The 72,089-nt window shown below is 37.0% G+C and overlaps 3 protein-coding genes and 1 pseudogene across 6 annotated transcripts; 2 read left to right on the top strand and 2 right to left on the bottom strand.

Moving 5' to 3' along the window:
• The first annotated feature begins 44,987 nt into the window (after positions 1–44,987).
• LOC113351644 lies at positions 44,988–47,713 on the top strand (annotated as a pseudogene).
• Positions 47,714–48,395: 682 nt separating this feature from the next.
• LOC113351643 (EP1-like glycoprotein 2) lies at positions 48,396–49,508 on the top strand. The gene has a single exon (XM_026595587.1). The coding sequence runs from the start codon at positions 48,396–48,398 to the stop codon at positions 49,506–49,508; it is 1,113 nt and encodes a 370-aa protein (XP_026451372.1).
• Positions 49,509–49,725: 217 nt separating this feature from the next.
• Positions 49,726–58,786, bottom strand: LOC113348473 (transcriptional adapter ADA2-like). 4 transcript variants are annotated; one of them, XM_026592252.1, is made up of 13 exons: positions 58,554–58,786; positions 57,769–57,824; positions 56,766–56,944; positions 56,168–56,233; positions 55,904–56,029; positions 55,714–55,789; positions 53,895–53,970; positions 53,726–53,760; positions 53,501–53,617; positions 52,693–52,915; positions 52,020–52,230; positions 50,939–51,256; positions 49,726–50,077 (listed from the first exon to the last, which is right to left on the bottom strand). In XM_026592252.1, the coding sequence occupies exons 1-13, from the start codon at positions 58,604–58,606 to the stop codon at positions 49,886–49,888; spliced, it is 1,728 nt and encodes a 575-aa protein (XP_026448037.1). In that variant the 5' UTR covers positions 58,607–58,786; the 3' UTR covers positions 49,726–49,885. The 4 variants fall into 4 exon arrangements, with proteins under 4 accessions (XP_026448037.1, XP_026448038.1, XP_026448039.1 ...); XM_026592253.1 differs by having other exon boundaries at positions 53,501–53,611; XM_026592254.1 differs by having other exon boundaries at positions 53,895–53,958.
• A 2,670-nt stretch (positions 58,787–61,456) lies between these two features.
• On the bottom strand, positions 61,457–66,144 carry LOC113348472 (mitochondrial import inner membrane translocase subunit TIM50-like). Its single transcript, XM_026592251.1, has 10 exons — positions 65,653–66,144; positions 65,079–65,167; positions 64,908–64,944; positions 64,654–64,715; positions 64,455–64,571; positions 64,152–64,256; positions 63,962–64,060; positions 62,329–62,485; positions 62,132–62,234; positions 61,457–61,821 (listed from the first exon to the last, which is right to left on the bottom strand). The coding sequence occupies exons 1-10, from the start codon at positions 65,930–65,932 to the stop codon at positions 61,779–61,781; spliced, it is 1,092 nt and encodes a 363-aa protein (XP_026448036.1). The 5' UTR covers positions 65,933–66,144; the 3' UTR covers positions 61,457–61,778.
• Between the last annotated feature and the right edge of the window lie 5,945 nt (positions 66,145–72,089).

Genomic DNA, 72,089 nt, shown 5'->3' with positions numbered 1-72,089 from the left:
CAAAATTTGAAGGGAAACAACTTTTTTCTTACTTTTCTGAATTGTAACCTATCTCAAATCCATTTGAACCGGTAGACTCACCTTCGAAATCATTTTGGTTAGAGCAATGCTCGGTCCAACCCACAAGTTTTGCTATCTCAAGCTTGTTGCTAATGTTAGATGATCAAAACTATATCTTGATTTCTAATCTTCTAAGTCAAGTCTCGGACTAGGTTAAAATTTGGTAATTGAGTATCAGATATCACCCTCGAATACAAAAGATCAACGAAGACATTTGAAGAACTTCTGTTTCAGGTATGTGAAGATTGAATCATTTTATTTTACTCACCATCTTACCACTTTATCTATTGAGACTATATCCTATTACTTCTAGTAGATTTACAAACAAGAAATTTTTATTCAAGCTTGTCTTGTTGAAAATCTCGAAATGTATTTCTAACATAGATGTTCAGTAGATCTTCTTCTTCAATTGGTGAACGCCGTGAAGTCTAAAGCTCAACTACACACTTCTATCATATCCGAGACATAGATATAAGTAGACTAGAAATCAAGTATATAGTTTTGATCAACTAAACTTGAAAAACAAGCTTGAGATAGCAAAGCTTGCGAGTTCGACCGAGCAGTGCGTTAATATTCTCCCCCTTTGTCAATTTTAGTGACAAAACTATCAATATATATGGATTACAAAATATATAAACTTTGTAGCTTCTGATACATCATGCTTGATTTATTTGGCTCTTCAACTTCCTTGAATTCTTCGTTACTTCTAGTTCTACATCGATTTTGAATATGTTCAACTCTGCATCATTGTTGTTGAAGATCCGTAGCCATAAAAACATGAAAACGAAAGTTTTCAAACGTTGTTATACAGTGACATAGTATTGTTATATAGAATCAAAGTCCAATTGCATCACAACTTTGAAATAATACTATGGTGGTATGTATCACTCCCCCTTAGTCAATACTCCCATCTTATAATGAAAACCACTCCCCCATACATATGTAGTATGAACTACTAAAGAATTCTTCCCATTTTTGTCAATATAAATTGGTAAAGGTACGAAAATTATGGGATCATAATGAAATTATCAAAACATAACTCATGACTAAAAGAGAACATATCAAATTTGTTTCAATGATTTCACATAGTCGAAACTTAGTGTAATCATCAAGGAGTTTATTAAGATACAAGTTAAATCCTACAAAATTCCACAACTGCTCTCTCCACAAAGATATGGCAATTAAGTACAAATTCATTTAAGAACTCTCCCCCATTTTATGTCATTCCCAAGAGAATAACATGAGCGACCTTTCTTTTACAAGAAAAGAAGGATTTCTTTGGACCCGATTTGTTAATGTCTAAAATATCATCGATTAATCTAACCATAAGAGAACATTTATGATTAATTTAACCGGATATCAATCAATATAAGAAAACTTACGGAGTCAATACAGTACTTTTACATAAGAGTGGATCGGGGAAAGATCAATACTGCGGAATTTTATCAAAAAATTCGTTCTATCTTTTATCAATATTTATATAAAGACGTAATAGACTTAACTTTTGAGCATATATGAGATAAGCACAGTTCACGAGCGTAAACACACATATATATCATAAGACATTTGCAATATATAAAACCAATGATATTAAATACTGCAAGATCATCTTCCAAATAACTTATAATTTAAATAAATAAATCTAAAAACATTGCAAGAAGAAAATCGTTAGCAATAGCAATGTGTAATCACAATATAGGCTATTCCAAACCCTAGTTCTGCTTCTTTAAACATAAGAATAAATTCTCATAAGAAGTTTCCTAGACATTAATATTCTTGAAAAATTCTTTATCGTCCCCGAACTCCTTGTCGTCAACAGATATTGGAACATAAGGTTCATGAAGAAAGGAGTCAATTTCAACAAACCTTCTTGACTGTTGTCAAACCAAGGCCTTCTGAATTTCAAGATATCTTAAACCAATATACTTTATTTGTTTCATCTTCATCCTTGTTTCTTTTAGATCTTCAAGAACAACAAAAAACTTTTGAAGATTTGAGGTGTTAGCCCTTGGTTTCTTCATATTCTTCTTTTTTCTCTTCAAAGTTGTAAAGGAAAGGGATTTCTCTTTTTCCTTCATGATCGGTGGCTTAACAATCATATTAACATCTTTTCCATCCAAAGATAAGATGCTTGGAGTCTCCATAATTTGAATATGGGTTTGTGAAATGAATCACAAGGAAAACAACTCCACAAGATGAAAAGAGTTTTAGAGAAGGAAAAAGGCTATAAGGTAACAGAACCTATATACAAGGTACATAAGGTTCTCGTACAATCAACACGAACAACCTTAGAAGGGTAGAAATGTCGATTTTAACCTTTTTTTATTGAAATAGGGTGAAATATTTTCAATACCATTATTTGAAAGAAGAAATTCAAGTAACAATATTCAAGATATAAACTAGAGTAACTTCTGACCCTGAAACCCGATTGTGCACAATTCTCGTCTCTTTTCTAAATGCGGGCACATGAGACAAGAAGCACTTTCAACACAGTTAGACTTTGTTGGGGTGAACAATAATTTGCTCACCACAAGATTCCTGCACGGAATTATCAACATCCCTTTTCATAGATCGTTTAGACCTAATTATTTTATATAATGTTCTAACCTTTCCTTTAGATTTCAACTTCTTAAAAGATGAGTTAAATTTACATACCTCGGATGGATTTGATTTTAGAACAAGTTTGAGCTTGTTTTCTAATCGATTGGCTCTCCGCTACAGTTTATTGACATACCTTACTTTATGTTTGTACTTGAAACAATTTGAGAGCTCGTGACCCTTAATGGTACAATAAGAACATGTCAATGTGGAGGATGGTTCAGGCACCAAAGTTGAACATGATGCTAAACAAAGCGAAGTACCTGAATCATAAGAGATAGAGTTTTCGTTAGACAAGGAAAAATCCATTTTATCCTCCAATGAGGTCGATAATGTTTCTTCAGGAAAAATATCAAGTTTTATATGAGTATTGCTACAGTTATCAAAATTGTTGTTTTCTCCAAGGAGTGCTACACTTGATTTTTCATCTTCAGTTGAATCATAGTGATCAGATGTTTCATCAAAAGTTGCAACAAGACCTCTGTTCCTTGTGTATTTTCTATGATTTGGGCACTCATTAGCAAAGTGACCAAAGCATTTACACTTGAAGCACTGTGGCATATCCTCATCATCATTATCGAAGTTATCCCCGTTTTTAGGAGGAATACGATCAGGCGGCTTAACTGGTGATATAGGTTTATCTCTGGTGAACCGTATACTTCTCTTTAAAAAAAAAGATCTCTAAACTGTATTGTGATAAGGGAAACTGAATTGTCAAGATCTTCATCTGATGATTCAGTTTCAATAGGATCATCCACAGAGTTTCCAACACTTTTACTTTTATCAAGTAGTTTAGTGTTCTTTTGTGCTTTGAACGCAATATCCTTTCCAGTTTTGGATAGATGTTCATGATCAAAGATCTTTAAATTTTCAACAAGAGTATTCTTGGAAAGAGTTTCAAGGTTATTTCCCTCAATGATGGCATGCTTCTTAGAATCGTATCTAACTGGTAGACACCTGAGAATTTTTATCACAATGTCCTTTTCAGGAATAGTCTTACCAAATGCAAAAGATGCATTAACAATTTCAGACACTTTGTGATTAAACTCATCAAATGGATCTTCATCAGCCATATAAAGGTTTTCCCAATTATAATTAAGGTTTTGAAGACCAGCTTCTTTCTCAGAGGTATTCCATTCAAATACGGTTTCAAAGATATCCCAAACATCTTTAGACTTAGTGAACGTAGTCACATGGTGCTAAAAATATGGGGTAATGGCATGGATGATAGCATTTAATCTGTCAGAATTTTTCTTTGGGGCACTGATCTCGACTTCATTATATCTACCAATATGCTTTGCAACAATTACACTGTCTACTGTAAATATTGGAGGATCATAGCCATTAACAACACGTACCCATGATTGAAAATCACGCGCTTGTAGAAAAGCACGCAAAGCAATTTTCCACCATAAGTAATTCGAGCCATCGAAGACTGGCGGTACTTTTATAGAGATAACACTTTTTTCCATAGAGTCAGATTGCTACAAACACAGACTTATGAGGTCTTAGCGTGTTTGCCTGCTATGATACCAATTGAAAACGCGGGGGTAGAATAACCACACCCAATATTTCATTCAGAAATATGTATAGACTAAACTCTAATATAATTCCGAGAGCACCAACTTAAAAGTGAGACTCAATCAAGAAAGATATCAAAGTGCTATATCTCTTTCTCAATACAATCAGTAAATCAACTAGATAGAAATCCATGATACTGATTTATATGAGGATAACTCGAACGGTACCAAAGACCAATGGTTGAGTGTCAATAAAGTTTTATCCAACAACCAAGGTCGGATTTGTTAGAGCACTGGTCGGTCGAACTCTCAAGCGTTGCTATCTCAAGCTTGTTGTCAAGTTTAGTTGCCAAAACTATAAGTCTTGATTTATAGTCTACTTATAGCTAAGTCTCGGACTAGGATATAAAATGTAGTTGAGCTCTAGACTCCATGGCGATCATCATACAAAGACGAAGAACTACTCAAGGAACTGGTGGAACTTCATCGACTAAAAAGGTATCTGGAGACTTGAACTTATCTATCACTCAAAAATTTATCTACTCTATCTTCTATCTTGAGACAAAAGTCGTATTGCTATATAGACTTTGATTATAGACATTTGCTATTTCGAGCCGAGTTTATCTCGCTTATCTATTTCTAGAAATATATGTTGGTAAGCTTTCGCTTTGGACAAATTGATCTTTACTAGTGACGAAAGTCATATTAAGTTTCAATTACATGAAAATTGCTTTGACGAAAAATGGTTTGTGAACAACAACTATATAACGTCCTCTAAGAATGTTTCAGTTATTGAAATGAGAGTTTAGAATATATAACCATTGTTGGATATAAACATTGTGTGGTAACTCATACGTGTGTAAGTCTTTATTCCTTGAACCAAAGTATGGGTACTTTGCTATTCAGGAAAAGCGGAACTAAAGTCCGCATACCAGTACCCGCACAGTCGGAAGTTCACATCCTGTGAATTTCTTTTGGAGTTTGTGAACTGAAAACAAACTTATTCCGGGTACGTAAGTCCGCGTACCAGTATGCGTACTTAAGTTGGTTATTTTCTAAAAACGATTATTCGTGAACTTAAACTTATATAAACTAAGGAATGCATATTTGCAAACCGTGGCTATAAAGTTCATGAATCGATTCGAGTGAATCAAATCTTTTTTGCTTCGACTGTGTCTTGTATACTTCTATAAGATCTAAGCAATTGAACAACTTTCTAACTAGTTCATTTGAGTCATTTGAACTAGTTGTAGTAAAGAAGAATATGGTTGATATGAAAGTGCTCATATGGCTAACCATTTGGTTAACTACTGTTGAACCAACTAGATGTACATGTTTGGGCACGGTTACACAAACCTAAATAAACGTGTATTTCATTTGTGTGTAACAAGCTAAGTTTCGATCTACGGTTGAAATATATTAGCTTGAATCTAATCAGTTTCCATCTAACGGTGAATATTGAATGCTTTGTTACTAAGCTAACATTGATTGCAAATCCTGATTTGAAAGACTATATAAAGGAGAACTCTAGCAACTGGGAAACATAATCCCCACACCTCATGTGTGATACTAGTTGTATTAGCTAGAGTCGATTCTCCTTTAACCTTAAGTTTCTATTGAGACCCTGTAGGTTAACGACTTGAAGACTTCATTGGGATTGTGAAGCCAGACCGATACTACTTTTTTGGTAGTTATGTGATCTGATCTTGCTGTTTCTATCGTGTTTGATTACAATCATAAGATTGGCTTGAGATTGATTTCTCCGATAAGCAAGATATAAAAGAAGTCACAAATTACAAATATCGATCACAGACAAAATGCTGGAGAAACCCGAGCTTTCTCTCAGTTCTTGTTTTGCTTCCCAATGATTATCCAGCCCAAGTTCTTCGAGTTTGATAGAATTATCGGTTCTGATTAACAGAAAAAGGCGCAACACAATCGATCGTAGCACTTGAATCTTCTTAAAAATCCTCCAAATCCAAAACAGGGGTAATCGGGTTTAAAAGCTGCACTTCCCTGTTTTGCTTCCACACGACTTTCCAGCCAAATCCAGTTGATTCTGAAGATCATACCATGCCTCTTAATCTGATTCAAGTCATCCGGAACAGTTTCAGCCATTGAATCTCCTTAACACACGCCAAAATCACTAACCGTAATTATGTTCATTCACTGCAAAAGTTTCCCGCCAATTTCAATAATTTGAATGATGAAGATGGATGCCCCCTATCTTGAACTGGGGTGCGAATAGACATAGGTTCCAAATAGTAAAGAAGATGCCCCTTAGCAACTGGGCGCCCCTAGTAATTTAGGTGCCCCTTAACCAACATTGAGAGTCTGAATAACACGTTCCTTTGGGTGCAAATAACATTTTTTCGAGCCAATTCTCCACAAGAGCTTATTCTTCCAAAAACAACTAAAACAAGTTTATTAGAGAAATAATGAGTCCTCGCTAATGTATTTATGGGTTAAAATGCATCGCACTTTCGTGCTTATCAAATTCTCCCACACTTACATTTTGCTAGTCCTTGAGCAAAACAGAACATTGACCCGCTACACAACTGATCATAAAATAAGAGAGAGAGAAGACCCGCTACACAGCTGGTCATAATTTTTTTTTTATATATATATATTTTTTTAGACCCGCTACACAGCTGGTCATACAATGCAAGAAAAAAGAAAAGACCCGCTACACAGCTGGTCATAACCCTAACAATCAAATTATTATTATTTTATTTTTATTTTTTATTTTTTATTTTTTTTTAATTTTTTTTTTAGACCCGCTACACAGCTGGTCAACATGCAAGAAAAAGGAACATACCCGCTACACAGTTGGTCATGATTTGTAAGGAATTTCCTGAAAAAATAAAATAAAAAGTTAACCTCTCCCCCACACTTAAACATTACATTGTCCTCAATGTAATTGAGTCATCCAACGCAAAAATTAAGATGGGAAATGCAAAAAGTAAACGAAAATATATTATAAAAAAAACACCTACTGGAATATACAGAAAGGATCCCCATAAACTAACAACCTGAAAATTTGGGGATCAACCCAAAATACAACATTTACAAATGACAGCTTCACACTTATGTTATCACGATGCAGAGATACTAAAACTATCAAAAACAGAAACTTACCTCCAAACCAAGTTTTTACAACACAAGGAAGTGTGTAAAGAACATAATATGGGGATATTATTGGGACTTGGAAATTTTCAATTGGCTCATGCACGATATCAGGAATAGGCAAGTCTTCTGGGTACTTAGATGCAAAGTAATCCAACAACACTTTAGAAGCACACAATTCTAACCCTAGATTAGGCAACTTTTGGAAGTGTAGGGGTCTAGAAACAACCTCTAAGTTGGGTGAATTATCTTGTGGGATGGATTCATCTATGGAATTAGGAAAATCATCCACATGGTCATCTATATGTTCTGTTTGGAATAGAAAGTCACTACAAGATTCATCATCATCAACATATAATCTTTGACATTCAAGAACTCTCAATCTTTGTTCCAAACTAGGAGGTGTGTGTTTGTAATACTTCTCATATGTTGTTAAAGGTGATTCTTCACTTACCACATGTGGAGTAGAAACTCCATACTGTTTCCTACGCTTATATTCAACAAGCGTCATCTCAGATGAGTTTTCCTGATAATTTGACTTTCTACGCTTATATTCCGCCAACGTCATCTTAGGTGACGTCTCCTCAGAAGACGTCATCATCCTCAAAAAGTCCCTGAAAACAAATACAAAAAGAAATGCATAAAAAGGAAAAAATAAAATCTAAAATTAAATGAAAATACTATACAAAATAAATAAAAATAAACCTAAAAAAATAATCTAAAAACAAATCCGCGTCGGCGGCGCCAAAATGATAAGGTTTTTTGATTGTCGTTGTAGTAATAAAGATTCGAATTCTAAGACTTGTGAAGATTAAATTTAATTTAATTTAATGAAAATAATAAAAGATAGAGTTACTGGGACTAGGATTCCACCGCATTCATATCATCAAGTTCAATTATTTATTCTTCAACAATTCTAGCTCAATAAATAAAAACATGGACTCTTATTTTTGCCAAGATAGATTCTCAAAATATTAGTTGTAAATCCTAAGTATGGGACATCAAAACATCTAAGCAAGCATGACCCATCAAATGAAATGACAATTAATTGATCAAAATCATAATTCTATTTTAATTAGGGCAAAATTCATATATATAATAAAATAATTTTACCCATGTATGAAATTAGACTTCCTCCGTCGTCCCAGTGTTTGGGTTTAGCTACTCATGATGTAGACACTCTCAAAATATTTTTTATATAGCTCAAATGGTTTTTACAATGAAGAAAAGGAGAATAATAACATAAACCAGGAATTTGCAACGCTTAACAGGCGTTACAAACTCACCGTTACAATTTGCAAAGCAGCTGTTACAGAAACTATATTAGGAAACTGTCGCAGAAAAACTGTCACTAAGCCTTGAACTGTGACAGTTGTAAAACGACAGACCCGTAGCTTCGTCTGTGTTCTTCGTCTTCTACCTCTCTGCAACAGCAGAGAAGTTTCTGCAACTTCTCCTCTTCAGCTCTGTAGCCTCTCCCAACTCTCGATGATCCATTCTATGACTTCTCAACACCTTATATAGCCTCACAGGCAGAAAAAATCTCGCTCATTACTCCAATAATCCTCTATTACTCGGCATTAAAGAAAATATTCTCGGGAATATTTTCTTACCTCTTTAATCTCCATCACTCATTAATTTTCTTCAAACACACACCATATACGATATAGAAGAGTTTGATAAGCGTTGTAGACTCGTGCAGGTCTGAAATCTCCACGCATATTCCATAGGAAAACCCGAGTTTTCTTTCACTCCCATGTTTAACTTCGAGTTCATGTTGCGGCCCAATTTCTTCAATTCTGATGGACTTACCAGTCCTGTTTCCTCGCAAGAGGATTATACCAATCCAATGCAAGCCAAAAATCTCTCCAAATAACTCCACAAATCTTCACAGACAAAATGCTGGAGAAACCCGAGCTTTCTCTCACTTCCTGTTTTGCTTCTCAATGATTATCCATCCCAAGTTCTTCGAGTTTGATGGAATTATCGGTTCTGATTAACAGAAACAGGCCCAATACAATCGATCGTAGCACTTGAATCTTCTTAAAAATCCTCCAAATCCAAAACAGGGGTAATCGGGTTTAAAAGCTGCACTTCCCTGTTTTGCTTCCACACGACTTTCAGCCAAATCCAGTTGATTCTGAAGATTATACCATGCCTCTTAATCTGATTCAAGTCATCCCGAACAGTTTCAGCCATTGAATCTCCTTAACAAACGCCAAAATCACTAACCGTAATTCTGTTCATCCACTGCAAAAGTTTCCCGCCAATTTTCATAATTTGAATGATGAAGATGGATTCCCCTATCCTGAACTGGGGTGCGAATAGCCGTAGGTTCCAAATAGTAAAGAAGATGCCCCTTATCAACTGGGCGCCCCTTAGTAATTGAGGCGCCCCTTAACCAACATTGAGAGTCTGAATAACACGTTCCTTTAGGTGCAAATAACATTTTTTCGAGTCAATTATCCGCAAGAGCTTATTCTTCCAAAAATAACTAAAACAAATTTATTGGAGAAATAATGAGTCCTCGCTAATGTATTTATGGGTTAAAATACGTCGCACTTTCGTGCTTATCAGTTCCTCATTTCGTCTTCTTATAGATCCCATGGATATTGTTCAAAGGAAATCGGTGTCTCCTCGAGAGACTATTCGATTTTGTCTACACAGTGGATATTATGCTGCTTCGCACATAGACTTCAGGCTTTCTAGAAAACCCTTAACAGATTTCTCCGGATGGGCAAGACATATGTTGGGGCATAATCATGTAGAACCATGTTGGATGGTTCAAAGGTTACCCGAGCTATTCAAACATCTGGGGAACTGTCAATTTACCATGATATGAGAGGAATAATAACCTTGCTTTCCCGCTAGTGTGTTCCTACTCATACTTTCTTATGCAGGTGGGGAGAATTTACCATTACTTTAGAGGATGTGGTCGCTCTATTGCACCTTCCAGTCACGGGTAATTTCCCTGCATCACTTTCGGCAGATGAGATCGCAATTTATGATGTATTTACAACCATGATGCATGATATTAACAAATTATCTAGAAAATCTTGTTACGCTCAATGTTTGAAGCACTGGTGTCCTAGAGATGGAACTCCTGAAAGACCTGCTGATGGTATATTGAACGTTGTTGCTTTCTTGTGCCCGTGGTTATATAGATATGTACTTGAAGATAATGGAAACTTGTTGAAGCCATTCTTGATTCCTTTTGACATTAAGATAGCTCAAGTTGAGAAACTTCTTTTATGCAGTCTGTTTATAGGTTCACTATTCTCCAATTCAGATATCTTGGTCGTGGACTCCAGTGTTTCCAATGGTTTTATGAAATTGAAACATATGTCAATATAATGTTTCTCCAAGCCTTATTATGGGAGCTCTTCAAGAATTATGCACCAATTCCTCATGGCATCTTGCAAGGACCGAATGTTGATGCTCGTTATGTTCTTTCTGAGAAAGATAATGCCAGGACTATGCGCTGGTATATAAAGAAGCCTCGAAGAAAGACACGTCTCACCAGTGTCTTAGATAATGAGTCTGAGTTTAATTTTCGCCTATGGGTGTCGATTCCTCCTTTTGTCTCACAGTTGATCACTTTTAATGACGCCACAGAGAATGTTATTTTTGAATCTGGTGTAGACCTGAGTGACGGTGAGAGGTTTTTCATACTGAGATGTACTCCTGGTTACTTAGTATCAGTAATTCATAGAAAATTTCTGGTGGAGGAATATAACATCGATAGAGAAGCTCGACAAATGGGTCTTGATCAGTATGTCCTAGATGTTCGGAAAGAAAATCCGTCAGTCGACCAACTTAAAGTCTCTTTAGATTGCACACATTTGAATGGGCGTGAATATTTGTACCCTTGCTCTGACTGGGATTTCTATGCAACTCCAGGTTATGTAACTTTCTAGAGTCATCAACTTTATCGTTTACATGTTTTTGTAATGGCTGCTCGGAATCTGGTGCAAGAACCTCCCTCTGCTGAGATGGTTTCTGAGAGGCCAAGGCTGAAACATATTTCTAGTGGTGATAAACGGAAAGTACTTACAGTATGTTCACAAGTAAGTATTCTTCTTATGATCTTGTAGAGACATGATAATCATATCTTAATTTTTCATTAATTTTCCCACAGGATGCTCGTGCAGTAAGATCTCGGATCGATGAAGACTTCACAGAACTGGCATAATGCCTCCGGAGCGGAGAACCCAAAACTAGGGATTATAGGATGATACTGAATAGTGTGCAGTCCCCAGCCGCTTCTTTGGTGAGTTGTTAGAACTTCCCTTATCATCACGGTTTTCTTATCCGTGTAATTAGGATCCAAAACAAATATGTGTTAATTTATTTCAGAATTTTACTCCATCGGTCATTGACGGTCTTCATCTTGCTCCTGTGCGAACAATTCAGGGATCCAGCAACGATGAAGAAGTCGATGTAAGTATCTCGTTTGTGCAACGATCATGGAATTTCCTTGAATGAAATAATAATGATGTATCCAGGAGGAGATTACCGTGGATAAACAAAATACTGATGAATCACATTCCTCCTTGGGAAATAAGGAGACAAAGAATCTTCAAAACCCAGAACCGAATAGAAGTAATAATGTTACTGACGATGGTTTCAACAACATAAATCCTTCGAACGGTTCAGAGACCCCTCAAGTAAGCGTTCCTCCTGTACTTTATTCATAGAAGTATGAATTTGCTTATTTTTGAATGAATGGATGAGAACCCATATGAAATGAAGGAAAATTTTAGCGAAGTACGTCATCAGGAAATTTCAGAACTCGGTCTTTTAGCAAAAACGTTGTAGAAACTTTGTCCGATGTCGGATTTTTGTGATATACCCATGTTTTGTCATGCCCAAGAAATTTCCAAGATTTAGAAAAGAATATTTTGAGTTTTGAGCATGTTTAGGGGCCAAAATCGGCGAAACAGTAAACTTTCAGGAGATCCTCAGAAAATTTTCAGCTGGCATGTAGTCCAATGTTTCGGTCACATCTCTTTGATAGTTTATCCAATTTATATGAAATTTTAATATGTTATAGAGAACATCCACACAAAGATAATGGTATATTACTAAACCTTAGATTCATTACCAATTTCTCCAAGTTTGTCGTCTTATACAGGGCAGTGTAAAATCTCTTCAGACGAGCTTGTTGAAAAACGTGTTTTTATGACTTTCACACTATTTGCTCATGTCTTTGAAGGTATAGTAAAGAATTTAGATAGTGTTAGTACACTTAAATGATGTATTTTATGATTGCATTTTGATTTTCATGCTTGGAGCGTCCTAATCCGGTGTAATCTTCATATTAGGTGCCAAATGTCGAAGTAGAGAATAACGGAGCGAATGATGATTCAAATCATATGGTGAATCGAGTTGATGATGTTACCATCTATAAAACTCAATTCCATGAGAATGTTGCTACTGAAGTTGTCGAAGAGACTGAAACTCCAATTTTTGTTGCTTCAGCGATGGAAGAAACCGAGCCAAGATTCGAGGATACTATTCCAGAAGAAGTTGTTGCCATGACTGTAGAAGTTTATCCAATAATTGAGAATCGCATAGTGGTGCATAAATATCCTACTGCAGGGATTGCTTTCGGTCCTCCATTTGGTGAGTTACTCCCATATCATGAACTGGTTGGTAGATTTAGCGTTCCTATTGCATATGTCGGAAATATATGAAGAAATATGGAAGAGATATGGTCATATCGTCGCTACCACAGACCCAAAACGAAGCTATTTCTTGACCAAGCAAGTAGAAGCTATCTTGCGAGTCATAGACAATATACGAACCATAGCTAGAAGTATTGTTGCTCCAGATGTACTCTTTGATTGGGAGTACAACTTGGACCATTCTGAGCAGCTTGGTTTCAACGTGGTATGGCTTCGTGAACGAATTGAAGCTATTCAAGAAGCAGTCAAGCAAAATGTACCCCTGATCAGTGATGCTGTGATGAAAAAGGAGGAAAAAATCGCCAAGTTGATGGGAGAATTGGAGCTGGAGAAGTCAGCCATGCGAGACCTGAAGATTGCAGAGGAGCAAAAATCCTTCTTTGCCGATTTCCTTTAATTTTCTTTCCATAATCTCTTGAACCTTGAACTTCTGAGAGATGTGAGGTTTTATTTTGGTTTTGATTTTTTGATTGGTTTCGGACAAGTGAGTGATTGAGGTTGTTCTTTGGATTTGGTAGAGATTTTTCTTTAAATAAAAGAACTTTGATAAATTACTGAATTCAAATACCGGATGCAAGTACTGCAAATGTTTTGGAGGAATTGAAAATACAGGTGAAAGAACAATCCTAAAATGCATCAGGTGTCTCGAGCGTTAGTTCGTGCTTCGAACGGATAACACCCAAAACGCTGAATGTCTCAGGCGTCAAAGGATTTGAGCCAATTCTTCTGTATCACTGGTACACTCGTCTTTCCTTTCATATCAACCAACTTGTAGTATCCTCCAATTGTCGACTTAGCAATCATGAAAGGCCCTTCCCAGTTAGAGTTTCTTGCAGAATGGAGATTGCGTTTAGCTTCCTTGAGAACTAAATCCCCTTCATGAAATTTTTTAGGATAGATCATTCGTACCCTGAATATTTTCTGCTGGTTTGGAATTCCTCGTAAAGTGGGATTCCATGTTTGTGGAGCTTTCCAATCCTGCGACACATGTGGACACTCACGCAAGGGAGAATATCTAGGATATTGATTGTTGTGCTCGGTCATTAACCCATCAATGACTATATCAATGAGACACTGGATTCAGAGAGGCTCCGCGTCCAACCACTTGGTAAAATATTTCTGAGGCGAGACTAACCACTCATAAAATTCGGTGATAGATAGGTTGTGAGTAAGATCGAGTCCCCAGACCAGGGTAGTGATGTGATTTATAGATAGTGGTAAAAAGTGATTCGATTCTCGAACTTGTGAAGGATAACTTTAGACTTAAATTCAAAACTAAATAGAAAACCCGCTAATAATTATAACAAACACCGAAAAAGTTGGTATTAATATTAAAAGAACACTCAGGCTAAGATTCCACTATTTTCCAAGTTCAAAGTGATTTGGTCCAAATATTTATATTCATGCAATTCTCTCGTTTAATTTGATTCTAAAATATTGCAACTAATAGATTTTAAAAAGTAATAATTGTAAATACCAAGTATGAAGCATCAACAGTCTTTAAACTAAGCATACTCCATCAAAATAGATCACAATCAATCAAATAAAAATCATATTCAATAATAGTTAAAGGCAAATAATCATAATAATAATTGCAATAAATTAAATTAATTAGATTGTACCGCTTTTTGTTGGAAAAATAGCTTCCTCTATCGCCTCAACAATGGGGTTTAGCTCCTCATATTAATCATGATCTCAAAATAATTGTTTATGGCTCAAAAGATGATTAAAAAGATGAAAAGTGATAATACAGACGATTCGCAACAGTTTGCTGGTGTTGCAGAATCACTGTTACAGGGAGAAATAGTAGCTAAAGACCTAATGCAACATCTGTGATGAACGACACATAGGTACTACTGTGAAACAACGATAGTTTTCAACGACAGTTGCTTGTGCGTCAATGTTCTTCGTGTTCTTCCTCTTCAACAGCAGCAGCAGAATAAGGTATTTTCCTGCAACTCAATCTCTGGAGATCTGTGGTGTTCTAAACTTCTCTGAAAGGATTCGTACCTATTATATGACTTATCCCATCTCCTTTTATAGGCCACAGCTCGATTAAATCTCCCCCAAAATCTTGGTTTATCTCCACAGCAATTTTCGGAGTTTTCTTTCTGCCAAACTCTCTTCACGCGTATTTGACCTCTCCCAATACTTCCAAACTCTTTATTAGATAACTATGAATGTTGGGGAAGCTTTTCTAGCCTTTAATCTCCCTGAATTGTCGAAAAAAAACTCCAATAGCAACCCGTAACCACAACACCTCTGTTTCCTTCTCCCGGTCGATCTAACCCAATTCATTCGATCCAATCACATATACCGACCCTGTTATGCTCTAGGAAGTCCAGCCCAACAAAAATCCGAGATTGAATCTCCTTAAATCTTCCCAAGAATGCGAACCCTAATCTACATGCATGCTGGTTTGTTTTCCCGCCAAATTTGAAATTTGAATTTGTGAAGAAAGGGGGCGCCCCCTATCCAGAGTAGGGGTGCCTTTAGCAGCTGCCTTAAGGGGTATCCTGGGGGTGCCCCTTATCCAAACCGGGGGTCCGAATAGCAAGTGTCCTCCGGGTGCTTTCCGATAACTTTTCGAGCCAATTTTTTCCAAAAATGTTTATTGGCCAAAAATACCTACAAATAAATAAAACACCATAATAAGTACAAAAATGAGCCCTAACAATATATAGACTCGAGACAAATCGGACACAAAAATGTGTCTATCAAATACCCCCAAACCTATTATTTGCTAGTCCTCGAGCAAAAATAAAATAGAAATAAAATCCTAACTCACTGTCGCAGGCATCGTCGATTGCATTTAGCGTATGCAATAAGCCTTTAAACCCATAGGTGTCTCTTGTGGCGGAGTGTTGTCTCCGGAGGGATTACCAGAGGTATACCCACAAAACCTTTATACTCCAGACCCTAGCTATCTACACAGAACCTTGCAAGGCACTAAAGAATCTCCTTGGTTGGCATACTTATTGACTACAGGAGGAAGTACCCTGATGCGAAATTCCAATTGTTGTACACGAGTTCGCACTCAAGCATACTAAAATTCTTATAAAGTGACAGAGATCTACTCAGATAGTCGCATCCAAACTTAGAATCAAACAAATCACATGGATAGATTAAGAAAATGGATATAGAAAAAAAAATATATGGTGGTGATGTTGACTAAGGTGAACGGTGTTTCTCATATCTGTCTGAAGGCCACTGCCATAATGAACCTATCCTAATGGACTGAGATACCGGTCTGACTAATATCAACACACTGGCATATACAAGGGTACCAGTGGTCGATAATCCTAACTCTAGGTCAACACAACTGGCATATACAAGGGTTCCAGTGGTCGACTTTATTGAATTTATTCCAGTTGGTCTGATGGCCTGATCTCAATTTCTCTTTTTTTTATGGCTATCTCAATCACTCTATTTCACCCTAACAATGGTAACAACTTGAATCGTAAGCCCCACCTAATCACTTAGAGAAACATATTTTAAAAATAAAAAAAATAAAAATAGAAGTGAAAAGGACTCAATGAGACATGACGAAACTACCATGTTATTTCTAACACCTGAGCTCCATGCTTTCATGAATAGACTCTTTAGATGTTTCCATCTAATCATATTGGTCCCTCAACTCCTACAACCAAAATGCTTCCATCCACTTAGATTGGGTAGTGCCATCCTTAATAAGGGTAAATTTCTAGGCTTTGGAGTTTATTTATTGCAACGAAAAGGTAACAAAAAGTTCTACCCCACCCCTAAACTTAAATCTAACATTGTCCTCAATGTTTCTAATTAAAAAACAGTACCAAAAATATAAGTAACATGAGGAAATAGTAAAGAGAGAAGTCGGAAAGATAGTACCTGGGTGAAGTGTAACCAAAAACCTACAAAAATAATATACAACATACAAAACCGCCTCGATGGTCAATCAAGGTAAACAGGGTCCTCCAGAGGGACCTCCTCAACATCACCTGTAGGAAAAGGCTCTATAAAGGGCTTCAATCGCTGACCGTTAACCTTCGAAGAACTACTACCATCTGGTGTCTCAATCTCAACAGCGCCATGAGAAAAAACAGTACGGACCACAAAAGGACCGGTCCATCGAGAGCGCAACTTCCCGGGGAATAGATGCAACCGAGTGTCATATAGAAGAACTTTTTGACCTGGAGCAAATGACTTTCGTAAAATATTCCTATCATGCACAAGTTTCATTTTTTTCTTATACTCCTTAGCACTATCGTATGCATCTCTATGAATCTCGTCCAAATCATTGAGCTGGAGCTTTCTTTGAGCTCCTGCCTTGTCAAGTGAAAAGTTTAAGTTCTTAATTTCCCAATAGGCTCGATGCTCTAACTCAACAGGAAGGTGACATTCCTTGCCAAATACTAAACGATAAGGTGACATTCTAATGGGTGTCTTAAACGCAGTACGGTAAGACCATAAGCCATCAGTAAGCCTCGACGTCCAGTCTTTCCTATTTGGATTAACTGTTTTCTATAGAATACGTTTAATTTCCCTATTGGAAACCTCTACCTGACCACTAGTCTGAGGGTGATATGGGGTTGCTACTTTATGGGTAATACCGTATTGTTTCATTAAAAGAGCAAACAGTCTATTACAAAAGTGTGAACCTCCATCACTAATTATAACTCGCGGCGTACCAAAACGTGTAAGTATATTCTCTTTCAAAAACTGGACTATGACCCTGTGGTCATTTGTTTTACACGGAACCGCCTCAACCCACTTAGACACATAGTCTACAGCGACAAGTATGTAAAGATAACCAAACGAAATAGGAAATGGACCCATAAAATTAATTCCCTACACATCAAAGACCTCAATCACTAAAATAGGGTTCAAAGGCATCATATTTCTACGGGAAATGGTTCCTAACTTCTGGAAACGCTCACAAGAAACACAATGACTATGGGAATATTTAAACAACGAAGGCCAGTAAAATCCACACTGCAAAATCTTAGCAGCAGTCTTCTTAGCACTAAAATGACCCCACATGCATGTTCATGACAAAAGGAGATAATACTAGACTGGTCACTCTCAGATACACATCTCCTAATAATCTGGTCCGGACAATACTTAAACAGATAAGGATCGTCCCAAAAGAAATGCTTAACCTCGGCTAAAAACCTAGAACGATCTTGCTTACCCCAATGTTGAGGCATTCGACCAGTAACAAGATAATTCACTATATTTGCATACCAAGGTGATTGGGAAACAGAGAACAATTGTTCATCGGGAAAACTATCCCTTATAGGAAGGGAATTATTAGGGGAACTAACAACTAGCCTAGACAAGTGGTCTGCTACCATATTCTCTGCACCCTTTTTGTCTCTAATGTTTGGAAAAAATTATTGTAACAAAAGGATCCATCTAATCAATCTAGGTTTGGTATCCTTCTCAGACAAAAGGTATTTCAAAGCAGCATGATCAGTATAGATTACGATCTTAGAACCTAATAAATAGGATCTAAACTTATCCAAGGCAAACACGATGGCTAGCAATTCCTTCTTGGTAGTTGTATAGTTCATTTGGGCATCATTCAGAGTTTTGCTACCATAGTAAATCACATGGAGTAATTTGTTTTCTCGCTGACCTAACACAACGCCTATAGCATAATCTGAAGCATCACACATAATTTCAAAGGGTAGGTTCCAGTTAGATGCCTGGACTATCACGGCAGTAGTGAGTAAAGTTTTAAGCTTATCAAAAGCCTTTAAGCAAGCATCATCAAAGACAAACTTAACATCTTTTGCAAGCAAATTGCAAAGAGGTCTAGAAATCAAGCTAAAATCCTTAATGAATCGACGGTAAAAACCTACATGCCCTAAGAATGACCTAATATATTTTACGGTTTTTGGGACCTGTAGAGTCTTAATAAGGTCAATTTTCGCTTTATCTACCTCTATACCCTTTGAAGAAACGATGTGCCCTAAGACAATTCCTGATTCAACCATGAAAGGGCATTTTTCCCAATTAAGCACTAAATTCTTTTCCTTAAACCTAGTCAACACTAATGTCAAATGATGCAAGAACTCATCAAAAGATGAACCAAATACTGAAAACTCATCCATAAAGACCTCTAAAAACCGTTCTACCATGTCAGAAAATATGCTCATCCTCCAACGCTTGTGCATTTCGAGTTTGCTTGTCCTTCCTTGGTGCTTTTGTAGGATGGGACGTTGGAGGAGTGTTCTTATGCTGCTGCGCTTCAGCTTCCCTCTTGCTTCCCTCAACAACATTCATGGAAGGTTGGAGATTGTATTGCTTGTTGATCAGGCGCTTGGCACCTCCTCGAGATTCTCGCGGTTCCTCGACTTTCGTGGCTTTTGTTATTTCCAGTAAATCCAGAGCAGTGGTTGCTGATCGCTTGGTCGCTTCGTGATGTTCTGAGAAAGTTTACAGCCAGAGATTTTCCAACAAGGCTCTGTAGACCGGAATCATTCCATTGATGTACAAGTCCACCAGTTGCTGCTCAATGACATTTGGATCATGACAATCCAAAGCCTGGATTCTGAACCTTTTTACGTAGTCCTTCGGATGTTCAGTATTCTTCTGAGACATTCTTCCTAAATCAGGGAGAGTAATCTGCTCCGAGACAAAGAATTATTTTTGGTAGAAAGCATTAACCATCTCTCCCCAACTAGTGATGCTCCCTGGTGAAATGTTGTTGTACCATGTGTATGCTCGGCCTGTCACGAACTTCGAGAATTCCTTCAGACGGACGACATGGTTATGTTCGTGTTCGCCTAGTGCTTCCAAGAATAGAGAGACGTGTTCTCGAGCATTCCCCGTTCCATTGTACAATGTGAACGTTGGAGAGGTATATCCCTTCGGGAGAGGAATTCTTTGCGTAGCAGCGGGATATGGAGGTTGATAATGGTGAACAGATGGTGTTTTGTCTTTTCCTCGATCCTCCATAAAGCGTTCCAGGTCTTCACGGGTGATGAATCCTGCAGGTTCCTTCGTTGGTGGGTTATATGCAGCCTTATGAACTTCATCATCGTCTACTACATGGATTGGAGTGACCACAGGATCAGCAGTCGACTCTTTGGCCTTTCCCTTATCCTGAGTTTTCTCTGAGATCTTGTCAGTGAGAGTTTTAAGATAATCGCACAGCTCTTTCTGTGTTGCAACCATGTCAGTATGGTTTTTGGCGAGAGTCTCTTGCACCTTCATGAGATCAGCTATGGTAGGCGGATTTTCTATAATTTCCGGCGGAAGAGAGGATGATTGCCGATGTTGGTTTGAGGAGGAGTGGTTTCACCATAACCGTTTTTGGAAGCAGGAGTAGTTTCCGGGGTACCACCATTGTTTCTAGTGCTGGCGTTGTTTGTGTTAGCATTTATAATTGAACCTGACCATAGATTAACCATTTTGTGAAAGTTTGAGATTGAAACCGAGAGATTAATTTCCCACTCTGGTTGCCAATCTGTTGATGGAGAAAAACGATTTGTTGATTTTTTAGGAAATGGAGAGACGACCGTGTGACAGAGGCTCCTCAACCGAGCAAACTGCCTAACCTCAAACAGATGCATTGCACGTGAGTGCTTTGAGTTCGAGAGATCAATCTGTAGGACTCTTGCCTAAACCAAGACAATGGCCATTCCAGAGTCAATTTGGTCACAAAGATGGAAGAGGGTTGATCTGTAGGAGGAAAGATGAGAAGTGTGTGAGATCAATGGTAATCAAGGATTATGAATGTGTTGCGGGTTTCTGCAAGTTTTCTGTGAACTGTTGAGTTCGAATAAGTTCTGGTCGATTGATAGAATTCTTCAGAGTGATTGCTCGAAAAAAAATTGTGTGTTTCAATAGTGGATTCAGAGACTTATTTATATTTCTAGAATAGTAGACACATTGATCTCCACTAAGTGTGACAGTTTCTCAAGTGAAAGAGTGGTAAAGTGGGAAATCGTGGTTTTAAAAAAGCGGGGGTCTAACAACCACACCCAATAATTCGTTTGGCAATCTGTATGGGCTAACTCCAATATACTTTTAAGAGAATCAACTAGACAGTCAGACTCAATCTTAATAAAAGTATATCAAAGAGTTATATCTCAATTTCTCAATTTAATCTGCAATCAAACAAATAGGAATTTGCGAGCCCGATTGAATAAAGAAATAACTTGGACGGTATGAAAAACCAATATCCAAGTGTCAATCAATTTAATCAACAACCCAAAGGTCAGATTCAAAATTGATTAAACTTACGTACAACCTATGATATTTCAATTATACAAAGAAATATAATGCGGAAAAGAAATAATACAGACACCAGAAATTTTGTTAACGAGGAAACCGAAAATGCAGAAAAACCCCGGGACCTAGTCCAGAATAAACACACACTGATTATAAGTTGTTACACCAATTTCATACTACCTATTCGTACTAGATGTAATACCTGCTTCAGTACTAATAAAACTCCTAACACAACACCGATTTTATTTAGGAATATTTCTCGTAAATCTTCTAGCAGAACCCAAGGCTCTCTTTAGAAGATACAACAACACGATTGATACGACCCGATCTTTTGTTTGCACAAAGTACCGATTTTATTTCCCTTTAGATGTAAATCAAGGTTTTGGAAATCTTGTGTTTATTTTGATAAAAATAATTACTAGGTAAAAGTAATATAAAAAAAAACGTGTAGATTAGGGATTATTATACTATTCAATAAAGGAAAAGAAACCTAATGATTCTACAACAAGAACAACTAGAATAAATCTAGAGATATCTTGTTTAAAACTTCTTAAGGATTTTTATGAGATACCTTAATCAAAGTTTTCTTTCTAGCTTTCGATTTCGACTAACAAGTGTTGGTATACGATCAGAAACTGAAATCTATCAAAACCTAGGGTTTATGATCAAAAACTCTTGAATAGTTTTCTTTAAAAATCGGGGGTCTAACAACACCACCCAATATTTCGCTTAGCAATCTGTATGGACAAACTCGAATATACTTCTAAGAGAACCAACAAGACTCAATCAATTAAAAGTATATCAACGAGTTTATATCTCTCTTCTTGATTTGATTTACTCAAGCAAGAACTGCGAGTTCTAATCAAATACAAAAAATAACTTAGATGGTAACAAAGACCAATATCCAAGGATCAATCAATATCAATCAACAACCAAAGGTCGGATTTCCAATTGATTGATTCAAACGCACAACCTGTATTATTTCAATTATATAAACGAATATAATGCAGAAATAGAAATAACACAGACACCAGAAATTTTGTTAACGAGGAAACCGCAAATGCAGAAAAACCCCGGGACCTAGTCCAGATTGAACACACACTGTATTAAGCCACTACAGACACTAGCCTACTCCAAGCTAACTTCGGACTGGACTGTAGTTGAACCCCAATCAGTCTCCAACTGATCCAAGGTACAGTTGTACTCCCTGCGCCTCTAATCCCAGCAGTATACTTCTCACTTGATTCCCTTAATTGATCTCACCCACAACTAATAGTTTCTACGACCCAAAATCGCAGGCTTTGACAATAAAAAAATCTGTCTCACACAGACAAGTCTATCAAAGGATCAATATGTCTCCCACAGATAAACCCTAAAAGGTTTTGTTTCGTCTTTTAATAATGATCAAGGTGAACATGAACCAATTGATAATCCGGTATTATATTCCCGAAGAACAGCCTAGAGTTATCAATCACCTCATAACAATCTTAATCGTATGGTAGCGAAACAAGATGTTGCGGAATCACATCAAGCACAAGTTCAAAAGAACTCTCCCCATTTGATGTCATTCCCGAAAGAACAACAAGAGCGACCTTAATTTCGAAAGAAAAGAAGGATTTTTATTGGTCACCAAAAACCATAAGAATGATTTTCTATATCCAAAAACTCAATTAAATTAATCACAAGTAAACCCATGGATAATTTAATCGAAATACGCAATTAATTAAACAGAAAAAGTGATCAACTCAATTGATTATGCTCAACATAAGAGAACTTATGGAGACACGAAAATACTCAACTAGATTAATTACAATAAAACCCATAATTAATCTAATTGGAATACACAACCAAACTAATCACACAAGTAATCAATTTAATTGTCATTTGTTTTGCTCGACATAAGAAATCTTACGGAGCAATAACTAAATAACCAAACAAGATGATTGATTTAGTTCAATATGCTTGACATAACATATCTCACGGAACACCAACTAAGCTAAAAAAATCAACTTGGTTGTATAGTGCTCAACATAATATACATTACAAAGCCTCACAGTAATACATAAAATGTGGATCAGGGATGATCAATACTGCTGAATACACAAGGATTCATTCTATTTTCCATCACTATTTGCATAACGATATTAATAGACATAATCCTTGAAAACAAAAGATTTTAACCTATCTTACATCAAATATTTTACAATATAGGCTTAACTTTTGTATTTGTTAAAAGTCCATTCATTCTTTTACCAGTACGTGAATACCGATCACGAGCGACTTTACTTTTGACAAAGTATGGGACGAACATAGTTCATGGACGTAAACACCAATATCCCGTAACAAATTACAATATAACAAATTAAACCAATAAACCTAAAAAAGAATAAGAAGATGAAAAATAATAGCTATGTGTAGTCACAATCATTGCTATTCAAAGAACTAGTTATTCTTCCAACTAAATCAAAAAGAAGACATACTAGGAAACAATATCTTTGAGAAATTCTTTATCATTCCCGAACTTCTTGTCGCCAACAGCCATTGGAATATAAGGTTCATGGAGATAGGAGTTAATATCGTCAAACCTTCTTGGCTGATGATGTCGAACCAGGGATTTCTAAATTTCCAAAGATCTTAAAACGTAAGCCTTTATTTCACGAATCTCCTTTCTTACTTCCTTAAACTCATCAAGAACGTCGGAAAACTTCTGAGAGTTAGAAGGGACAGACCTTGGCTTTCTTGTATTCCTCCTCTTTCTTTTCAAGTACGGAGTTACTGAAGATTTCTCTTTTTCCTTGATTGATGGCTTAACAATCATGTTGACATATTTTCCATCAAAAGACATGATGCTTAGAGAACAGTTATAAACAACTAGTTTTTATGAGTGGAATTCACAATCTCATCAAGCAGTCTTAAGATATAAAGGATATCAGAAAGGAAAAAGGAATGTAGGGTTCGCAACCTTTAAACAGGTTCGTGGGAGTTCAACTCTAAACCCTATAAAGAAGAGAATTGTCGATAATAACCCTTTATTTTATTTGATAGACAAGAAAACAAACCTAAGAAAAAAAACTTTTCCTAAAGCCTGAGTGGTACACAATTTTATCTCTTTTGATCAGGCACATGAGACAAGATTTACCAAACAACACAATTAGTTTGTGCTGTGGTGAACAACAATTTGTCCACCATTTTCCTCTTGAGAGGAATCCTCTGACTTCTGTCTATCAAAGCGATTTGACCATACCTTCTTCTCTAATTGTATTATTTTGTCTTTGGAAACCAACTTATTAGACGAAGATAAAATCTTACATACCTCAGCAGTCTTCTGGGAAAGTTTAAGCTTCCTTGCCAATCGATTTGTTGTTCGTTGAAGTTTGTTGGCGTGCCTCACTTGATGTTTGTACTTGTAACATCTTGATAGTTCATGACCCTTCTGAGAACAAAACGAGCACGTCAATCTCGGATAGTATTTAGGCATCTGTGGTGTGAAAGCAGCTAGACACATAGTATATCCTGAAACATTACAGACAGAGTTTCCAAAGGATGGGTCAATTGATTCTTCCAGCTTGATTGGATTCTCTTCTTCACCGAAACCATCAAGGTTGATATATGTATTGCTATAATTATCAAAATCAATGTTTTCACATAGAAGACCAACACTTTATTTACTATCTTCATCAGAATCATAGATATCAGACATCTCATCAAGTGCTACAGCAAGACCTTTGTTCCCAGTGTATTTTCTACGATTTGGGCATTCGTTTGCAAAATGACCAAAACCTTTACACTTAAAGCACTGTGGCATATCCTAGTCATCAGCCTCGTCAGCATCCCTATTTTTAGAAGGAACGTGATTGTGAGGTTTATCTGATGACCTAGGTCTGTCTCTTGAAAACCGTTTACTTCTCTTCAATAGAAGATCCCTAAACTGTCTTGTGATCAAGGAGACGGATTTGACAAGATCTTCATCCGAAAAATCACCCTCAGACTGACCATCCTCAGAGACATAAACACTTTTGCTTTTATCAAGTAATTTAGTGTTCTTGTGTGCTTTAAAGGCAACATCCTTTCCGATTTTGGATGTATTCTCATGATCAAAGATCTTTAGCTTTCCAACCAATGTATTTCTAGAAAGATTATCAAGGTTATTTCCCTCAACGATGGCATGCTTCTTAGACTCGTATCTAGATGGCAGCGATCTGAGAATTTTCATCACAAAGTCCTTTTCAGGAATAGTCTTACCCAATGCAAAGGATGCATTAACAATTTCAGACACTCTATGATTAAACTCATCAAATGTATCTTCATCTGCCATACGAAGGTGCTCCCAATCGGAATTAAGTTTTTGAATCCTAGCTTCCTTTTCACTGGAGTTACCTTCAAATATGGTTTCTAAGATATCCCAAGCATCTTTAGACCTAGTGCAATTTGACACATGGAGCTGAAGATTTGGGGTAATGGCATATATGATGGCATTCAAAACGTCGGAATTTTTTGCAGCTAGTATCTCGGCAGGACTATATTCACCAATATTCTTGGGAACGTTTACATCTCCAACTACCACAACGGGAGCATCATAGCCATTAACAACATATACCCATGATTCAAAATCACGCGCTTGAAGAAAAGTTCGTATAGGAATTTTCCACCATAAGTAATTAGAGCCATCGAAGACTGGTGGTAAGTTAATAGAGATAGCACCTCTGTCCATAGAGTCAGATCACTGCAAACACAGACTTGTAAGGTCTTAAACGTGTTTTCCTGCTCTGATACCAATTGAAAAAGCGGGGGTCTAACAACACCACCAAATATTTTGCTTAGCAATCTGTATGGACAAACTCGAATATACTTTTAAGAGAATCAACAAGACTCAATCAATATCAATCAACAACCAAAGGTCGGATTTCCAATTGATTGATTCAAACACACAACTTGTATTATTTCAATTATATAAACAAATATAATGAGGAAATAGAAATGACACAGACACCAGAAATTTTGCTAACGAGGAAACCGCAAATGGAGAAAAACCCCGGGACCTAGTCCAGATTGAACACACACTGTATTAAGCCGCTACAGACACTAGACTAATCCAAGCTAACTTCGGATTGGACTGTAGTTGAACCCCAATCAGTCTCCCACTGATCCAAGGTACAGTTATACTCCCTCGCCTATGATCCCAGCAGGATACTGCGCACTTGATTCCCTTAGCTGATCTCACCCACAACTAAGAGTTGCTACGACCCAAAATCGCAGGCTTTGACAATAAACAAATCTGTCTCACACAAACAAGTCTATCAAAGGATCAATCTGTCTCCCACAGATAAACCCTAAAAGGTTTTGTTCCGTCTTTTGATAATAATCAAGGTGAACAGGAAAAAATTGATAATCCGGGCTTATATTCCCGAAGAACATCCTAGAGTTATCAATCACCTCACAACAATCTTAGTCGTATGGTAGTGAAACAAGATGTTGCGGAATCACAAACAATGAGATGGAGATGTTTTTGATTACTTTTTATATCTTGCCTATCGGAGATATCAATCTCAATCCAATCAATCTGATTGTACTCGTACGATAGAAGATGGAAGATCGAATCACACAACTACGATAAAAGTAGTATCGGTCTGGCTTCACAATCACAATGAAATATTTAAGTCGTTAACCTGGTTTTAGAAGAAGAAAACCGAAGGTTAAAGGAGAACCGACTCTAGTATGCAAACTAGTATCACACATGAGGTGTGGGGATTAGTTTTGCACAGAAGCTAGAGTTGCCCTTATATAGTCTTTCAAATCATGGTTTGCAATTAAGTTACCTTGGTAACAAAGCAATCAATATCCACCGTTAGATGAAAACCTGATTTAGATTCAAGCTAATATTTCTCAACCGTTAGATCGAAAACTTATCTTGTTATACACACTTGACAATGCACGCTTCTAGGTTTGTTAACCGTACCCAAACGTATGCACTTGTTGGTTCAACAATAGTTAACCAAAAGGTTAGCCATATAAGCATTTCATATCAACCACGTTCTTCTTCACCATAACTAGTTCAAATGACTTCAAATGAACTAGTTATATATTTGTTCAATTGCAAGGAAGTCTCATGTACTACACAAGAAACAATTGAAGCAAAGATGATTTGATTCACTCGAATCGGTTCATGAACTTTTATAGCCACGGTTTGCAAACTGCATTCCTTAGTCTTTTTAAGTTTAAGTTCAGAAATCATCTTCAGATATATAACCTTCTCAAGTTCGCAGACTAGGTTCGCGGACTTAAGTTACCGGGCAGAGTTTACAAACTCCAGCAGAAATTCTCGGGTATGAGAACTTCGCCAGTTCGCGGAATGGGTCCGCGGACTGAGTTTGAAGACTTGGCTCACGCCATTCTTCCGGTTCTCTTAATCAACAAAGTTCGCAAACTTTGGTTCAAGGAATAGGACTTATACATAAATGTGTTTCCACAACAATGCTTATGTCCACCATTGGTTATGTAATCTAAACTCTCATTCCAATCATTGAAATATTCTTAGAGGACGTTATATAGTTGTTACACCATTTCTCGTCAAAGCAATTTTCAAGATGATTGAAACATATCATGACTTTCGTCACATAGTAAAGATAAACTTGGTTAAATCGAAAATCTTACCAACTCATATTTCGAGATATAGATAGGCGAGGTATACTCGGCTCTAAATACAAAATGTGTATAATCACAGTCTATATATAAAGCATACGAATTCTTGTCTCAAAGAGTAGGAGATAGAGTAGATAGACTTTTGAGTGATAGATAAGTTCAAGTCTTCACATACCTTTTTGGCGAGAAGTTCCATCAGTTCCTGGAGTGGTTCTTCTACTTGTATGATGAATCACCATGAAGTCATTGAGCTCAACTACACTTTCTATCCTAGTCCGAGACTTATCTATAATTGACTAGAAATCAAGACTTATATTTTTGATCACTAACATTGACAAACATGCTTGAGATAGCAATGCATGCGAGTTCGACCGTGCAATGCTCTAACATTTATATCAGAAGAGAAAACCTTGGAATAGAGAAGAGGTGAAAAACCTAGATTACAAGTTGTATAATCAATCACGAAGTTTAAATCCAACTAGGCTTGGTGATCCCCAATACAAAGACTTTTATCTCACTCTTGTTCACGAAGAACAGAAGACATGGAAAACAACCTTATGAGCTTATACCAATTTTCCAAAGAGGATAAAAAACATGTAGCACTCACGAACCCTTTATTTATAGTGAAAGGTAGCTTGAAAGATAAGCATAACTATTTTTTGTTTTTCAAGACTCTCCTAATTTTGGGAGTCTTTCCTAAGTTACAACTCTTGCCAAAATAATTAAATAAATAATTTATTAGCAAATATCGTATTTATGTGAATAAATCACATTTTAACTTAGGCAGGAAATAAGAGTTATCACAAATACTTTAATAAGGTAATCAAATATGTTTGGATTAATAACCAACTTGCCTAGATAAGGAAACATCACCAATTTTACTAAAAAAGACTTCTAGTCACGTAATTGGGCCCAAGTCCGTGAACCGTTACAAGCATTCCATGGATTGTTTCCTACTAACGAACTGTAACAATTACAGCAACACTTATAATTGTTACTTTAATAAATCACTCATAACCTCATCGTTATAACTCGGAATTGAGTGATTCTTGGCTCGTTGAATTCGTAAGCTCATTCACTATAACCTTATAACCTTTCCAGGGATAAAGTTTATTGTCACAAAAGTCATGGCTCAAATAACCTCGAGTATATATACATAAATGTACATTAACCGTCATAGGTATTGTTCCATAGAGTGAGCATTTGTTTCGATAGATTAGAAAGCTAGAATTGAACAAGAATCCAAATGAAATCAATTACCACATACCTTTGTTGATGAAGTCCTTGTTGATGTCTTCTTGTAATCTTCAGTCTTCATCATTAAGAGTAGTTCTTCTTAGACCTAATCTAGTTTGAAACTATCTTTAGTATACTAAATCAAGAATGCATTTTGGTAACTAAAATTGACAACTAACTTGACATACCAACGCAAGTGGGTTCAACCGAGCAATTCTCTAACAGGTTTAACCAGTTCCAAGTCGTGCGGAGACTCGGTTGATTGTCCACCCACTACTTTGATAACTCCCTCAACTGCTTGCACGACTTACTCACATTTCTCATCGTGGATGAACACACTTGTTGTAGGCCGCCAGACCAAAACCCTAATTGATATTCCCCGTGTGACGTGATTGATATCTCACGAATGTGGAGTCTGCAAGGCAGACGTGTATTTGATTAGTCAGTTGTTGACTTAATTAGACGATGTGTCTAAGTATTGTTCAGTCGAGCATGATTGCTGAATGCTCTAGGATTCATGAATTGAACATGTCTGCTGAGACGTATAGTTCTCGAATGAATGATGCTGATATTGCTCGTCTGAGCAAATATTGTCCGATGAGTTGTTGAATATTTCGAGCATCGGTAAATTACTGAATATTGATAGTTGGATCAATATTCGAGCAACTAAGCAAGTATTGTTCATTCGGTGAATTATTGGTAGCATGACCGAATAAAATATTAATTAAAATATTGGTAGCTGGACCAAATATTGTATAATTAATTTAGATATTAATCGCTGGATCAATGTAAAACTATTAGTGTTTGAACTTGCTCAGAATTGTGATTTATAGAGCATTTGTTCGAAACCTAATTTTTGATCAATTGTTGGTCAATTGATGATTTACTGAAAATGGGTCGTTGAGTGAAATAGGGACCGATGACATGGGGCAATGGTCGACCATGTAGCTCCCAAGTGCTCGAGTAAGCGTGCACCAAAGTCCTTTGTTGACCAGTTGGTAAAAGAACGATCAAACGCTGGTTTAATCATCTATTAGAATAATACTCGTGTGAGCGTTAGGTAGTAAAACCTAGTTATAGAGAAATGAGGGACAGACCAAGAGGGCATGGAACCGGCCCTTGGTGGTCGTGGGACCAGATCGTTTGAGCAAGTCCCAAGTTGGTTGGAAAGTGTTAGAGCATTGCTCGGTCGAACTCGCATGCGTTGCTATCTCAAGCATGTTTGTCAATGTTAGTGATCAAAACTATAAGTCTTGATTTCTAGTCTATTATAGCTAAGTCTCGGGCTAGGATAGAAAGTGTAGTTGAGCTCAAGGACTTCATGGCAATCCATCATACAAGTAGAAGAACTAATCAAGGAACCGGTGGAACTTCTCGACAAAAAGGTACGTGAAGACTTGAACTTATCTATCACTCAAAAGTCTATCTACTCTATCTCCTACTCTTTGAGACAAGAAGTCGTATGCTATATATATATAGACTTTGATTATACACATTTGGTATTTCGAGACGAGTATACCTCGCCTATCTATATCTCGAAATATGTGTTGGTTAGCTTTTCGCTTCGATCAAGTTTATCTTTACCTAGTGACGAAAGTCATGATATATTTCAATCATCTTGAAAATTTCTTTGACGAGAAATGGAGTAACAACTATATAACGTCCTCTAAAAATGTTTCAATGATTGATATGAGAGTTTAGATTACATAACCAATGGTGGACACAAGCATTGTTTTGGAAACACATTTATGTATAAGTCTTATTCCTTGAACCAAAGTTTGTGAACTTTGTTGATCAAGCGAACCGGAAGAATGGCGTGGGCCAAATCCGTGAACTCAGTCCGCGAACTGCCGAAATTCTAAAAGCCTAGAATTTCTACTGAGTTGACAAACTACTTGTGTGAATCTAAGTCTGCGAACCGGCGAAGTTCTCATTCCCGAGAATTTCTGCTGGAGTTTGTAAATTCTGCGCGGTAACTTAAGTCCGCGAACCTAGTCTCCGAACTTGAGAAGGTTATATATCTGAAGATGATTTCTGAACTTAAACTTAAAAATACTAAGGAATGCAGTTTGCAAACCGTGTCTATGAAAGTTCATGAACCGATTCAAGTGAATCAAATCATCTTTGCTTCAATTGTGTCTTGTGTAGTACATGAGATTTCCTTGCAATTGAACAACTCTATAACTAGTTCATTTGAAGTCACTTGAACTAGTTATGGTGAAGAAGAATATGGTTGATATGAAATGCTCATTTGGTTAACCTTCATACGTTTGGCTACGGTTAACAAACCTAGAAGCGTGCATTGTCAAGTGTGTGTAACAATCTAAGTTTTCGATATAACCGTTAAGAAATATTAGCTTGAATCTAAGTCAGGTTTTCATCTAACGGTGGATACTGATTGCTTTCTTACCAAGGTAACTTAATTGCAAACCCTTATTTGAAAGACTATATAAAGGAGACATCTAGTATTATGCAAAACTAATCCCCACACCTTACGTGTGATACTAGTTTGCATGCTAGAGTCGTTTCTCCTTTAACCTTTGGTTTTCTTCTTCTAAAACCAGGTTAACGACTTAAAGACTTCATTGGGATTGTGAAGCCAGACCGATACTACTTTTATCGTAGTTGTGTGATCTGATCTTCCATCTTCTATTGTACGAGTACAATCAGATTGATTGGCTTGAGATTGATATATATGATAGGCAAGATATAAAAAGTAATCACAAACATCTTCATCTCATTTTTTGTGATTCCGCAACATCTTGTTTCGCTACCATACGATTAAGATTGTTGTGAGGTGATTGATAACTCTTGGCTGTTCTTTGGGAATATAAGACCGAATTATCAATTGGTTCCTGTTCACCTTGATTATTATCAAAAGACGGAACAAAAACTTTAGGGTTTATCTGTGGGAGAAAGATTGATCCTTTGATAGACTTGTCTGTGTGAGACAGATTTTTTTATTGTCAAAGCCTGCGATTTTGGGTCGTAGCAACTCTTAGTTGTGGGTGAGATCAGCTAAGGCAATCAAGTGCGCAGTATCTTGTTGGGATCAGAGGCGTAGGGAGTACAACTGTACCCTGGATCAATGGGAGACTAATTGGGGTTCAACTACAGTCCAGTCCGAAGTTAACTTGGAGTAGGCTAGTGTCTGTAGCGGCTTAATACAGTGTGTGTTCAATCTGGATTAGGTCCCGGGGTTTTTCTGCATTTGCGGTTTCCTCGTTAACAAAATTTCTGGTGTCTGTGTTATTTCAATTTCTGCATTATATTATTTTATCTTTATAATTGAAATAATACATGTTGTGTGTTTAGATCATCAATTAGAATAATCAAACCTTTGGTTGTTGATTGTCATTGATTGATCCTTGGATATTGGTCTTTGGTGCCATCCAAGTTATTCCTTGTGTTTGATTAAAGACTCGCTGATTTCTATTAGCTTGAGTAAATCAAAACAAGAGAGAGATATTAACTCCTTGCGATACCTTTACCTATATTGAGTTTGAATGTCTAGTTGATTCTCTAGAAAGTATTTCGGAGTTAGTCCATATAGATTGCTAAGCGAAATATTGGGTGGTATTGTTAGACCCCCGTTTTTTCAATTGATATCAGTGCAGGCAAACACGTTTAAGACCTTACAAGTCTGTGTTTATAGCGATCTGACTTTATGGACGACAAGTACCTCTCTGATAATGCAACACCAGTTCATAGTTACTCACGTGAGTCTCAAAGGGTTGGAACTTCTGAGAAAAACTCAAAAACTTGTCCATTGACTGAATTTGCTTTCGACTGGAAAAAATCTCTTGAGGAACAGTTGGATGATCTTTCAGATGATAGTGATTCAGAAGAAGGACAAAGTGTTGATCAGAAAGTCTCTCAATATATCAAGTTGTTTGATCGTTCCTTGAAAGAAAAGAAGTCAACAACTTGCTTGAGTAAATACATGAGTCCTCTTTGTCAAGAGAACAGAAAGTTGAGAAAACTCTTTAAAGGATATGATGGTGGATATAAACTCTTACAATCTATCGTTAAAGATCGTGAAGAAGATGTACGCAGAAAAAAATCTGAATGTGATAATCTTTTTCGAAATCTCTTCGTGTTAAAAGAAAGACTTGCAGAAACTGAAGCAAGATATGACTCTCAACAAAAACGTTTTAGTGACAAAGAGAGCAGTCTTCTCGCCAAAGAAAAATCCTTGGAGACTGAGCTTGCAGCTGCTCTTAATAAATTAAAATCACTGGAAGAGAGTCTGAGTAGATTCAATTCTAGATCTACAAAATTATCTTCTATACATGGAGCATGTAAAGAACATTCTGATACACGTGGTCTGGTCTATAAAGGAATAGACGCTGTGAAAAACCTTTGGCAGCTTGCAATGGTCCCCAAAACAAGAATTCTGCTCCTTCTAAATCTGCTCACAAGAGAACAGTTAAAGATAATTCCTTTAACTGCTATTACTGCGGGAATAAAGGACATTCTGAGAGAAGATGTCGTTATCGGTTGAGGAATGAAAAGCTTCATAACATTCTTAATTGGATGTCTAAAGAAGTCATTAAACCGGTTTCACGCATTGTTGGAAAAGGAACTATAAACACTCAAGGAATGTACTGTGATAAGTCATTTCTTAATTGTGTGTTCAAAACAAAAAATGCCTACAATGAAAGAAGGAAGAGTGGCGAAAGGGTGACTGACCCTGCAAAGAGAAAAAGGCATAGGAGGAAAAAAGAAAAGTTGAGTTCCTCATCTCTCCATGAAGAAAGCTGCAAATCCAAGACTTCCTCTCCAAATTTCTTACATATCAACAATCGAGTCACATATCTAAAAATCAGTGTAAACAGACTCAAACGGAGCATCAAGAAAACATGGAAAATAGTTGACTAGGTACTCCTACCCCTTTTCTTGATAAAACTTCTTCAACTATGACGAGTAATGTCTCTCTAAATACCCTTGATAAAGGAAAAGAATAAGTGAATATTGATGAGCAAGATGCTCATCTTAATACACCATGACTGCTTAAAGTTGCATCCCTCATTTACGAAAAAGATGGATGCTCTTTGTTCTCAAGATGTTCATCTTGAGAAAGTTGTCAGGATTGTACTAAGTTCTGTGTTAAGTTTTTTTTTTTTTTTTTTTAAAAAAAAAAAAAAAATCTTCTCTAGTCCTCGTGTTCCTTCATCCCTTCTCCGAGTGTCTCTCGGAAATTCTCTTTGCATAATTAAGCTTCTCCTTTCCCCCAGGTCTCACATGTGTGATTGACCAAGTACACATACCGGACCCACACGAACGTCATAGTTCCCAGAGTTTCTTGGAACTCTTTATAAATACAGTGTTCCATAAGGTCAAAAGATTCTACTGGACTCTTTTTTTGTACACAATGGATGGAAGCAACAAGGTTGATGAAGTTGATAAGGGCGATATTCTTGAGTTGAATCCTGTGTCTATAACATGCTTTCATGCTGTTGATCATGAAAACAAACTACCAGTTCAGATATCATCACAACTGGTAGGAAATCTTCTTCGAGAATTTGAAGTAGTACGTGAACAACTCGGAATTGCAACAAGGAATCTTGATTTTATGAAAAACAAACTGAATAAGGCAACTGATGAACTCGTTCATGTTCAATCTCTAGTTTCTGACAGAGTTTAGGATGTTTTAATCATATTTCTTGTTTTATTTGCCTAGTAAGTCTTCTTTTTGGATTAGTTGGAAGAATAACTAGTGCTTTGAATAGCAATGATTGTGACTACACATAGCTATTATTTTTCATCTTCTTGTTCTTTTTTAGGTTTATTGGTTTAAATTCTAAAAACTATTTGGAAGATGATGTTTTGCAGTATTTTAATCTTTATGATTTGTTATATTGCAATTTGGTTATGGGATATTGGTGTTTACGTCCGTGAACTATGTTTGTCCCATACTTTTTCAAAAGTAAAGTCGTTCGTGTTCGATATTCACGTACTGGTAAAAGAATGAATGGACTTTTGACAAATACAAAAGTTAAGCCTATATTGTCAAATATTTTGATGGAAGATAGGTTAAAATCTTTTGTTTTCAAGGATTATGTCTATCAACTATCGTTATACAAATAATGATTGAAGATAGAATGAATCCTTGTGTATTCCGCAGTATTGATCATCCCTGATCCATATTTTATGTATTACTGTGAGGCTCCGTAATGTATCTTATGTTGAGCACTATACAACCAAGTTGATTTTTTTAGCTTAGTTGGTGTTCTGTGGGGTATGTTATGTCGAGCATATTGAACTAAATTAATCATCTTGTTTGGTTATTTAGTCATTGCTCTGTAAATTTTCTTATGTCGAGAAAAACAATTGAAAATTAAATTGATTATTTTTGTTATTAGTTTGGTTGTGTATTCCAATTAGATTAATTATGGGTTCTCTTGTAATTAATCTAGTTGAGTGTTTTAGTGTCTCCATGAGTTCTCTTATGTTGAGCACAATCAACAGAATTGATCACCTCTTGTGTTTAATTTGATTGCGTATTCCGATAAAATTAATCATGGGTTTACTTGTGATTAATTTGATTGAGTTTTTGGATATAGAAAATCATTCTCATGGTTTTTGGTGTCCAATAAAATCCTTCTTTTCTTTCGAAATTAAGGTCGCTTTTGTTGTTCTTTCGGGAATGACATCAAATGGGGGAGAGTTCTTTTGAACTTGTGCTTAATGGTCATATCTTGAGGGGTGTGCGTCTGTGGAACTTTAGAGGGGTTATCTTGTATCTTTAAACTCCTTGATGAATTCATTTATCTTCGGCTTTATGATTGCATCTAAATTAGTTGGTATGTAATTTTTCCTTTTGTCATGAAATGTCTCTTTCAGAAATTTCATTATGATCCCGTTCTTGTACCTTTGCAATTTTATTGACAAAAAGGGGGAGAATTAATACGTAGTTCATACTACAAATACATATGGTTTTCGGATCATTGTGTAAGGGGGAATGGTTTCCATGTGAGATGGAGTATTTACTAAGGGGGGGGTGATACATATCACCATAGTATTATTGTTGAAGTTATGATACAATTGAACTTTGACGTTGTGTAATAATACTGTGACACTGTATAACTATGATCGAGAACTATGTTTTCTCATTGTTATAGCTACGGATCTTCAACAGCGGTGATGCTAAACTTACAACCCTTGGGATCATTGGAGTACTTGGAAGTGACGAAGATTTCGAGGAATGTTGAAGATTAGACATGTGGAACAGGAGATACTAAAGTTTTTTTATTTTTTTTGTATTCCTACGTATTGATAGTTTTGTCACTAAAATTGACAAAGGAGAAGATTGTTAGAGCATTGACTGGTCGAACTCGCATCCGTTGCTATCTCAAGCATGTTAGTCAATGTTAGTGACCAAAACTATAAGTCTTGATTTCTAGTCTATTATATCTAAGTCTCGGACTAGGATAGAAAGTGTAGTTGAGCTCAAGGACTTCATGGCGATTCATCATACAAGTAGAAGAACTACTCAAGGAACCGGTGGAACTTCTCGACAAAAAGGTATGTGAAGACTTGAACTTATCTATCACTCAAAAGTCTATCTACTCTATCTCATACTCTTTGAGACAAGAAGTCGTATGCTATATATATAGACTTGGATTATACACATTTGGTATTTCGAGCCAAGTATACCTCGCCTATCTATATCTCAAAATATGTGCTGGTAATCTTTTCGCTTCAATCAAGTTTATCTTTACCTAGTGACGAAAGTCATGATATGTTTCAATCATCTTGAAAATTGCTTTGACGAGAAATGGTGTAACAAATGTATAACGTCCTCTAAGAATGTTTCAATGATTGAAATGAGAGTTTAGATTACATAACCAATGGTGGACATAAGCATTATTTTGGAAACACATTTATGTATAAGTCCTATTCCTTGAACCAAAGTTTGCGAACTTTGTTGATCAAGAGTACCGGAAGAATGGCGTGAGCCAAGTCCGCGAACTGCCGAAGTTCTCAAACCCGAGAATTTCTGCTGGAGTTGACAAACTACTTGCGTGAGGCTAAGTCCGCGAACCGGCGAAGTTCTCATTCCGAGAATTTTTTCTGGAGTTTGTAAACTCTTCCCGGTAACTTAAGTCCGCGAACCTAGTCTGCGAACTTGAGAAGGTTATATATCTGCAGATGATTTCTGAACTTAAACTTAAAAAGACTAAGGAATGCATTTTGCAAACCGTGGCTATAAAAGTTCATGAACCGATTCAAGTGAATCAAATCATCTTTGCTTCAATTGTGTCTTGTGTAGTACATGAGATTTCCTTGCAATTGAACAACTCTCTAACTAGTTCATTTGAAGTCATTTGAACTAGTTATGGTAAAGAAGAACATGGTTGATATGAAATGCTCATATGGCTAACCTTTTGGTTAACTATTGTTTAACCAACAAGTGCATAGTTTGGGTACGGTTAAAAAACCTAGAAGCGTGCATTGTCAACTGTGTGTAACAAGCTAAGTTTTCGATCTAACGGTTGAGAAATATTAGCTTGAATCTAAATCAGGTTTTCATCTAACGGTGGATAATTATTGCTTTGTTACCAAGGTAACTTAATTACAAACCCTGATTTGAAAGACTATATAAAGGAGACATCTAGTATTGTGCAAAACTAATCCACACACCTTACATGTGATACTAGTTTGCGTGTTAGAGTCGTTTCTCCTTTAACCTTTGGTTTCTTTTTCTAAAACCAGGTTAACGACTTAAAGACTTCATTGGGATTGTGAAGCCAGACCGATACTACTTTTATCGTAGTTGTGTGATCTGATCTTGCATCTTCTATCGTCCGAGTACAATCAGATTGATTGGCTTGAGATTGATATATATGATAGGCAAGATATAAAAAGTAATCACAAACATCTTCGTCTCATTGTTTTTGATTCCGCAATATCTTGTTTCGCTACCATGCAATTAAGATTGTTGTGAGGTGATTGATAACTCTAGGCTGTTCTCCGAGAATATAAGACCAAATTATCAATTGGTTCCTATTCACCTTGATTATTATCAAAAGACGGAACATAACCTTTAGGGTTTATCTGTGGGAGACAGATTGATCCTTTCATAGACTTGTCTATGTGAGACATATTTTTTTATTGTCAAAGCCTGCAATTTTAGGTTGTAGCAACTCTTAGTTGTGGGTGAGACCAGCTAAGGGAATCACGTGTGCAGTATCCTGCTGGGATCAGAGGCGTAGGGATTACAACTGTACCTTGGATCAGTGGGAGACTGATTGGGGTTCAACTACAATCCAGTCCGAAGTTAGCTTGGAGTAGGCTAGTGTCTGTAGCGGCTTAATACAGTGTGTGTTCAATCTGGACTAGGTCCCGTGGTTTTTCTACATTTGCGGTTTCCTCGTTAATAAAATTTTTGGTGTTTGTGTTATTTCAATTTCCGCATTATATTGTTTCATCTTTATAATTGAAATAATACAGGTTGTGCATTTAGATCGTCAATTAGAATAATCCAACCTTTGGTTGTAGATTACCATTGATTGATCCTTGTATATTGGTCTTTGGTACCATCCAAGTTATTCCTTGTGTTTGATTGAAGACTCGTTGATTTCTATTAGCTTGAGTAAATCAAAACAAGAGAGAGATATTAACTCCTTGAGATACCTTGACCTAGATTGAGTCTGACTGTCTAGTTGATTCTATAGAAAGTATTTCGGAGTTAGTCCATATAGATTGCTAAGAGAAATATTGGATGGTGTTGTTAGACCCCTGCTTTTTCAGAAAGATCTTGGACCCAATATGAGCAAATGATAGCAAATTAGGAAAAAATTATGAAGTTATGTGGGACCGGATCATTGCAAGCCTTAGGGATGGACTTGGTCGGTCAAGGTAGCATGCCTGTGTCACCATTATGTCCAAGTCTCAGTCCTGAGAGTTTTGGTATTTTTTCGTGCACATTTGAGCAATATTTTGGATTTTCAGAAGAGTTTGATCTTGACTGAAACTCTCAATTTTGCTCGAATGAGCAAGCAGAACTTCGCTCATGCGACCGATATTTTGAGAATATTAAAATAATAATATTTTATCTTTTGACGCGAGTAGCCTAGTCGGTCAATTGACCATTTGACTTTGTGGCTTTTTCATAGATTGAGCAATATTTGAGAAAATATTGAAAAACTAGGGTTTTCGCTCAAACGATGGAGTTCCATGATATGATGGAAATAATAACGCGAGAAAATAAGGGATTGTAAGGTGTGGTACCGGCCACGGCTAGGGCATGGTCGGCCGGCTAGGTGGCCTGGTCCTGTGACTCGTTTCCTTATTTTTGTTCGATGAAAGTATGGAGGGAGTTTGCTCAAATGAAGGAGTCTCCATGAGATGATGGAAACAAATTAAAATAAAATAAAATAATGAAAGAGGGGACCCGCCATGACGGCATGACCGTACGGCCGGTGGTCCCGGTCCCACGCCTCTTGTTTATTTTATTATTTTCCTTCATAAGTTGCTCGTTCGTCCATATTTTCGAATGCTCGTTCATGCATTCGGTTGCTCGTTCGTGCATATTGTTAAGTACACTTGCATCATTTTCTGGAGCTTACTCGGTGATGGTCCAGACGCCCGGACAGTGAATATTTATTACTAACTCATGGAATTCAGTCGGGAATAATCCATGTAGCGGAGTAATAAAAAATAGATTGATTATCTATTACTAAATCATGGAATTCAGTCGGGAATAAGTCATGAAACGGAGTAATGAGATAGAATATATTATTCTCTAGGAATTCAGTTGGCGAATGACACTAGAATTAATCTATTTGCAGAATCGAGATATGAGATAGTTGAAGCATCATATTCGTTATGAGGGGTGTAAAGTTAGGGAACAACGAACGACGTGACGTCCTGAAGGCGTTAATCTCTCTAACAAACATTATGTCTAGAGAACTGCCCAATCATCAAGATTATATACACGGTCTCTCTACGTAGTCAGGGAACAACGTGCAGCGTGACATCGTGAATGCGTTAAGCTCTCTAACAAACATTATGTCTAGGGAACCGCCCAATCATTAATATTTTATGTATAGGTGAGTTTTTCTATGCATTTAGGGAACAACGCGTAGCGTAAGGTCCTGAAGGCGTTAAGTTCTCTAACAAAAATTATGTCTAGGGAACCGCCCAATCATTAAGATTCTACGTAGAGGCCTTTCGAGAAACATATTCATCATAGCTCTGAGTGGAATGTTCGCTCAGTCAGAAATCGTGAAACGGTTCATGGATAATAAAATATGAATTGTCACATACATTCCTGAGTCAGGAACATGCAGTATCATGATTTTACGATTTTAGCCCTTGTAGAAAATCCACCATCAACAGATATGTTTCTCCCCATTAGTCAATGATTTACTCTTCCATTAGATATAATGTTTAAGCACAATTGTCCTTTCATTAGTGATTGAAAATCACTTGTTTACTCCATATATTTCTTCCTTTTTTTGTCACAAAATGACAAAGGTTCGAGCAAATAAAGGACAAACCTAAAGGATCTTACAAATCTAAAAGGTTTCGACTTAACCAAACTATGGATACGAAATCGAGAAAATACGACTACCAAAGTGTGATACTTGATAATAGGTTTCGACTTAACCAAACTACATGGGATCACTATCAAATATATTAGAGTTAATGTTTGTGTATTTTATTTTTAATTATAATAAACAATTATAATTGCGGAAATAGAAAAGTAAAAAACACAGCAAAATTTTGTTAACGAGGAAACAAAAAATGCAGAAAAACCTCGGGACCTAGTCCGGAATTGAATACTCTCAAAATTAAGCCGCTATACAAAATCTAAACCAACTTCATATAGTTGAGACCAAGCAACTACCCCTAGTTCACTTAGTTTCCTCAGTATCCTTGTGCTTCCGACTTCAATGACTGCACGCACTTGAAAAATTCCTTTGGATCGTATTCCAAACAGTAAAGGAACAAAAAATCTGTTTGGTAACAACTCTTTCGATTCTTTCAAGATAAAGATATCTCAATTCGTACGCAAAGGCTCTTACGTTTAATCTAATAAACTCCTTTTCCTAGTTAGATCAATCTATCCAATAACTACCAAAGTAGTCAAGTTTAGATTTGCGCTCAATCAAAATAAATCTCAAAGAGATATATTGAGAATGCCGATCTCATGCAACTGATCAATCGAATAAAATGTGATTCTAGTTGGATCCCATCCGATCACGGTTTGTACACACTAAAGATATGAGAACTAAATATTCTTCGTCTTCAAATCTTCTTTGATCTTCAATAAACACCTACACAACACCATTTGAATCTCTTGTGATCAATCACACATAGAACGGAGTCTGTTAAGGATGGATTATCACAAAATGTCTTTAGATCTACAGACAGTTCTAAAGATCCCGTCGATACTTCAATCTAGTTTGAGTGAGTCTTATATCAGGAGAGAAGATTCTCAAGAATAAACAAACTAGGTGGAATCAAAGTTTTAACAACCTTTAGTCAATCGAAAACTAATAAAACTGCAATTATCTAGTTTCCCACCAACGGTACTCGTAGAGCTTCTTGATCCCACATAAGTCTTTGAACGAGCGGACGTAAGAGATTTCACCTAATTAGGATACTTTCCTCTCCGATTAGACGGCTCCACCAAGAACAACAAGAATGAAGTTTTCCTGGCTCTTAGGATAGTTTGCTAGAAATGCAAACTTAGGTATTTATAGACCAAGGATGTTTGGACACCAAGGAATTTCCGAAACTGAAAATATTCTCAAGATATGCAACGAATTTCGAAATTCGGTTTTACTAATTCCAATAAATCCAAAATTTCTGAAATCTCTCAGTAGAAAATCTCCAATTAGTAAATGTACATTACTAATTTTTATTCTCTAGAGATATGCATTTAGTGCTGGTAATTAAAGCATATAAAACCAAAAACCTTAATTAAAAGATTCTCAATTTATTTCGGTACAGGATCTCCTTGAGCACTAAGGAATATCTTTGAGAAATAAATGATAAGAGTTATTGTACGTGTTCAAAGTATGTTGACATCTCTTCACTGTAAATCCTTATTCATATTTACATGGATTTATATTCTTGGAATCGGTTATACCACACTTCCAAACAAGTTTAGAATTGGTTCACCTGTATTCCAAGATTACTATGTGTTTGATCAAACATCAAATCACATACATGGGTTCAATCGGTTCTACCAATCACTAGGATTGGTTATACCTTAATATGGTAACACTTGTGATCGGTTACACAAGTTACCGGGACCGGTTACATCAGTTACGAGGATCGGTTACATCAATTACCATGACCAGTTACCATATTGCTTGTGATCGGTCTCACCAGTTACCAAGATCGGTTACACCAATTACCAGGACCGGTTACACCAATTACAAGGATCGATTACACAACACTCTATGATCGGTCACACCAATTACTAGGATCGATCACACCAATTAAAAATATCGATCATACCATCTCATGGTGATTACTTAGGATCGGTTACACTAATTAATAAAAACTAGTCATACCAAATCATAAGTCAGACACTTGTGATTAGTTGTACCAAGATACATAAAAAAGTTACGATCGGTTCTACCATCTCACACATATTGGTAATCCAAAGATTTGCAATGAATAGCCATACCTTCCCTTTTGATTCATAAAACAAGTTCATGAATATACTTCATTTAAACAAATGTAAAACATTGTTTCCTAGGATGAAATCTTCACCACAACTTATTCACACAATTATAACAGTATATACAAGATTATGTCAATGTCATATTCTACGAAGTTCAAAAGATAAGCGTTATACTTCGTAGTCTAATTCTCTAATACTATGATCATACGAATATGACCATGTCAAGTCACTAGAGTATTGTACAATATGTACAATATATACACCTTGGCAGTTATGTTTTAAATATAGCACCACTTAAAATATACGTTAGGAATGAAACAGTTCAAGTCAATATTACTAACCTCAAGAGGAAGGATGATGTTGTCTTCGTAGTTCGCTTCTTATTCACATTCTTCAGGTCTTCCGAATAATACTTGTATGTCTTAACATTCCTAGACTATCTAATCTAACCTAAACGAAGTTGTCTTTAGTTTACAATCAAGCGACTTTAGATGAGTTTTGACATACTAAAATATGACAACCAAACTTGACATACCAACGCTTGGTGAGTTCAACCGAGCTATGCTCTAACACAAAAGTTCCAGGATTGAGATTTTAGTATGCAGAGAGTCCTCTATTTATATTGATGAACAGGTCTAGGTTATTTTCAAATAAAGATGAGTTCGTAAATTTGTTTCCATGTTTACAAATTACTTTGTTACCAAGAAATCTTAACTTCTCTATACAAATTGATCATGTAAGCATGTGAGAAGTTTTCCCTAAATCATAAAGAAGAATGTGCAACAACATATCAGTCGAAATAAGTGTTGTGCACCAACTGGTTAGCCCAAGAACAATGATTGATTTGTTCGTGAACCTTCAAGTATAAATTGATGAACAGATCTAGGTTATTTACAAACAAAGCTGAGTTCGTAAACTCGTTTCCATGTTTACGAATTACTTTGTTACCAACCAAGCTTAACTTCTCTATACAATTTGATCATGGCATATGAGGAGTTTGCCCTAAATCATAAAGAACAATGTGCAACAACATATTAGTCTAAATAAGCGTTGTGCACCAAGTGGTTAGCCCAAGAACAATGATTGAGTTGTTCGTGAACCTTCAAATATAAATTAGAGTTTAATAACTCTCAACACCAAAACAGTTTTTGAACATTTTGTCATCTCGGAGTTCAGGAACTTTTCCAAATCATTGTGTGTACTCAAATACAAAAGTATCCATGGACCTCTTAAAATCAATCCTTTCACGAACTGAACAAATCTTCGTGTTCTAAAGAATTAAAAAGTATCCAGTAACATCTTAAAATCAACCAGTTCGCAAACTGAACAAATCAGTTCGTGTGCGCGAGTTAATTAAAGAATAATTCATAACTCTTATTATTTATAAGTTCCAAGTTCGTGAATATAAAAGCTAACTTGACGACTCCTTATGAGCTTAATATGCAATTGCAATATGTCGAACAATAAATTGCTCTCAATTTATTATGCGATAAGTTGCTTGAATGTAAATTTCGAGTTTTACCATGTAAGAGTTTGATATTTTTTTATTGCAATGTTCATCACAATATTAAAGTCTTACAACATGTAGACGATATAGAATGGTAGATAGTATGAGAAAATAAGATAGTCAGTCTTCAGATACCTTTGTTATTGAAGTTTTTGTAGACGTCTCATTTGTTCTTTACTCTTGAATCTTCAAGGTCGAGTGGTGAATTCAAAGTCCGAGACTGATCTTGGTAGACTATAAATCAAGTTGTAGTTTTGATCAACTAAATTTGACAACAAACTTGACATACATACGGTTTTGAGTTTGTCCGAGCAATGATCTAACATGTGTCGTCAGTGGGAGGATTGATGAGAACAAGTAGAGTGAATATTTTCCAACTGAGGGAGAAACCAAAATGATCCTAAAAAGCCTTGATCTTGGTATAATAACCAGAATGATCCTAGAAAGCAGTGGCAGATTTCAATCGAAACAAAAACGCACCTTTAAATCTTTCAATACAACATGAGAAGATTCACGGACGATAGGATGGACTAAATTAAGCATCCAACTTCTGACGAGATCTTCAATGTTTACAATGAGACTCGAACCCCCGATCGGGGGTTAAAGTTTAGAAGTCTTAACCATCGGGCCATTGGAGCTTGGTCGATTTAGGTTTTTGTTTTCACGGATACAACTTATTTGAGATTTTGACGCCGGAGAACATCGACCAGGAGCGTAGAGTGTGCATCTTGGTCTAGTAAACGTTAATGGAAAACAAGGATACAGGGAAAGCTTCTACTGAGGATCTTGAGATGGACTACCTTCTTGCAGATGAAGATGAAGAAGACGTAAATAGAGACGCAGAAGATAGAAATGGAGATGATGATGCATTTACACTTAGATTTCACGGAGAGATGTATCCTTTGGATTTCACAGAGGATGATGCGTCTGGAATTGAACCCTATAAGAAATTTGAGCGCCTTGAATATGAAGCCTTGGCTGCAAAAAAGCGAAAACTGCTAAATAACCGCCCTCGTGATGGTTCTGCAAAGAAGTCGAGGCAAGAGGATGATGATGATGATCATGTTAGGAAAGTCGATGAGCTGATGGGAGGGATGGTTCCGTGGAAAAAATCAAAGAAGATGAAGAGAAAGGGTAGAAAGAAGGGATCCAAAAACAAACTTAGCGGTGAAATCTCTGAAAAACTTGGTGAGGCTTACATCTTTTTTGCTAAACGGCAATATGAAGAGGCAATACCTATACTGATGGATGTAATTAAGCATGCTCCAAATTTATCTGAAACTTACCACACTCTTGGCCTTATATACGAGGAATTTGGAGACAAAAGAAAAGCCATCAACTTTTACATGATTGCTTGTCATATGGCACCAAAGGAACACTCATCTCTCTGGAAGAGGCTTGTAGCTCTGTCTATAGAGCAAGGGTATTCTGGCATGGCTGCATATTGCCTCTCTAAAGCAATACAGGCCGATCCTGAAGATTTGGGTCTTGGATTGGATCGTGTAGCACTTCACATTGAGCTTGGAGAGCATCAGAAAGCTGCGGAAGAATATAACCGTATAGTCGGACTGTTTCCTGAAAATGTTGAAGCGCGAAAGACGGCTGCCAAGATGTTACAGATGTGGTCAGGTGGAGAAGTGCATCAGCATTCTGGAAGACTACATGAAAGAGAGAATGTCAGAAAATCCAGACTGGAGTGTGATTGATCTGCTGGCCACCATACTCATGGAAAATAATGAACATTTTAAGGCACTTGAGATGATTGAACATTTTAAGGAGCAGTTGCCACTGAGTTTGAGTGTCAAAGCAGGAATTTGTCATGTGCATCTTGGAAATATTCAACAGGCTGAGAATTTGTTTATGAATTTGCAAATGAAGCATAATGGAGAGAACGCTGGCTTAATCACAGCCGTGGCGAACGCATTTAAGAATCTTGGGCATTATGACACTGCATTGAAGTATTATTTCTTGCTAGAAGGAATTGATCGAAACGGAGAGGGTTTGTTGCATATGAAAATTGCTCAGTGTTACTTGTCATTAAAGGAGCCAAGGCAAGCAATTACGTTCTTTAAGAAATCTCTGGGTACAAAGGCAATGGAGGGAAATGTTGATTCTCGCCTAACTTTGGCTTCTCTTCTTATTGAAGAAGACAAAGAGGATGAGGTGATTAAATTGCTTTCTCCTCCAGAGGATTTAGCATCATCAACAAGTGATACAAGCTCAATGCCTTCTAAACCTTGGTGGAATAATGCGGAAGTTAAAATGCAACCTGCTCGTGTTTATCACTCTAAAGGAATGCTTGAAGACTTTGTTGAGGCAATTTTATCACCTGTTCGTGAAACACTGTTTATTTTGAACCGCAAAGTTCGATCAAAGAAAAGGCTCTCAAAACGCGACAGAGCAAAGTTACTAGATGACGGGCACCACGCTGATTGTGTAGTTCGTGGCATTAGACCACTAGCAGCACCTTCAGAGCTGTTAAAAGCTTCTAGAGCGAAGAAGTCACTTCAAAAGAAAGCAGCTCTGAAGGAGGAGAGAAAGGCGGCTGCAATTGCAGCGGGCCAGGATTGGCACAGTGATGATTCTGACGAAGAGTCTCCGCAGCAAGCACTGGGAGAGCCTCCGTTGCCAAAACTCCTAAAGGACGTCGAACATTATCAGCGTATTTTAGATCTGTGCAAGGCGTTGACATCACTGCGAAGAAATTTGGATGCCCTGGAGATTATTAATGACAGTCTAAGATTAGCAGACAACACAATTCCGCTTGAGAAGAAACAGGAGCTTCGGTCTCTTGGAGCTCAGATAGCATACAACACTACTGATCCAACGTCGGGTTACGACTGTGCAAGATTCATTGTTCAGCAGCATCCTCGCAGCTTTGCGGCCTGGAATTGTTACTGCAAAGTTATTTCCAGATTGGAGTACAGGTTGGCAAAGCATGTTAAGTTTCTGCATAATATGAGGTGCACACACACTGATTGTATACCTCCCATGATCATTTTTGGGCATCAGCCAACATCAAGCAGCTGCAAGAGAGTATCTTGAAGCATATAAACTAATGCCTGACAGTTCATTTATCAATCTGTGTGTTGGGAGTGCTTTAATCAACTTAGCACTTGGATTTAGACTTCAAAACAAGCATCAATGTCTAGCACAAGGCTTTGCATTTCTCTTTAGCAATTTAAGACTTTCCGAAAGCAGACAGGAAGCGTTGTATAATGTTGGTCGGGCTTGTCAACATGTTGGTCTGGTTACTCTGGCAGTTTCATATTATGAGAAAGTGTTGGAAATTCGGCAGAAGGATTACCCAATTCCTAAGCTTCCTAATGAGGATTCAAATATTCAAGAAACTAAGAAATTGGGTTACTGTGATATCCGAAGAGAAGCCGCCTACAATTTGCACTTGATCTATAAGAAGAGTGGTTGTCTGGATCTAGCTAGGCAAGTTCTCAAAGATCATTGTACTCTTTGAAGATACAATGTCATAGTAGTCCTCCTGGTCGTCTATTACTTTTCCTTTCTGACTTGAGTTTCCTTGGCCTTTCTGATCATGTCAAACCAAGTGATGCAGAACTAACAACTTGTTTGTTTGCAGCTGACTCGGCGTCTGAATCTGAGTCAACCCCTGACTCGGACCGAGTCAGCAGTCAGACCGTTTGTTTTCCATTTTGAGTCAGATCTGACTCGATCTCTGACTCAGACATAACCCCTGACTCGGACTCATTTGAGTCAGGTAACAAAATACCCCTGACTCATGGGACCAAACCACTGACTCAATTATTTCCGAGTCAGATGAGTCAGATCTGACTCAAGACAAACATATCGACTCAGATCCAGATGAGTCAGGTGATTTCACTCAGATCCAGATGATTCAGATCCAGACGACTCAGATGAGTCAGGAGTAAACAAACATGGTGTAAGTCTTGGTTATGATATCAAGAACTAAGTTTATTTATTGCGCTACTAGTCCATTTGCCTTCAAAGCAACAGATCTTGTCCCCTCGGCTTTGAATGCAATTCTTGACTTTGGGAGCTATACAAGTAAAATATTTGTATTTAACATACACTACTTGTGATTTAAAAAACTATCTCATTTCAAGAATCTATAATATAAAGAAGAACTGAAAATCTTTTAGAATCATATCATTATCATTATGGCTCCTCAGATTCATTTGCGTTTCGTTGTGTTAATCTTCTTCTGTTGTTGCAATGTCTTAGTTCAATCTCAAGTTCCTGAAAGCCAGACTTTCCAACTCATAAACCAAGGGGAATTGGTAAAGGCGGCAAGTGAATACGGGTCGACTTTCCGTGTCGCAAAACCATATGAAGATTCTCACAAATACATAACACACACATTCGGGCTATATTTCTATAATGCTACTCGCAATGCTTATGTTCTTGGCATTGGTGGAGGTCACAATGTAGGCGGCGATGTTCAGTGGATCTGGGATGCTAATCGCAATGACCCAGTTCAAGAAAATGCTACTCTCACTTTCGGTACTGATGGTAATTTAGTTCTTGCAGATGTCGATGGCCGTATTGTCTGGCAAACTAATACAGCTAACGAAGGTGTTGCCGCAATTTCTATGGGTATCAATGGGAATTTAGTACTTGGAAACATAAAAGGGAAGGCTATTTGGCAGAGCTTCCATCATCCAACTGATACTCTTGCAGTATGTCAATCACTTAAGCTTAAGGGTAACACGAAACTCGTTAGCCGTACATCGGATCGAAACAGTCGTGATGGTCCTTACAGTGTTATACTCGACGACAAAAACGGGTTCATAATGTATCAAAACACTTCAGGTAAACTTGTTCAATATGCAGGTTGGGAAGCAAAGGGTCTTTCTAATGTATCATTTCATGCTATTACAAGAATTGATCCAGTTCAACCACCACAAGGTCCAAGATTTCCAGATTGGGAACCAAAGGGTAAAACATTTTATTTCTTATCTCTAGGTTTTGCTGAAGGAATACAAGCAAGCACTCCATCTAAAAGATATATACTTAAAACAACAGATAATTCTCATCTTCAGCACTGGTCATTTCTTAGATTAGAAGCAGATGGAAACCTTGTAGCTTATAGCTACATTATACCAAGTAGGCAGCCTTATTCTGGTCACTGGAGGAAAACGTACGCATTCTTTGGAGATACCGTGAAAGAATGTGCATTAAGATCAAAATGTGGTTCATCTGGGAAGTGTTATGGGCGACTTTGTAGCGCTTGCCCTCGTAATGGTTCATTAGGCTGCATGATCACTGTATGAAGAATAAGATATCATCATTTTCTTATTTAGCTTTTACCATCTTTTATGAGATTTCAGAATGAAATTATTGAAATGGCATCTTGTTCATATAAGATATCATCATTTTACAATCTTTTATGTTCAAAATTAAGCAAAATATTATGGTTTATGATTAAACTATGCAAGAATTAGTCTCATCTCAAGACGTCTTCAGCAGTTGTCTAAACTGGCAGAATTATTTAATGGAAATTTTTTTTTATTGAAATGGCATCTTGTTCATATAAAAGTGTTATAAGCTTACAAGAAGTAAAAGGAATACATACAATGATACATATGTGGAAAGGGGTGTACAATGGCAAGCAACTGTTGCAGGGCCCTTCCCAAAGACAAAAAATAGTTTATATTTGAGCGATCCCCTTTTTTACAAGCATATCATATACTCTATCAATTTTACTTGGGTCTACTTTAAAAAGTCGATAAGCATCAGCTGTTTTGGTAATGTTGCCACTGAAAACCTCCTTTGACATAACTTCCAGCATTTTAAGATAATGAGAAGGAAGCAGTTTGGATTCGCGGCACAATCTTTGCTCCTGCAAAAACAGCAAAAATAAACTGAAATCAGAAAGCAATTCTGGAAGAAGAAAAAAAAAGATTCCTGCTCTCAGACCAACAAACGGTTACATGCATGACTTTCTGTAACTACTTCATCAGGTTGTCAGTAGAGCAGACTATCACATTTGACTCCTATTTGTGTACATGAACCAACCAAAACCCACCCACTCAATAGGTTTCAGTTCTAGGTTGTTATATAAAGCAAAACAAGATAACGAGCCCTAAATTTTGATACGTTAGACTATTCATTTAGCTCCAAGTGCAGATAACAACCCCATAAACAGCAGTCACTGGAATCCAAGAAACGACCTGATTGATGAAATTCAAGCACTCGGATGTGGTACCTGGAGGTTATGCTCTAAGTCACGCTTAAAATGTTCAGATTTATCAGTCAGAGATCATCAAAAATTTAGACAGATCTAAATTTGTTGGTCAAAGACAAAATAGGAATAACTAATCCCTTTAAGAGGGTGCTTGGAGTTCAAGAAGATTCCACAATGTGGTAACAGCTTAGAAAATCAAGGTGGACCTGGGAAGCTCATCAAACATCTCTTTGAACATGAGCCAACACACTCACCCTACTGTGTTCCCATGTTTTATTCAGTACTAAACAGACAATCTGTTGATGCCTTATAAACCTGGGCAAGGAAGACGTGTGACCGATAGGGACTTTAAGAAACTAACACAGTTCTCGCAATTGAGGTTGTGCCTAATGTCACTCATATGTTGAGATTGTTGTACCCGTGTTAAATGCGGATCAATAAACTAGCCCTCAGTAGTAGCCTAAACTTGAAAAATCTCAAGACTAAATATATCGCAACGAACAAGTACAAACTTACAGCATCAGATAGTAGATCAGACCCAGGAAGTCCTGTGAGATCCCAATCATCCAAACAACTTGCAAAACCCAGTGCCGGCGCTGTAGATAAACCTTTGCCACCAGATTCGAACCCGGCGGACCCTTTTAAACCACCTCGAGGACTGCTGCCATCAGGTTCGTTTTTGGGACGGTTCACCCTTTGCAGAAATTTACCACTAGCCCCAAGCTGAGAACTTTCCTTTCCTTTGAAAGCGCTTTCCTCGGCCTCCCTTTTTCTTTTCTGTTCATGATATCTGTTTGCCTCAGCTGATGTGCGACACCCAGCAGCTCGGGCTTCCTACATCACATTTAAGAGATGAATTACAAGAGGAAAAATGACCTATGATAACATAATAAATGACAAAAAGGTTTCAAGGTTTGAAGAACCATATAATCGTTGGCGCACTATCTTATTTTTAAGAGGGTGACTCAAAAGCAAGTCATGAGATGCGTAAAATCAAAGGAAGACTGGGATATCATGTATAGTCAAAACTTTAAGCTTAGAAATATATAAAGAAAAACGTTGCTCTAAAGTATCTAGGACGTGGGTCACTGGGTGCCAAACATTCTTTCACCAAACAGATGATTATGGACAAATAAGAGGCATCACTTTCTCAATGAAGACTCCACATAATACTAGTACTGTTAACTCCACTTCACTGGCCCGAGCTGGCCCAACTCAGTCTCTGACAGATCGAATAGTCTAGGTTTAGATTATCCATGGGAAATAACAGCCCTGGCCCTTGATCACATTTAACGGCAGAATCTCTTTTAGTTCTAGACGAACTGAAAAGCCGGGATTACCCTCCATACCTCATTTCCTTTTAAGATGCTACTACTACTACACTACTTTATTTTAAATTTTAATACATGATACGAGTCATTAGATTCAGTGATAATATGACTCAGTTTGATTTGCATGCATGTAGCTTTGTCAACCACTATTCATGGCATACCTAAACCACTTGCTAATTCTCGCAGGAAAAGTTCCAGGGTAGTTCGGAAAAGAATGCTTGCCTGAACCAGAACTACTAACTTTCATTGTCAAACAAGCAACATACCTGAAGTTCTTGAATTTTTTTCTTCATTCCGTGCTCCTCAATAACTGTCCTTATGAGTTCCTCGTGTTCTTCTTTCGAATGGAAGCGCATGTAAACCTTGTAACGTTGATATATCTCTCTTTCTTCAGGAGAGAGATCCTTCTCCAGCGGATCAGGGTTCAGTAAATTTCTTTCCAATATAAAGTCCTTCCTACGCTTCCTCTCGTCAAGCCTGCCAAGAATCTGTCAGTACATTTGATCTATAAGGAAAACGAATGTAATTCACCTCAAAGCAGGTCCAACATGGGAGGGTCATAAAAGCAGAATTTCTACTACAATAATGCATTTCACATTCTCTACTACAATAGTGCATTTCACATTCATATTCAACTCTTACTGTAACATGTCAAGAGTCTCATAGTGATTGAATGTTCCACTTTCATGATACTTCGCATTCACACATGCAATATATAAGCATGTTTACTACATGAAAATTGAAGTTATGAAGTACAGATGAAATTTTCCTTGAATAGAAGTGTACAACGGATGCGCTATACTCATAGAAGAATGTTTCTCAGGGATGCATATTAAGTAGGGTTCATGATGACATTCTATCACAGACGTACCGAAAGACCCCGTCAAACATTATATACTAGCTATAATGCCGTGCGATAGAGAAAGAAAACGAGTATACCTATTCAGATAAATACGCAACACTCGCAGCTTAAGTTCACACTCGGCTTCAGTATCCGTACCCTTGAACTCCATCTCTGCAAGTGACTGCTCAGCATCATTGTCATATTCGGGTTCAAACTCATGTCTTTTGGCATTATAGCCACTTAGTTCAGTCATAGATGGACCCTCTTCTCTGGCAGGTATAGGTTTCTTTCCCCCAATACTTCTGTCCACATGAGAATCTGGCAGCAGCATATAGCAAAATAAAGTTACCTTGTGAACCATTATAAGGATTAGCGCTATAGACACTGAGAGTATAGACACTACAGGTTTGTCCAATTGCAACTTAGTAAAAGATGTTACCCTGGTGAACCAATTTAAATGTCCAATTGCAACTTAGTGAAAGATGTTACCCTGGTGAACCAATTTAAATCCCAAAGGAACGCCCACATGGCCCACAAGGAACTGGTCTCTATCTCCAGGAAGCCTATAAGAAGTAACCAGTAAGGCCTTGAAAAGTTAAGGCCGCAAAATTCAATTGTAGGACTACCTGCCCCATGAACACTTAATATGACTTGAAACCTAAAGTTCGACTTCTCTCTGACGATTCTATATGATGGAAGGGAGACCCAGAGCTAAGAGGAAATGGAAGTTATATGCAAAAGCTTGTTCCCTCAACTGCATTAAGCATATAACAAACAAATACTTCCCAGAAGACTTAAGGCTAAGAGCAGTACGTGATAAAGCTTTGAGGACTGAAGACAAGAAAGGTTTGTTTCCTAAGTTTGCTTATCCATCTGTAACTCCAAGTTTCCAAGTAAACTAACCTTCCACTTTGACCAGATCTGCTGTCTCTTTGATTTGGGCCATACTTGATGCTTTCTTAACTGCACCTGCTGATGCTCTATTGATGCTGCTAAAACCAGTCCCAGAATCATCTGATGCTGAAAACAAGTTTGTGCTTCTTGCATTATTTACAGCATACATGAAATTATCTAGTCTCGTGACCAACTAAATCAGATTGCTAGAGAAGGAACATTGAGATTACATACCTGCAGTTAAGCTAGATGGTGATTGACCTTCAATCCTGAAGAAGCAAACCGAATTAGCAATTTCGAAGACTCTAATAAAGAAAGAAAAAGGCAAAAAAAAAAAAAGAACGGAAGGGAAGGGAAGGACAAGCAATCTTCTACATATAACATAATAAGATATTGATCATACTTGACTCTAGAGGGAGAGAATGGAGAATCTTCTTTCAGCGTGAAATCCCCAAATGTAGGAAATCCTGTGGCAGTCACTGTAACATTTAGAACAAAGAACTTTTTCTTTTTTATTGCAAGAAAACAAAAGTTTACTAAATAATACAAATCAAGGAAAAATGAAGAAGGGAAGATAAGCGAAAACATTTAGCGGGGATCAATAAAAGATCCTTGATCTATTTCAAGCAAGTATTCTAGAAACCCAACTTGAACCGTTCAGCATTTAAATGTTAGATATGCACAACTAATTTTCTCAGAAGTCTCTTTCTTTAAACTCAAAAACTCATAAGATCATCTGTATCTATCAAATCAAATGCACCAGTTTGAGAGCATGCAGAAACAATTGGAAGATGATCCTCCCTGGCCTTGATCTACCAGTAAAAAACATATATTCATCGGGAAAGTACAAACAATGCATATTAGGAAGCGTGATACATGAGTATTTTAACAGAACTACATTAAGATTTTACCTAGTTAAAGGCCACTAAGACAAATGCACTGATGCCAAATAGGCTATGTTATGAATGGTGGGGGAATAATGTGTAACAATAACTATCAAAAGTAACTAATAAATGTTATGTTCTTGACATAACTGATAATTAGCTTAATAAATGCCATGTTCTTGACATAACTGATAATTAGCTTAGGATTTTCCATAGTAGCTTGCAAATCTTAAAATGAAAAAGATTCGCAAAGGATTTGGAAAGATTTGTTTTTCGTTTACTGTTGTTACATAATTAGCTTAGGGTTTTAAAATATTAATGTATGACCTAATGAAAAAGATTTTCAAAAGATTTTGGAAATGTTTTTTCTCCTTTTTTTGGCACAAAATGCCACTTTGGGGCCTTGGCCTGAGCGCTTAGAATGGCAACGCCTGAGCGTCACTTTTTAAAAGTGGCATCTCTTCACCCACTGCGTGGCGCCCAGTTCAAAATAAGGCCACTTTGGCGCCTAGGCGGCGCCTTTGACAGCATACCATTTAGGTGCCTTGTCAATTATTCTGACGTGTAACGGACTAATTCACCTCGTCCCTTTTAAGTTAAGTTAGAGCTAAATACTTTATGGCTTTCTACATCAACTCATAAAATATAATAATAGGGAAAGATCGAGGTTAAACATTATTACCAACTGGTATGTAATTCACGTTCTTAACAACTGTAACACAGATTCAAAGCAGAATAATGTAGTAAACGTTTTGAAGTATCCCCATTAACATGTTCATACCCAACTACTAGGATGCCCACATTGTCAAAAAGTGGTAACAAGGAATTTCAACACTAATAACCACCATTCAAAATGGAGTCTAATCTATATTCAACCAACAATTTCCGGAACAGTGAGACTCAATTTAACTATCATCAATATTAACTTGCAGCTTTCTAATAGCTTTTCATGTGAACAATAAGATGTGGAAAATGACATGGTTTGCATGCTATCGAACTGATCAAGCATGTCATACTGCTAGCATATGGAGACAGAACCTAGACATAGAATATATTTGATATACTGAAGGTGCTACTATCACCATGGTCCTCACTAGTATAGCCACCCTAGTCAAATATGTATGAAACGCTAAATCAAGTTCTTTATTTAATGTTATCAGAAATAATATCTGCTGAGAGTAACTTCAAATTCTAACAAAGAACAATTGACAGAAACATAATATTGAGCAATCGTAAGGGGTGATTGATATACATCAGTTGAATTTAGTTGAAGCAACATCAGGATAATTCATGAAAATTTGAAAGAATTAGCTGCAGAAGCCATGACCCATGACTAACCTTTCTTGACCTCATTGTGTCCCTTTGCCATAGCAAGAAGCTCCTTTCTGTTCTTTCCGACAACATGAGACATGTCCTACAAAAGATTATTACTACCATTTTTTTACAAGTGATAATTATTATTACTGCATAGAAACATACGTGGCTGATGCCCTTGGAAATATCAGGTAAAAAATGATATATATCTTACAGGGAGTGGGAAACACGGAGAATTCATATAGGCAGTCGTGAAGTGATCAATACATAAAGCTTTACTCTTCGTACCAACGTGCTCTGCAATTTCTGCCCAGTTACCTAATCCATACATTTCAATACCCTACAATGTGAAAATTGTGCAGGCATAAGCTCCCCCACGTGGTCTGTACAAGCCTTAAATGTGGATGTGATGATTCCATATTGATTCACGTAACTGTATGTGGATTCATATGGATGTTATGATATGTAAAGGAAGTACCTCTAGAAGCAATATCTCTTCATCTGCATTCCAATCTGGACAAATAAGGGGAAATGACAAATTGTCCTGTTGAAGAAAATAAAATGGAAAAAGAAAGGCAAGAGAGTTAATAAAGTACAATACTCATATATAATCTGCAGTAGATCATATAAGATGTGAGACAACCAGTTGCAATCGAAATGGAGAATTAGAAAACATATGACCAGAAATCGCTGCCAAATCACTTAACAGTAAACAAAGAGTAATAATTTTCTGAACAGCAATGATTTACATGGCATAAATTTTTTAAGCCGTTGTCTTTTAAATCCTAACTTTTTGACCCCTATATAGTCTAAAACAATCTAAACATATGTTGGTTTATGGTATATATTCTCCATATCCTGTGCACTACCAGAATTAGAACAATATTACCATATACACTTTTTTGACAAGAATATGCACATCTCTAATTTTTGACAGTGAGTACGTTTCACACTAAGTACACACATTGAACAGCGTGTATCATGATAATTTGCTTCATCAAGTAGCTTAAGATGCATGTGCACAAACCAATCTAAACAGTTAGTTCAAAGGAAATAAAAAGAAAGCAGATACTCACCATAACCCTGTAAGGGTGATTGCTCTTGTGAGGTGTAACTTCAGCTCCTACAGAAAAGCACTCTATGCATAGATCAAAATCAGGACACTTTACACACTTGATACGAATCTTCCCAGAAATATCTTTATTGCAATAATTGCAGTGGTATAATGCCCTCTTTCCATCACTTGTTCCTGGAGCTGTTTCATCAAAAAGAAAAGAAAACTCACTGATGTTATCTGATTGATGCCTTCTAGATACCAAGATTCTAGGATAGTGAAGAAAGCCCATAAATGGCATAAGACATACATGACAAGTGCTTTTGTATATACTTAGTGTATAGGCATTGCAGTTCAAACTGAAAAATATTACTGGCCTGGAGGGGGACTAAGACACGCATTTTTTCAACCAAAGGCGGTGATAGGCGTAATATGTGACAAGAGGAAAAGATAACAAAACATTACCATACACTAGATAATCATCCAACAACCTCCCTAAGGACGACTTCAACATTTTTTATGGCAAAAATCTCAATAAGACAGGTGCATGGTGAATGGAGCATGAACACTTTTTCCGACATTAACTTTTTGATCTTTTGGAATACCACTACTCACAGAAGTCATTTTCAGAGGAGAAAAAACAGCATAAACTAGATGACAGGACAAGGTCAATATTCTAATGCTTGTGGTGAAAAACTTAAGGTCCTAGAAATGCTTTCAGATTGTTGCTTTGCACATGTCCAAACCACAGGTTGAGGGACTTACTCACGATAATGTGGTTCTTGATAATTGAATAGTAAAAGAATATGTGAAATGCTGGATTAGCTTGAGAACCAAAATTCGTTGACACATTAGTTTTTACAGGGTCAATATTCTAATATCGCGGTCGCCCACTGAGGAGCCAGATCCACGATCGACTAGAAACGTTTTAAACAGACTTCTCTCTAACCAATTGTGTCTTAAACTGATAACAAAAATAAAATAGGAGACTATGAAGATTTTCACATGGTTATGTTTGAACAAACCTGCACTTGAAGAATCCAAATTCTCTCCACTGCTACCCGCCCTTTTTCTTTTAGACCTAGAAAAAAAATAAGAAAATCAAGTGAATTTTCATTTCAGGGGAGATGGCAGAGAGACCAAAACAGCAAATAACTAATTTTAAAAAAGATGCACAAGAAATCCAAACAGCAATAGGCAAGGGCATGTACAGATTATCAGAAAATGCTAATACTTGAAAGATAACTACAACGTAAAAACATCTGATACTACAGAACTCCTTCATCAACGTGAACATCATAAAGCACTTTACAGGCATGAATGTTTAAGGTAAAATAATCCTCACAAATTGTTGTCAAAAATTTCAATTCAAGAACATAGACTCCTCCAGTATTGACTGACTGTACAAAATAATCCTCTAGTTGAGCTCAAAATTCACAAAGGAGCTGCATTTTCACAAAGGAGCTGCATTTGCAGCACTAAAAACCTACAAAGCCTTATGGGCATCATCCTTTGATGGTTATAACGGCACAATAAGCATTTCTTGCATACACAGGAATTCTAAATTCAAGATAATCCTCACAAATTGTTGCAAAAAATTTCAATTCAAGAACATAAACTCTTCCAGTACTGACTGACTGTACAAAATAATCCTCTAGTTGAGCTCAAAATTCACAAAGGAACTGCATTTTCAACACTCACAAATTATTTCCATGAAATTACGAACTTTCCAAAGTTGGGTTTTTCGGAAAAGAGCTAAATTTGACAACGGAACCGAAGTATGAATGAATTGAAGAAGGGTAATAAGTACCTGGAACTTAGATCCTCGTCTGCTGAATTAGGAACACCACGGTAACGCCCCATAGTTTTATCAAACCCTAGATTTCTCCTCTCTGTATACTATAACGGTAAACTGAAAATAGTGGTTGACGGACAAAACCCTAGATTTTTTAACAACAACAACACTTGAACTCGAGAACAAAAGTACATCAGAATCAGAGACACTCCCACGAATTTTAGAGGGATGGGGAAAAATAACGGTGTAGTCCAAAGCGGGACTAGTTTGAGCTATAAGGTCCAAATTGTTTCCAATTTTTATTATCTGGTCCACTATTTCGTTTTTTTTTTGTCTAATCTGGCTGGTCTGATCTGACTGAAACCCCGGATTCATCCGAGTCAATGTGTTTGTTTTCTGAATCAGATCAAACTCAACTGATTTAGAAATATGCGAGTCAGTGGTTTAGCTCTATAATTATAAGTGAGGGATATTTTGTTTCCTGACTCAAACAGATCCGAATCAGGAGTTAGATCTGAGTCAGGTTGCGTGTCAGATCTGATTCAAACTAAAAAACTAACGGTCTGACATCTGACTCGTGCTGAATCAGGGTCCGAGTCAGATCCAGATGTCGAATCAGCCAAAAACAAACACCTTGCCTTTCAACAGTTTATAAACCTGACCTGCGCCCTTGTCACTCAACAAGGGAACTTTAACTAGAAGCGATTCCCTAGTCGAACTAACCCTAACTATTACTACCGCTTGTGAGTGAGAAGGAAGCTGCTTCCCATTCATGGTGCAAGAATCTTCTGATAAGAAAGAGCCAGGCATGGCGCAAGAAGCAACAGCTCCATATGTGATTGTAGTCCATGGACCTCCAAAGGTTGGGAAATCTTTGTTGATCAAGTCTCTAATAGAGCAATATACAAACGAAAAGCATGCACACATACGAAGCCCCATTACGATAGCTTCGTCAGTTAACAGAAGACGGATACAGTTTGTGGAGTGTCCCAATAATATGAATGGCATGATTGATGCTGCAAAGTATGCAGATGCCTTGTTGTTGCTCGTTGACGGAAATTATGGGTTTGAGATGGAAACATTCGAGTTCCTTAACCTCTTACAAGTACATGGCATGCCAAATGTCGTCGGGGTGTTTACACATCTTGATGTCCGAAAAGATGAACACACACAAAAAAATAACCAAACAGCGCCTCATGGAAAAATTCAGGACTAAGATATGCGAAAAAGCACGTATATTTTGGTTCTCTGATCCCCGTACTCAGGAGAATCATATTCGAGAATTGGCGGACTTCTTATCATTTGAGGAATTTTGTACTTTGCCATCTCGTGCTACGCATCCTTATTTGCTAGTCGATCGTTTTGAGGATGTCACTTCTCCAGAAGAAGTGTGCAAGGATACTAATTGCAGGAGAAACATAATGTTGTACGGTTATCTTCGAGGTTGTGATATCAAGAAAGGAACTATGGTGCATATTGCTGGTGTTAGTGATTACCCTTTAGCTGATATTACAATCTCAGCTGACCCTTGCCCTTTGCCATCACCTGACAGCAATGAACGGCACATGCAAATTCCTCAGTTTAAGATTGAGAGTTTCAGTATGGGGACTTACCTAGTATTTGGGGTTCTTGCAGTTCCTTTTGAGATGGTTACCAACCGTAATCCCTGTCAGCCTATTCTCGTAGGAGGTATCGATCCCGCAGAACACACTGCTGGATATATGCAGGCGAGAATTATGTGACACAGTTGGCATATGAATTCCTTGAGGAGCAATGATCCGATCATTGTTTCAGTTGGTTGGAGAAGGTACCAAACAATACCTTTGTATACCCGAGACCGCGGTGCACGGAACAAACTGCTTGAATATACTCCTGAAGATGAAACCTGTGTTGCAACGTTTTGGGGCCCTCTTGCACCTTCCAGTGCTGGAGTTGTTGCTGTGCGGAGTTCGGCTAACAATAAGGCGGCGGTTTCAGGTTTTAGCAACAGCTGTTGTGCTCGACTACCATGCTGTAAAGATATGGAAGAAAATTAAGCGGACTGGAACTCCTTGCTTGATCTTGAATGAGACTGTTCTTATCAAGGGCATGTTTAAACCAGATGATGAAGCAGATCTGTTTAGAAATGTGAAAATTAAGACGGAGGATGGAACTCGGGGGATGGTTCTTGGGGCTGCAAAACAAGATTGTAGTGAACCGAACAGTCCACCTAGAGAAGGGATTGCTAAATGCACATTTGATAGCATGATTTATATGGGTAGCATCATTGTCATGAGTGAGTGGATCAAAATTGAGGTTCCTCGCATCTCCAACCAACCAATGGAAGCCCTGGAACCTAGCAATAGTGTTTGGCAAAGCATGGATTCAGTCGAGGAGACGCAAAAGAAGCTGGACGGAACTCTTGATTGTAAAACACATGTATTGGTGATACATGAGAACAGGATAGCAGCAGAGGACCTAAGAAAAAAGTTGACAGGGTATTTCAGTGACAAGCTCAAATATGGTGTGGTGCAGACGCGAGGAACGCTTGAACAACAGCGTGCAGTGATCTTTTCCCAACCGATGCCCTCTGGTTGGGACTCTGAGTTGCACAAGAAGGTTCTGAATGAGTTACACAAGAAGCATCATACGATGACGGGTCGTGGGTTGATTACAACTCTGGTGAGTAGAAAGCCGGGGTTAAGGGCCGACAAAGAGGTCTCAACAGGAAAAGCTGGAGCGTTAGGGTTCTAAAAAGGGTCTGAAAGGGTCTGAATGAGATAAAGAAGCACAATACGATGGGTCGACAGGTGCGACAAAGAGGTCTCAACAGGAACAGGTTTCTTGAAGTATTTTATTTCACTGCAGTTAGACGTTTAGACACAGAAATGGGCAAGACCCCGAATGTTTTGCCAATCAAATTTAACTTAAAATTCTGCTCAAGGAAAGTTTAATTTCTTTGTTCATTGATTTAGCTGATTAGCCTCTAGCTTTATAAAAATGTTTTCAGTGTAACTGATGATAACAAAAAATCTAATATTTCTTCACACAAGTTATAAGCACCAGGTTAGGGGCTTGTATGCAATAAAACGGTAAGCTCCAGGTAAGGAAAAAAATCTTCCAACAGAATCCCATGAAACTGATATAGGTTATATTTCTTTCTTATCTTTTCACTAAAGATCAATTAAACTAGTCATTCCCATAATCTAATCTTTGAGGCACAACAAAAGTTTGTACTAATCTTTGTACTCTTCATGTGGATCATCGCCAGAGACGGCCAGGCTGCTGCTTCTGTGATTTAAGCCTGCATAATCACCACAAAAGTTTCAGCATCCACCGAAGTAGAGTATATTTCACATAAATGATTTAAGCCTGCTACTGTATATTTCAGTACAGTAGCTGATTGGGTACCTACTGTACTGAAACCCCTATGCGAAAGTAATGATGCCTACATAACTGGACGATATACCTTCCATAATTATTTATTTTGTCACACCCAAGGATGCATATGAGCATACAAAAGAATTTTCCAATATGTAGCATTAAGATATCAATACCTCTCTTCCTGATCCACATGAAGAGTACAAAAATAACCAACTGAACCAGTTACTTACTTCTGAAGCTCCTTTGAACGTTTGATGAACTCAGTTGGAATATCCTGGCCTTTATAAGATTCAAGCACTGGTCTAATATCAGCAGGTCTCTGGCGAGCAACAACTGTTGAATTAAATCAGGTCAGGTTTTTAAATTGTCATACTCATAGACAGTTAATACAATCATCCCACTACGAGAGAAGTATAAGATTACATACAATCTAGAAATGGAATAAGATCCAAAAGAGTTGTATCATCTGGGTCGACCTTCCAAGCCTTAACTGGAAGAGCATTCTCTGGCTGCAGTGTAGATTCTAATGCATGACCACTTACATATATGATCCTTTTAGGATCTCTATTCAGCTTTGACAAGTCCTGCACACGAAGTTATATTACATAAAGCAGTTCATCCCCTGATAATGCTAGTTTATTTTTATAGAGCATCATTGAGAACAAATGCCTCGCAGATGAAACTAATAGGGATTTTTTGTAGATGAAATCCTAAATGATCCAATTCTGAGCAAGTTAATCATCCCTCCTAATATAACTGTACCTTTTTGGCTTTTTTCGTTTCTTTTTGTTTTTCAAGGTCATGCCATGGTGTATGTAACAGGCCAATATAACAGGAACACTTAATACAAAACAAGAATTAAAAGGGGGGTGGGGGTGGGGAACTCAAATAGATTTGATGACAAATTGACAATATAAAGGAGTGGCGGCTGAACCAGAGACAGGATCAGACCTTAGAAATGCTACAGAATAATAATCATGATTTCATTAGTATTCATTTTCCAAGTTACAATGGCTGTTCTTTTTTACGTTTTAAATCATCTTTTGATTAGTGTTCAGCCAAAACTGTTTTATGGTTAAAAGCGTAATGGATCCCCGAGACGTTATAATGGCTGTTCTCTAAACATTGATACAAACTTAACATAGCCTATGAACAGTATGTATCTATAAACTTTTAAAGGTACAACATTTCGTTATCTTTGGCCCAAATAAATCAGTTTCTAGTGTGACCAATACGAAATTTCACCTACAATCTTGTACTTTTTCAGCCAAAGTTTAGTTTACCTGAATATTTCCAAACAAATAAGGGGGAACTTACTTAAAATTTGCTGAATCTTTTTAATATGTAGGAACACAACTACATTTACGTAGTTAACCTATATTGTGGGTAAAGTATCTTAAATAATACGTTTTCTAAATTTTATAGTAGATATTCACATATTTTATTAATTCTTATCAAAATTAAATGTGAATAATGACACAATTGCCTTAAATTGTCATTATCCAACACGAAATGATTGAATTCCAAAAATAATCCGATTTTTGAGGTAACTGAAATATTGCCGGAGATTGTAAATTACTACCTATGACTGTAAGCTTTATGTTCCAGTTTCTTATTTTTCCAGTAATGGATTCGCTTAAGTTAGTTTTGGTATGAAGTTTACACTCTTATGTTGATACAATAGCAAGTTTTGCAAACTTTATGGTGTTAAGTTTGAGTTACTAGCAAGCCAACTTATTATAGAACCAAAAACATGAGTTATCAACATGTACACCAAAATCGCAGACTATCAAAAGCATTACATACAATGTGCACATTTTGCTTTAGTGACCAGAGCCATTACAGAGAGACTCTTCCTAAACTAGGGTCTGGGAGATCAAATGCTAGGTAAGCTTGCCAATCAGCATTGAAAACCAAAAGTGAGAATAATATCACATCCTACGAGTGGCAACCAAGCGATCAAGTTAAACACATGCAAGCAAATAATAATGAGCATAGAACAAAAGACAACCAAATAATTGCAATAGTAGAGAATAATAAAGCAAGAGAACAACAATTACCCTATAATGCTTCCCATCCTGATATCTGGTTGCAGACCTTGATAGCCTAAATCGTATACATCCCTTTGCATCAAGCCTTTCAATTATCGGATCGACATACTAGAGTGCATCCACAAACAAAACAATTAGAGAATAATCAATAACAGGGGCAAATAACAAATCGTCCGGTGGAACCAGTAAATCAACTTACCATCTGTAGCTGATCAGAATAAACAACAATTTCATAAAATTGGGCAAGATGTTCCAAAAAGGCTTCAACTCCTGGTCTTTTGAAGGTTCTCCATCCTCTTTCACGCTTAAAACGGCAAGAAAAACTTTTCATTATCAGTTAAAATTGACGAAGTGCAAGCCCAAACAACAAAAGCTCTTCATACAAATCCATAGTTCCAACAAGTAACTCACAAGCCATATGGATTGAACTATGATGTAATAATTGTGAAAGGCTGCAGCACAAAGATGAAGGTGACAACTTCACCAAAGAGCAGAAGCTTACCTTCCAATCAGAGTGTACCAATGTCTCGTTCAGATCCAGCACAAGAGTAAAAACATGTGGGGCCTCCAGAGGATGCATATCTGGGAGAAGCTTTTCAGATGTTGGTTCTGTAAAACCCTTCACGAATAGAAAGGGATAAGAGATTACTCGTAGATAAGAAAAAAAAAAAAAGACAGCAAATGTACAATATAATACACACCCGGACATGTTCTTCCAATGTCTTTCTGAGATCCAGGTACAGCTCAGTGGATTTAGCAGGGACTGCAATAACAGAATAAAATTACTGAAATCAATCGTGTGATTGAGAACACTAATCAAATGATGAGAACTCGTCCACTACGGATTATAGGAAGTGTAATAAAGAGGCGCATCCTGATGCGGCTTATGTAAGAATGTAGAATGCCGAGACTCAGAAGATTAAATCCGTCCAAGGAATTTGATAAAAGCGCTCACCCTTCATTGCAGTTCTGTAAGCCAGGGCCTTAAATTTCTGTTCAAGAGAAGAAGAGAGAGGTTACATTTCTGATAACATTTAGATTCACACAATAAAGATATCAATATAAATAAACGGTTACAACCAACATAAAAAACTATCTTGATATTAACACCTAGAGCCATACATACCTCGAGACCAGGTGCATCATTTTCTACAGCATAATTTGTAGCTTGTCGTAATGACTTTGTTTTCTCATCCACTTCTTCCAAGGAGTAAGCTGCAAAATCAACTTACATTTCTTTTTTATTAGAAATGACAATAAGGGCATTCGTTTCTAAAACAATGCAAGTAATTATTTCTTTCTACTTCCCAAACTTCCTCATAGTTTCCCCTTTTCTTTCTTCAATTATCAAATTGACAGCTCAAAATCTCATGAGGAGGATATCAATTAAATAAATGAATCTAATGATTCAGGATTAAACTTGAATCAATCAAACAATGGAACATGGATACAAATAGAGCATTTTCCACCCTCCCTTTAGTTCACCACAATCAATCATTTTATCACCCGGATCATACAGTACAAGGATTAAAAATAATTAGGGTATAAGTATTTTCACAGTATGATTTCAAAAGATTATAACTTTTTTACCTATCAATTAGTCAAATGGGGTTCTCTCATTCAAATAATTTATCCCAAACCAGAGATCAAATCAAGATCACAACAAAGAAAAACCCTAGAAGTGAATACAAAGTACTAACCATATGTGGCATAACCAGCAGTAATAGCAGCTCCGGCAAGAGATGCAAAAAGCCCAAACTTCAAAAATCTCCATGGATCATGATCGTCGTCTTCAAAACCCATGTTAGGAACAGGGATAGGAGGAGGAATAGGGGGAGATTTACTATTGCTAGCATTATTGAGAAGAGATGCAGAAGAAACTATGGGTGCCTTTGGTGGATTTCTTGAAACTGTTGAATGAAATCGATTACTTTTGTTTGCTAAGAATAAGAGAAGTCGACGTGATTGAAGCTGTGACATTTTTCAGTAGTTTTAGTTTCCTTTAAGGAATTTTTAGCTAATGGAAGAAGTAGGGTTTTAACAAGAGTTTTGCTGGGAAGAAAAGTAAACCAGAGAGAGAGGCAGGTTTCTTTTGGTTCAAGGTACTTTGAGCCTTCCCCCAATTTTATTCCAAGGCCACTCAGCAGCATAGCTGAGCCCCACCTTGCCCGCACATCCAGCCGGTAGGATTGTTTGGCGATGGAGTCTCTATTGAACGATATAGTCTAACCGGTTCGATGGAGACTTCACCGGCCACGGTTGGTGCTCTACAGTAGTATATAAATGACATTATTTTCTTCAGTCTTTCGTACACATATTTCTTTTTCTCTTTTTCCGAGATCAAATGAGAACAATTTTTTTTGAGTGATTATTTTGAAAATGAGTACCAAAAAAGTTAGACAAAGAAAAAGAAACAGAAAAGATAAAGGAAAATATATCTTTACAATATGTGATGGCGTCTGGATTCAGGATAAAGAAAAAGAGTTCGTAAATATTAGACAACTAGTTGGTTTTGGTGTATTATCTAGGCATATATCTAGCCATCCCGAGCGAGTTGGTTTACTTAAACTAAGAGGTGGGCGGTCTGAGATCAATAGTGTGTTTGAGATCCTTCCCTTACTTGTTCAAGACGGCGTGAGAATATATCCTTGGCAGCGTTTATACTATATGAAAAGGAAAAACCACATGACTCAAGTTGTACGAGTTATATTAGAATATCGGCGGAATACCGCAAATGCGTTCTTTTTCAAGGATTTTGAATGTGGTAAGTTTTATTTTTTCCAATTCAGTTGTTAGTTTATCTAGATTAAATGTTTAGTTTAGATACAGACTATAATTATGACCATGTTATTTTTAGGGTTTACACAGTTAGATTTGTACGTGTTGATGGGAATAATATGCGGGGGAGATTTACTTCCATTTAACCAATTAAAGCGGGAGTAGGAAGGAAGATGGAAACAACTACTTCACTGTACTCAAATGGCATTGAAGGAAAGCCAAAATCCAGAAAATTACACACAAATGGAATAAGAGTATCTGGGTTGAAGAGTTTTTTGAAGCATTATACTAGGAGAATGGCAGTTAACCTAAGCGAATAACAACAAATTTGTTCCATGTTGATTATCTTGATCTTGAACGTATTTTTATGTTATACATCCCATGCAAAATTATGTTCCCCAATGATAGCTCGGTGGAGTTAGTTGGTTTTCTCGAAGCTTTAAAAGATTTATCTAAAGCATCAACATATGATTGGGGGTCTGCAATTTTAGGTGAACTATATTTAACTTTCAGTGAATGCTCGTGTGTTACTTCATATAGCTTGAATGGATTTTGGGTCTTGTTGGGAGTAAGAACCACAATCCACAATCACTTTCTATTATTTGATTCATTATCAATTTAATTGTTAATCTGGTAAATATACTAAAACAACAATGTTTATCAATGTTATTCATACTTACTTTGTTGTTTGATCTTTGCAATAACCGTATAATTTATCCAGTCGTGTACAAGTACAAAGCCGATAATTGGATTGGTCAGATAAATGACGGTCGAAATGTCGTTGCAATCCAGAGGATGCAACAAATGTGCAGAACAACTGTAAACATGAACGAGATGCCGAATATTTCTCTTGACAAGTAGCATCAAGAATCAGCACAGAGAATTCTACGGTCCTGTCACTGGTCATGGTATTTGGTACTATGGAGAAAAACATATTTTTCAACTACAAGACAGAAAGGTAAAAGCAACCAACTCGTTTCTAACCTCGATAATTTCACATGATGATTGCATAAAGTTGTTTAAATAATGAAGAACCTTGGGAAGAACCTGAAGATTTGAACCGAATCACATAAAATGATTTTGATTACTATAGTTGGTTCAAGAAGATTTGCAAGCCAAATATTGTTGTGCAACAACAAAACCTGGGTGTGGATTTTCCAGCAATTGACAATATGCCACTTACTGATCTTCCATCCGAACCCCCACCACCGACGGGGGAAGCATATACGTATCCTACTAGTCAAATGGGTTCGTCCAATATGCCTTAAATATTTTGGGATATCAAGACTTTATCTCATTCGTAAGACATTATTACTGTTCCATTTGGATATGAAGGTCTGCATCAGAAGTTATATTATGGGGTGGTGACATCACCAGAAGAGTACCAGAACCATTTGAACGCTTTAATGCATCTTCTTATGGATTTCAGACTTTTCACTTGAACCAGATGTAGATCCAAAGGACAATTTGACGTTTGCAATTTCTGACACTCCAAGAGGTTCAAGAAATGATGGTATGAGTGTAAGTCGTGGTGGCACAGGTTCAAAGTGGTGCCGATAAAAGAACAAGTTCTCAAATAGGTTTAAGTTGTGATGGTATGTGAAAATGCGGGGGTCTAACAACCACACCCAACAATTCGTTTGGTAATCTGAGAGGACTTACTCCAATACACTTTATAGAGAATCCACTAGACAGTCAGACTCAATCTAGAATAAAGTATATCAAATAGTGTAATATCTCGATCTCTCAATTTAATTCTTACTCGAGCAAATAGAAATCTTCGAGTCTAATTAAATACAAGAGAGATAATAAAAAGACAAGGGTACCCAAATATACCTCAATCTAAAACTTTTCCTACCTATAAGTCCTTTCTCCGAAAGTGATTGTATATGGACTGAGTCGAGACAATGCAACTAATCGGTTCACACTTCGTGTGATCATCTATGGATACGAGATCGAGACAATACAACAACTAAATACGTTTACTTGATAAAAGGTTCGGACTTAACCAAACACAATAGGATTACTTATCAAGTAAATAGGAATTAACGTTTTGTGTAATTTACTTTAATTATAATAAAACAATTATAATACGGAAATATAATGTAAATGACACAACAAGATTTTGTTAACGAGTAAACCGCAAATGCAGAAAAACCCCGGGACCTTGTCCAGAATTGAATACTCTCAGGATTTAGACGTTATACAAAATAACCTAACTTCGTATAGTTGAGACCAAGCAACTAAACCTATAGTTCACCTAGTTCCGTATGTATTCCCATGCCTCCAACTTATGAATAAGTCACGTACTTTGAACAATTCCTTTGTTTTGTATTCCAAACAGTAAAGGAACAACAAATCTGCTTGGTATCAACTCTCTTCAACCAAGTGATATGAGTCGGACAAAGTCTCTTCTGTTTATCTTAACATAAACTCCTACGTCAGGTTCTTAGATCTATCTTATGTTCAAAAACCGAAGTAATCGTTAAGATTTTGCAATCAACACTCTTAATCCAAAGAATTGTGTTGATGTCGATCTACTCAACTAATCAATCCAATTCTATCACAAGGATAAAACCGATTATAGTTGGATCCTCTTTTTACCGAAACAAGTATTGTGCACACCAAAGATTTTGAACCCCAAATCAGAAATCTTCAATATCTTCTTTGTCTTCAAATCTTCTTAGATCTTCAATAAATACCTGCGCCCAACAACTTAAATCTCTTGTGATCAATCACGCACAGAACGGAATCTGTTAACAATGGATCATCACAAGATCGTCTTTAGATTTACAAACAATCTAAAGATCCCTGTCGAAACTCTGAACTAGTTTGAGTGAATCTTATATCAGAAGAGAACATCCTCAAGCATAAACAAACTAGGTGCAATCAAATTTCAACCACCGTTAGTCAATCAAATCAATCTAAAACAAAAGATAAACCGCAATTATCTAGTTTCCCACCAACGGTACTAATAGATCTTCTCAATCCAAAAGAAGACTTTAAAACGAGCGGTCGTAAGAGATTTCCCCTAATTAGGTTACTCTCCTCTCCGAATAGGCGGCTTCACCAGTAGCAGCACAACAAGAGGTAGTTTGATGTTACGAAGGATTAGTTTGCTAGAAATGCAAACTTCAAGTATTTATAGACTAGGAAGTTTGGACACCAAGGAATTTCCAATACCGAAAATATTATCAAGATATTCATTAAAGCACAAATTAGGTTTCCATAATTCCTGGAAATACTCTGTCCAAAAATAATGATCGAAATCTCTCGGAAAATCTTTAATTAGTAAATGCACATTAGTAATTCTTATTTTCCTAAAAATGAAATTAATAACCTTAATTAAAAGATTCTTAACTTATTTATGTTTCGATCCTGGGATTCTCTTCCCTTAGCTATTAAGGAATAACTTTGAACAATTAAAGATTAACATTCACAGCACGTGTTCAAAGTATGTCGACATCCTTACTTTGTAAGTTCTCTTTCATACTTACAACCTTGAACCCGATATGCCACACTTCCAAACAAGTTTAGAATTGGTTCATCTGACTTTCAAGAACTATGTGATTTATTAAGAACACTCAATCACAAAATCATGGGTGTAACGGTCCTACCAAAACAAGTTTCGGTTCTACCTCCATGTGAGTAATGTGCATAGTCACACTAGCTTTCCAAAATTCGGTTGACTAGGTACTAGGATCGTTTCCCCACATATATATGGTATCTAACTTGTACTTGTTGCACATGTCCATAGGATCGGTTCCCCTTTGCCTAAGAACGTGTTGCACATGTCCAAAGGATCGGTTCCCCTTTCTGCTATAAACTTACTGCACCTCATACAAGGATCGATTCCCCTTTGTGATGTACTGCACCTCTTACTAGGATCGGTTCCCCTTTACCCAAATTTGGTCAGTCATAAAATCACAAACTCGATCATACCATCTCAGGTGATTACTTAAGATCGGTTTCACTAATAAAAGTCATACCAATACATAAGTCAGGCAATTGGTTGTTCACAAGATATGCAATGAATAACAATACCAATAACACCTAGCGATTTCCTTTTTGATTCACAAACCAAGTTCATGAATTTACTTCCTTAAGACACATATAAACATTGTTCCCTGGGATGAAATCCTCACCTCATACCCATACATAATCACAATAACATTTAAACGATTATGTCGATGTCTTATCTACAAAGTTTAATGGTTAAGCAATAAACCTCGTATTGTATTCCTTAATACTATGTCTATCTAGAGTTCAATCATGATTCGCAGTTTTGTTTTCAATATGCACGACTTGAAAGATACGTTATGGAATGAAACAGTTCAAGTCAAATATCACTAACCTCAAGTGGAAGGATGATGTTGTCGTTGTATCTCCTTGCTTCTTCACATCTTCAAGTCTTTGCAAAACTTGTAATGTCTCAAATCCTAATACTTTCTAGCTAACCTATACGAAGTTGACTCTAGTACATAATCAAGCGACTCTTAATATGAGTTTTGATTCACTAAAATATGACAATCGAACTTGACATACCAACGCTTGGTGGGTTCAACCAAGCTATTCTCTAATAGATAACTTGGATGGTACCAAAGTCCAATATCCAAGTGTCAATCAATGTAAATCAACAACCAAAGGTTGGATATTCTAATTGATTGATCTGATGCACAACCTGTGATATTTCAATTATATAACAAAATATAATGCGGAAAAAAAATAACACCGAGACCAGTATTTAGTTAACGAGGAAACCGCAGATGCAGAAAAACCTCGGGACCTAGTCTAGTTTGAACACCATATCGTATTAAGCCGCTACAGATACTAGCATACTACCAATTAACTTTGGACTGGACTGTAGTTGAACCCTAATCAATCTCACACTTATTCAAGGTACAGTTGCGCTCCTTACGTCTCTGATCCCAGCAGGATACTACACACTTGATTCCCTTAGCTGATCTCACCCACAACCAAGAGTTGCTATGACCCAAAGTCGAAGACTTGATAAACAAATATGTCTCACACAGAAAAGTCTGTAAGATTGAATAAATTTGTCTCCCACGGAAATACCCTAGAGTTTTTTTTTCCTTCTTTTGATAAATCAAGGTGAACATGAACCAATTGATAAACCAGACTTATATTTCCGAAGAACAACTCAGTTTATCAATCACCTCACAATAATCTAAATCGTTTGATGACGAAACTAGATATTGTGGAATCACAAACGATGAGACGAAGATTGTTTGTGACTACTTTTCTATCTTTCCTATCGGAGAAATAAATCTCAAGCCAATTTTACAATTGTACTCGTACGATAGAAACAGCAAGATCATATCACACAACTACAAGAGAA

This window comes from Papaver somniferum, chromosome 2 (genome assembly GCF_003573695.1).
Source record: "Papaver somniferum cultivar HN1 chromosome 2, ASM357369v1, whole genome shotgun sequence".
NCBI classification, from domain to species: domain Eukaryota; kingdom Viridiplantae; phylum Streptophyta; class Magnoliopsida; order Ranunculales; family Papaveraceae; genus Papaver; species Papaver somniferum.
The sequence above is the reverse complement of the archived record's forward strand: the minus strand, read 5'-3'. Positions and strand labels throughout refer to the sequence as shown.

What these genes read in the sequence shown, in the direction of transcription:
- LOC113351643 (XM_026595587.1), top strand. Translation starts at nt 48,396, where the DNA reads ATGGCTCCTCAGATTCATTTGCGTTTCGTTGTGTTAATCTTCTTCTGT.
- LOC113348473 (XM_026592252.1), bottom strand. Translation starts at nt 58,606, where the DNA reads ATGGGGCGTTACCGTGGTGTTCCTAATTCAGCAGACGAGGATCTAAGT. An exon ending in ACCATCTAGCTTAACTGCAG is followed by an intron (nt 53,618 to 53,725) that starts GTATGTAATCTC and finishes ACTTGTTTTCAG; the next exon opens with CATCAGATGATTCTGGGACT. An exon ending in CTGATCTACTATCTGATGCT is followed by an intron (nt 50,078 to 50,938) that starts GTAAGTTTGTAC and finishes CTGTTTTTGCAG; the next exon opens with GAGCAAAGATTGTGCCGCGA.
- LOC113348472 (XM_026592251.1), bottom strand. Translation starts at nt 65,932, where the DNA reads ATGTCACAGCTTCAATCACGTCGACTTCTCTTATTCTTAGCAAACAAA. An exon ending in ATGATGCACCTGGTCTCGAG is followed by an intron (nt 64,945 to 65,078) that starts GTATGTATGGCT and finishes TCTCTTGAACAG; the next exon opens with AAATTTAAGGCCCTGGCTTA. An exon ending in AGGATGGGAAGCATTATAGG is followed by an intron (nt 62,486 to 63,961) that starts GTAATTGTTGTT and finishes CTTCGTGTGCAG; the next exon opens with GACTTGTCAAAGCTGAATAG.